The sequence below is a fragment of the Bos javanicus genome, chromosome 28 (genome assembly GCF_032452875.1).
Source record: "Bos javanicus breed banteng chromosome 28, ARS-OSU_banteng_1.0, whole genome shotgun sequence".
NCBI lineage: Eukaryota > Metazoa > Chordata > Mammalia > Artiodactyla > Bovidae > Bos > Bos javanicus.
The window spans coordinates 14589135-14645103 of NC_083895.1; the positions used below are offsets into that span (position 1 = coordinate 14589135).

General features: G+C 39.5%; 1 protein-coding gene across 3 annotated transcripts; it reads left to right on the forward strand.

Annotated features, from left to right (window-relative positions):
* Positions 1 to 5803: 5803 nt before the first annotated feature.
* Positions 5804 to 34436, forward strand: ZNF248 (zinc finger protein 248). 3 transcript variants are annotated; one of them, XM_061404974.1, is made up of 6 exons: positions 5804 to 6479; positions 8079 to 8224; positions 8314 to 8355; positions 21395 to 21521; positions 21801 to 21896; positions 27178 to 34436. In XM_061404974.1, the coding sequence occupies exons 3-6, from the start codon at positions 8341 to 8343 to the stop codon at positions 28671 to 28673; spliced, it is 1734 nt and encodes a 577-aa protein (XP_061260958.1). In that variant the 5' UTR covers positions 5804 to 6479; positions 8079 to 8224; positions 8314 to 8340; the 3' UTR covers positions 28674 to 34436. The 3 variants fall into 3 exon arrangements, with proteins under 3 accessions (XP_061260958.1, XP_061260956.1, XP_061260957.1); XM_061404972.1 differs by having other exon boundaries at positions 5808 to 6479; positions 27175 to 34436; XM_061404973.1 differs by lacking the exon at positions 5804 to 6479 and adding an exon at positions 6504 to 7324 and having other exon boundaries at positions 27175 to 34436.
* Positions 34437 to 55969: the final 21533 nt, after the last annotated feature.

A 55969-nucleotide genomic window follows, 5' to 3' on the forward strand; every position in this document is an offset into this window, starting at 1 on the left:
CAAAAGTTTACCAATCTGGACTTAAAGACTCTTACGAGGGACAGGTGATTTTAAAGGACAGATTCCTTTCCCAAAGTGCATCAGACATCAGGATAAAATTACAACGGCTAGAGAAGCAGGACCTTGCTGCCTCTTTAGATGAGATGGTCCAGACAGCCATAAATACCTTTTATAACAGAACAGGAGAGGGAGGACAAGGCCCAGGAAAAGGAGAAAAGGAAAGAGACAAGGCATGCCCAGATGCTGGCCGCCATCCAGGGAAGCCCTATGGCAAACTCCGAGTACTCAAAGGACAAGGCATGAGGTAAATGCCTAATCTGTATACAGGCGGGACTTTGGGCCAAAGAGTGTCCAAACCGTGGCAAGTCTCCTAAAATGGCTTGCTACAAATGCCATCAATTGGGACACTGGACAGTACACTGTCCTTGGGACCTAAGAGCCTCAAGGTTAAGCACCGAGCTTTCCCTCACGATGGTTGACAGGACTGAAGTGGCTCACTCCAGCCAGCCCACCTGTCACAGATAACCATCATGGGGCTGGAGCCAAGAGTGCAGCAAGATGTGGCAGGTAGATCCGAGAATTTCTTGGTTGACACAAGGGCTACCTACTCTGTCCTGACCTCCTATTCTGGAGCCTTCTCCTCCCAAACCCGTACCATTGTGGGTGCTACAGGAAAAACAACTACAAAAAGATTCACCCAAGCACTTCTTTGTTGCTTGGATGGACAAATATTTTCCCACCAGTTTCTGGTGGTCCCTGAGTGTCCTACTCCCTTATTGGGAAGAGATCTTTCTCTGCTTTCGAAATCTTGCAGCTGTTGCAGTCCTGATAGAAGATGCTTTAAAACTTTCTCTTGGGGGCAAACTATTTTTACCAACTACCAAATGAAACAACTCCTGAATGGGAGAAGCCATTTATAGGTGTCTGATCAAAGGATCCACAGATATCAAGTAGTGCTGATGGAAAATCCGGGCCTCACTATATCCCCTTGTGAGGTTCTTAACCCAGCTATCCTCCTGTCTACCCCCAAGGGCTCTCTCCCTTCACTCTTGCCTAGAAACTTTGGACCATTGTTCAAAACCCCAAGAGAGATTGTCAGAAGATTTTCTGACCAATTCTGAGCAAATCTGGCACACTGATGGAAGCACCTTTGTCTTGGATGGAAAAAGAAGAGCCAGATATGCAGTAGTCTCCGATTTTGAGATCATAGAGGCTAAACCTTTGCCACCAGTACTTCAGCCCAATTGGCTGAGCTCATAGCCCTGATTCAAGCTTTAGAGCTGGGAAAAAGAAAGAGTAGCCATTTACACTGACTCCAAGTATGCCTTTCTGGTGCTACCTGCACATGCCGCTATTTGGAAAGAAAGAGGCTACTTGACCACCCCAGGGTTCCAAATCAAGTATGGTGATCAAATCCTTAGGCTCTTGGAGGCAGTCCATCTGCCCACTGAGATTTCAGTCTCCCATTGCAGAGGACACCAAAAAGGGAGCACGGAAGTGGCACAAGGGACCAAGCAGCCAATCAGGCAGCTAAGAGAGCAGCATTACAGAACCATGACCTAATAGGGGTTGCCACCTTAGTTCCGCAGACTAATTTGCCAGGAACTCCTTCATATATTGAAAGTGAGACTCTTAAAGCTAAGAGTGAGGACTTTCAAGAAGACGATATGGGGTGGTTCCAAAAGGAGGGACTCCTTGACTCTTTTCTGCCTGGGAACCTCCACTGGAAGTTGGTTAACTCCTTACATGCCACCACTCATTTAGGGGAGAAGGCCCTCCAAAGATTACTAGAAAGGTCCTTCAGAGGAACAGGCCTCCAAAATGACTATAAGTCAAGTGGTTTCCAATTGTTCCACTTGCCAATAACAACTCCAAGGAGCTAGAAGACTCCAGTTGACCCAGGCTGTCCAACAGCGTGGGACATACCCAGGAGAGGACTGGCAGATGGACTTCACACAGATGCCAGTTTCTCAAGAGTATAAATACCTACTAGTCATGATAGACGCATTCACAGGGTGGACTGAAGATTTTTCCACCTGGACTGAGAAGGCTGAGGAGGTAGTATAAAAAAAAAACTGCTAGATGAAATCACTCCAAGATTTGGTCTGCCCAGGTCATTACAAAGGGACAATGGGACATCATTTACTTCTAAGGTCACCCAAGGGGTCTCTAAAGCATTGGGCATTACTTATTGCCTCCATTGTGCCTGGAGGCCTCAGTCTTCAGGCAAAGTAGAAAGAGCCAACCAATTCTTAAAATCACCAATAACAAAGATAACACAGGAGACTTCCCTTGAATGGAAGAAGCCTTTACCCATAGCTCTCCTCCACACTCATATTGCCCCTAAGGAATAGGTTGGTCTTAGCCCTTATGAGATGCTATATGGGAGACATTTTGTTTATATCAATGACCTCTTCCTAGATCCAGAGGCTCAAGCCCTCTGGTCTTACACCATGGCCACTGGGCAATTCCAACAAGAAATACCCTTGTGGGGTGTCAACCAGGACCCAAAAGATTCTAAAGATCCACCACTATATGCTCCAGGGACTCAAGTCCTAATTAAAGTCTGGAAAGATGGATCCCCAAAGGCTCAACTCCAGCCTACACGGAAGGGCCCCTACCCTGTTATACTTTCTACCCCCACAGCAGACAAGGTTTCAGGGCACAACTCTTGGATTCACTACTCAAGAGTCAAGCCATGGAAGAAAATATAAGAGGGCACTCAGTACACCTGTGAGCCCCTGGGAAATCTCAGATATCTATCAGATCACATCAGATCAGATCAGTCGTGTCCAACTCTTTGCGACCCCATGAATCGCAGCACCCCAGGCCTCCCTGTCCATCACCAACTCCCGGAGTTCACTCAGACTCACGTCCATCGAGTCAGTGATGCCATGCAGCCATCTCATCCTCTGTCGTCCCCTCCTCCTCCTGCCCCCAATCCCTCCCAGCATCAGAGTCTTTTCCAATGAGTCAACTCTTCGCATGAGGTGGCCAAAGTACTGGAGTTTCAGCTTTAGCATCATTCCTTCCAAAGAAAGCCCAGGGCTGATTTCCTTCAGAATGGACTGGTTGGATCTCCTTGCAGTCCAAGGGACTCTCAAGAGTCTTCTCCAACACCACAGTTCAAAAGCATCAATTCTTCGGCGCTCCAATTCTTCGGCGCTTGGCCTTCTTCACAGTCCAACTCTCACATCCATACATGACCACAGGAAAAACCATAGCCTTGACTAGACGAAACTTTGTTGGCAAAGTAACGTCTCTGCTTTTGAATATGCTATCTAGGTTCGTCATAACTTTCCTTCCAAGGAGTAAGCGTCTTTTAATTTCATGGCTGCAGTCACCATCTGTAGTGATTTTGGAGCCCAGAAAAATAAAGTCTGACACTGTTTCCACTGTTTCCCCATCTATTTCCCATGAAGTGGTGGGACCGGATGCCATGATCTTCGTTTTCTGAATGTTGAGCTTTAAGCCAACTTTTTCACTCTCCACTTTCACTTTCATCAAGAGGCTTTTGAGTTCCTCTTCACTTTCTGCCATAAGGGTGGTGTCATCTGCATATCTGAGGTTATTGATACTTCTCCTGGCAATCTTGATTCTAGCTTGTGTTTCTTCCAGATATCTATCCAGGACTACAAAGAGTGTCATTCTAATGAACATTCTCAATTTAAGTTTCCAGGAATAAGGTTTCTCAGGATAGCTCTAAAGAGCCAACACAGCTTGACAGTGGTTGTACTCCAAAACAGATAGAAGATAGATTTCCTGATCCCTGAACAAGGAGGGACTTGAGGCGTCTTGAATGAGACGTGTTGTTGCTGGGTAAATACCTCCAGAAAAGTTAAAGAAAGTCTCACAGTCCTCAAAAAAAAATTAAGATCCTATGGGATCTCAAAGAACGAGCTGGAGAGTCCTCAAGGTGGCTATAATCTCTCTTTGGGGGATCCTTCTTCTGGCGAAGGGGAATTTGGAGTTGGCTAATGCATCTACTAACCCATGTTATCACCATATTAATGCTGCTTATGACTGCTCCATATATTAGCAATTGTCTAACCCATTTTGTCTGCTCAGGTCAACAAGCTACAACATGCAATGCCACTTCAACAAGGATATAGAAAACTACACCCAACCACAGAAAATATCATTCACCCTTAGATGAACACTGCTATAAGGACTCTGACGCTTGAGACTAGCAAGAGAGGGAGGCCCAATGCCCCTCGTCATCCCAGCTCAGCAGGAAGTAGCCAGAGAGATCTCGACACCCCTATTCCCAAAGAATTGGGCCTCCCATCTCTTGAGGGGGGAATGTTAAGTAGTTAGAATAGGAAAAAAGAGTCCAAAATGGCAGTGGCTAAAAGACAAAGGAAAAAGCTCGTGAAAATGGAACAAAAGAAAATCTGAGGACCGGATTGAGTACCACAGGTGAAACAAACAGACCTCCTGGCTAGCCCCATTTACACAGGACAGGCTCAGCGGAAGGAGACAAAACGTTTTTATAAAAAGAGGAGCCAACATTGAACCTCTGTCCTTTTTGGGTCAGCGTGTCTTCACATCTCCAGGATATACCATCCTTTGCTCGCCAAATAAAACTGGGCTATAACAAACCTGTAAAACTGATCTGCCATTTCAGATCTTTGCATTGAGACAGAACCGAGGAAATTACACACTCCCCTGACAGTTGGGAATAAAACAAATATCCATACTGATATAAATACATGATGTTATAAATACATTTGGGGAATGAAAATCTTCTCTTATAGAAGATTTCCAATTAATAAAGAAGAAAAAGGTGAAATATTAAATTGGAATACCACAGTAATAAGTGTTGCGTGCAAGATCCACCAATGAAAGGTAAAATTAGTGGCCAAAACTCTAAGCAGGAAGAGTATATCTGCGTAACCTCAGAGTTTCTCAACCCAAATTTACTACTAAATGTGGCAGTTTAAAAATATCACCCTAAATTTGAGATGCAGCTTATTTCTGCCCCCGCTGAGTGCACTAGACTTTGTAACCAGTGTATACACTGCACTTCTAAGCATAGATTGGAAAGGGAAAAATCCTGAAGATAGTGGAGAAACTTGTCAGACACGACCTTAACGAAGTAACCAAGGCTAATATAAGTTATGTTGATAATCATGTGTCCCCTCATATATAGGAAGGACACATCCTCTCTGAGATATTTCTAAAAATTTAAAACCTTAGTCCAATCAGGAGAAAATATCAGACAAACTTAAATTCAGGGACACTCTTCAAAATATGTGACCACTAGTCTTCAAATATCTGAAGGTAATAAAAGACAAAGACCAAGAAACTATTATAGATTGGATGAGACCAAACATGTGATGACTAAACATACTGTGGTATCCTGGATTGAATCCTAGATCAGTAAAAAAGGGCATTAATGAAAAAACGAATAAACTCTGTAGTTTCATTAGAATTGTACCCAAATCACTTTCTTAGTTTTGCTAAATGTACACGGTTTTGCAAAATGTTAACAATTAAGGGAAACTGGGTGAAGAGTACATGGGACCAATCTGAGCAACTTAAAGTTATTTAAAAAATTTAAATGACGTTGACCAGAAAAAGTTAACTACATATTCTTTTATGAAAAGTTCATCATAAACTAACAGGTCATATGATTATACTGTGTTAAAAATGTCATGAGAATGCCCACATAAAAGAATATATATTTGGTTCCAGGGAAAACATAGTTGGTTTGGAGAGATGAGAAAGTGCTTTCTTCCTTAAGTTTAATGTATGAACAGTTTCGCATATATGAACAACTTTTATTAATACTGAACTGCTAGGTCGCTTTTTTCCTCATTCCAGAGAACAACTCTGCTGCTCACAGATATCATTTTACTTTACATAAATTTGCTGTCTAAACTGCTAGAAGATAAGTTTATCAAAACTAAAATAACATCTGTTCACTTTCATAAATAAAATTCATGTGCCACTTGATGTGTCTAGTCAAAAACGCACACTGCTTTGACATATCTCTATGGGACACGGACAGAATCCAGGGTTCAGGTAGCAGGAGTGAGTATAACAGATAGTAATCTCTCAGTTCAGTCAATAAGGCAGAAACTCTCCAGCTGATTTCTAGAGTGGGCATGGTGTATATTTGGAAAGATAATCTTAAGAAACATACTGAACAATTTATGTGCCGGAACTCATCCTAAGTGCTTGTACAAGACAAACATCCTGAATCTTCATAAAAACCGTTAGGTACTGTACTACTATTAGCTTACTTTTACAATTTAGGAGCGAGGCATGCTTCTAAAGGTAGAGCCATTTTTCCAAAGCAAACTACCAGGAGCTAAGTTCCAGCTCTCTGCTACCGCACCGCGCCGCGCCGCGCCGCTCCCTCCCTCTGCGCATGTGCATCCCCGCCTTCTGCTGCTGGCTCGTCCTTCCGCGGCCTCCAGCCCCTCGTGGGAAACAATCTCTAGCCTCCAGGTCCACGGGCGAGGGAGCTGCGGGTGAGCCCCGGAGGGTGGGGGCGAGGGCCGAGCGGGCTCCGCGCGGCTGGGAGAGCCGGCCGAGGCAGCGGTGCCGGGTGGTGGGTTGGAGCCCTGCGAACACTGCGCGACCCCGGGAGTCTGCAGCGTCTGCAGAACTGAAGGGACAGCAGGCGGGGGCGCTTCCGCCTTAAGGGGCCAGAGTCCCGTGTGGGAACGCGGCCTCTCAGGCTCACTCGGTCTGCAGGTGTTCCGCCCCTCAGCGGAGCGGGCGGCGCTGTCCTGTGGCCGCGGGTGGGAAGTGCGCGTGCGTGAAGTGTGAGCTGGGCCCACGGGGGTGGGGGGGGGGGCGGATAGGAGGTAGGGGAAGAGCGATTGCGCCTGTGTGACATGTTTGTGCGCACTTCACGTAGTGACGTATACGTCTCTCCTGCGCCAGGCTTACGGGGAGCCGGGAGGCTGTAGGAGACCATTGTCTCCTGCAGGGCCCAGAAATAAAAGAATTTCCCGGACCAAATTGCCGCCTAGAGACTTGGTTTTCTTATCTGTAAAATGCAGACCTCTATAGTGCTTGCCTCTTTGGGTTGTTTTGAGCGCCCACGTTTTGTCAGCTGCTGTTGTATTTGTTCTGTATAGGCGGCTGGAGCTTGGACCCCTCCGTTAAGTCGTTTGTGAAATGGATTGGAAGGGGCTGGACCACCTAGCCACCAAAGCCTTTTCCTGGCTCTGTTAACATTACTCGGATCCTAAGTTATTATTTGTTATATCTTCATTTGTTATTTGTTGTATATAATCATGACACGGTGTCCTGAAGCCATCGAAGGCTGTGTGATGGTGGAAGGTCTGGGACAAATTTAAGAAGAGAGGTGAGCTGGAGATGAGCGGGGTGGGCACACAGGCTACACAGGAAATGTCACCTCTTTAGAAATTTGTGAAGCCATAGTTCGGGTTGAAAGGCTCACCAGCCATAGTTAAAATTCTGTCATTATCCGAGCCTAACACCTCTTCCTCTCCTAACTCTCCATTCACTTTTTCCTGAGGTTAGCTGCCCTCGAGCAGTGTTCCATTATTGATGGCTTCTAGAGAAATGCTGAGGTTCCTGCTCCCAGGATGGTAGTGCAGACAGGTCCTTTTTGGGTTATCAGTTTCTTATTGAAAGATGCAAAAAGAAATGAGCCCGAGAAGATAACTGGCTCAGATCATGCAGTTTGTTAGTGACAGAATCACAGTTGAAAGTCAGGTCTGCAGATTCTTGGGCCACAGCCCATTTTGTCATTTTGTTAGGTCAGAGTTAGTTTTTTATTAAAAGATCCTTTTGAAAATTGTAAGCAGCTTAGAACAGACTTTTTTAAAAAATAAATCTTGCCTTAAACACTCCCATCCCTTTTTTCAGAGGTTTCTTTGATTATCTGATCTCATAGGATTAATGGTGTCAGCAGATGAGAGTCAGATAGGATTAGTGACTAAACAGCAGTGAGAAGGTGTTTTTACCCCCTAGAACCTCAGTTATGAGAAATCCCTAGTGTATCCTTTACTTTACTGTTCTGTGTTAAAAATCCTCTCATGTTTTTAATTTTTCTGTTACAAAACCTAAATTGGTAATAAATCTTCCCAACCTAGGGATCGAACCCAGGTCTCCAGCATTCTTTATGGACTGAGCCACCAGGGAAACCCGGTAATAAATCAGTAAGAAGCAAAAGTTTACATTCACTCGGTGAAAAGTATCAGGTCTAAGGTCAACATAAATGGGAGCCACACATGAGCAGGTAAGTGTCTTGTGTGTGGAGCTGTGTAGGCTGGTGAATCCAGAAACTACAGGACAAGCCAAGTTCTTACTTCCTTCTTTCTCCCTCAGCTCTCCCTCCTCCACTAAGAGTGAAAAATGAACAAATCCCAGGTGAGTTTTTTTTTATTCCCACTTTATCTAAAATGAGTTTTCTAAAGTTTTAAAAGGGGTCAGCTCATTTGTGTTTCTAGCTTCAGTAGCAGATAGTCCTGGCTTTTGTTTCTGCATTTCCACTTAAATTTCAACCTAATACATGCAGTCTTGCTCCTTTAATACCTCTCCACCTGAATCATTTCTGGAAAAAGCCACCAAATTGTAGTCAAATTCAGTTTTTGTCTTTGTCTTAGTCTTAGTGGACCCTTTTGCAGCATTTGATACTATTATGCATAGTCTGTTTTAAAAGTCTGCTCTGCTATTGTCTTTGACGCTACGCTCCTAGTTCTCCCTTTCCTAACTTCTTCCAGCGTGAAGTTGTCTTTGCCTTTTGCCCCAACATTGCTTATCCCTGGGTTTATTGCTTATCCATTGTTTCTCTGTTCTTAGACAACTGCTCTTCTCAGATACCTATTTTTCCTGACAACTTTTGTCTTTAAAAATTAAAATACTTTAAAATTGTTAGTATATTAACATGGTTTTTTAAAAAATGTAAGTGATACAGAGAAAGTAAAAATTCACATCCCTTCCTCTCTGTACCTTAGGCTTCCTCCACGTAGGGTGACATTTGTTTCTCATCTAAACCATGTCTCTTTCACTGAGAGTGAGAGAGGTTTTATTAACAATTATGCTGGAACAACTGGCATATATTGGGACAGTCCCAGATAAACTGCAGTGTACAGTCACTCAGCTATAGGTATACATTCTTTCTGGTTTCTTGTTTGTCCTTCCAGTGTTTCTTTATTCAGTTGAAAGAAAGTATGAGCCCTCTTTTATTTAAATGGGAATCTATTATACTTAGGGCTTTTTAAGTTTAGGTGCACCTGTACATACCTGGCAATGTCTTAAAATGCAGATTTTGATTCAGTAGATCTGGGTTGGGCCTTGGAAGGTGCATTTCTAATCAGATGGAGCTGATTCTGCTGCTCAGAGAACCACACCAAGTAGTGAGTCTAAACACTGTTTCCCATTCTTTCTTTTTTTGGTTGCTTTTTTCACTTCTTTTTTCAGCTTGTCCCAGGGAATCTGTCTGTAACAGAACGTGGATTACTTCTTTCTTTGTTATAATCACACGGAAATTCAATTCTGAATGTTCCATAGTTTATTAAACTAGTAATTAACTATTTCCAACCTTTTGCTACTATAAACTATGTTTTGATGAATAACTTTGTACATTAGGTTTATTCTATCATATACATTCCCAGAAATGAGATTTATTCTGTCAGGTAAATTTCCAGAAGTGATATTTGGGAATATATAAATTCCCAAAGGGTTGACTACAATTGATAAACTTGATCTGTTTGGTGGGATTATAGATACTTTGTACTTACATTGGCATTGCATGAGAGTGCTTTTTCTCCACAGCTTCTCCCATAGAAATAATGTGGTTCACTTTTGGATTTTGACATCTGATAGGTAAAAATTAGTATCTTATGTAGTTTACATCTGTACTTATCCTAATGCTCAGTGAGATTGAAGATTTTTTTCACATATCTAAAAGATGTCTTGTTTTTATGTTTCTGTGATCTGTTCATGTCTTTTACCCATTTTGCTCTTAGGTTTCTGGCTTTTTTTTCTTTTTTTCAATGTCTGGTTAGCTCTTTGCATGTTAGTGATACTAATGCTTATCTTTCATATAAGTTACAGAATATTATTTTCTTGTATATCATTTGTCTTTTGATAATTGTTCCTGGTCTCCCTCCCCTCCCTATGCAGGTGTTCTGCTTCAGGATACCACATTTCACTTAGTCATCATGTTTCCTTAGGCTCCCCTTGGCTGTGACAATTCCTCAGATTTTCCTTGTTTTTGATGACCTTGTCAGTTTTGAGGAGTATAAATCAGGTGTTTTGTAGAATGTCCTTCACATGGGAATTGTCTACTGTTTTTCCTATGATTGATTATATTGGGGTAATTGTTTTCTTGGAGAAAGACCAGAGAGGTAAAACGTCATTTGGTCATGTCTTATCAGGGGTAAATTCTCTCAAATGACTTTTCACTTTTCAAAAAATGATGTACCACTGTTGATCACCAGCCTGAAGCTGTGCAGATTAACTTTCTCCACTGTAAAGTTACCCGTTTTTCCCTCTGTTTTCGTAATATACTGTTTGGAAGGAAGTGGGGGGTTATACCACCCCTCCTTCTCAGTGGCGTATCCACATAAATTAGGCATTCTGCACAGGAGATTTTAATATTTATTGACTCAGTCAGTGTTTAATATCAATATGAGCTCATGGCTAGTTACTTTTTACTTATTATAGTCCAAGTACTACCTTGTTCACTTTGTTGCTCAAATCGTTTGTCCCACCTTGGTTATTAAATAGACCACTTTCAACGAACCCCATTGTTGTGTTTCTGTTTGAGTACTTCTTCTATACTTTCTGATGCTAGAAGATAGTCCAGGCTCATATTTCCTGCCCTAGAATAAGCCATTTTCCCCTGAAGAGCTCTGCTTCCTTTTATTGGAGTTTAGTGTTAGAAACCAAGACTGGAGGGCTGAGTATGCTATTGGTTTGTAATTCCTTATAGATCCTGTCAGCTGACTGAACAAGAAAATATTTATGTATACTAACACATATCTATGAATATTTCAGCATGTAACCATCTGTATTTATATTAAGCTAAGTATTAGTTCACACTAATGTCTCCTGCTGTAATCATTATCACCTGAAACATTCTGACCTTGTCCCCTTGCTTGTCTATAACTCCCATTCCAGCATTTTGGCCACCACCATCATCATTTCTTTACTTAATTGTTCAATTCCAGCATACATATATAAGTTATTTCAAAGTTACTAACCTATGGACTCTTGGTTGCTTCCAGTTTTTGGTCATTATGAATTAAGCTGCTAGAAACATATGTAGGTTTTTACCTAGATACATGTTTTTTAAATAGCTAGAGTGTGAAATTAAAAATACTTGATCATATGTTAAGACTTCAGCTTTGTACAAAGTTGAAACTGCCCAATTATTTTACAAAAGTGCTGTATCATTTTATATTTCTAATTATGAATGAGAATTCCTCTTGTTCTGCATCTGGACCTGAAATTGACATTGTCATTGTTTTAGATTTAATGGTTCTAATAAATGTGTTATGGTATCTCACTTTTGTTTTAATTTACATTTCCTTAATACACATAATGGGCTTCCCTGGTGACTCAGTGATAAAGAATCCGCCTGCCAGTGCAGCAGATGTGGGTTTGATCCTTGGGTAAGAAATATCCCCTGGAGAAGGAAATGGCAATCCACTGTAGTATTCTTGCCTGGGAAATCCCATGCACAAAGGAGGCTGATGGGCTACCGTCTGTGGGGTCACAAAGAGTTAGACACAACTTAGTGACTGAACAACAACAATGACAAATGACACTGAGCATTTGTTCATAAATCTATGAACTGTCTGTATGTCTTTACTTGACCTGTTCACATTTTTTATCCATTTTTTAATTAGGCAATTTATTTTCTTACTAATTCTTTTGTATATTTTAAATGCAACTTCTTTATTAGATATATATGTTGCAAATATTTTCTCCCAGTCTGTGGCTTGTCCTTTCATTTTCTTAGAAATGACTTTTGCAGGGTAAAATATTTTTAATGAAAGCCAATCCATGTACTTTTTTAAAAAATGGAATGTGATTTTTCTGTTGTATTCAAAAACTTCTCATGAAACCCAAGATCACATAGATCTCCTATCTTCTGTGTTCTAGAAATTTAATAGTTTTGCATTTTATATCTAGGTCTGTGATTCATTTTTGTTAACATTTGTATAAAGTGTAAGTTCTGTGTCTTGGTTCATTTTTTTTGCATAGATGTAGAGTTGTTGAAGCATTTGTCAAAAGACTGTCTTTTCTCAATTTAAATGCCTTTAGGGCTTTGTTGAAAATCAGTTCACTAAAACAAACTGATGAATATGACAACAAAGAAACAGACTCACAGATACAGAGAACAAGCTAGTGGTTATCAGTGGAGAGAGGGAAGTGGGGAGGAGCATGGTAGTAGGGGGTTAAAAGGTACAAACTTCAATGTATAAAATAAATAAGCTATACAGATATACTGTATAACACAGGACTATTGTCAAAATTATATAACCATTATAAGTGGAATATAGTCTTTACAACTTGTGAATCACTGCGTTGTACACCTAAAACTTACATAGTATTATGCATCATCTATACCTTTTTTTATTTCATCAGGTGACTATATTTCAATGGATCTGTACCTGGACACTCTATTCTGTTCCATTAAGCTATGGGCTTCTTTCACCAATAACGCCCTGTCTTGGATATTAGTTGTTGTTTGGTCACTCAAAGTGCTCAACTCTTTGCGACCCCATGGGCTGCAGCACCATCTCCCAGAGCTTGCTCAAACTCATGTCCATTGAGTCTGTGATGCCATCCAACCATCTCATCCTCTGTGGTCCCCTTCTCCTCCTGCCTTCAATCTTTCCCAGCATCAGCATCTTTTCCAATGAGTCGGTTCTTAGCATCAAGTGGCAAAAGTATTGGAGCTTCAGCTTTAGCATCAATCCTTCCAATGAATATTCAGGGTTGATTTCCTTTAGAATTGACTGGTTTGATCTCCTTGCAGTCCAGGGGACTCTCAAGAGTCTTCTCCAGCACCACAGTTTGAAGGCATCAATTCTTCAGAGCTCAGCCTTTTTTATTGTCAAACTTTCATATCTGTACATGGCTACTGGAAAAACCATAGCTTCGACTATATGGACCTTTGTAGGCTAAATAATGTCTCTTTTTTAATATGCTGTCTAGGTTTGTCATTGCTTTTCTTCCAAGGAGCAAGCGTCTTTTAATTTCATGGCTGTGGTCACCACCCACAGTGATTTTGGAGCCCAAGAAAATAAAGTCTGTCACTGTTCCCATTGGTTCTCCATCTATTTGCCATAAACTGATGGGACCAGACGCCATGATCTTCATTTTTTGAGTGTTGAGTTTTAAGCCAGCTTTTTCATTCTCCTCTTTCAATTTCATCAAGAGGCTTAATTTTTTCTTTGCTTTCTGCCATAAGGGTAGTGTCATCTGCATATCTGGGTTATTGATATTTCTCCCAGTAATCTTGATTTCAGCTTGTGTTTCATCCAGCCCAGCATTTTGCATGATGTACTTTGCATGTAAGTTAAATAAGCAGGGTGACAATATACAGCCTTGACATACTCCTTTCCCAATTTTGAACCAGTCTGTTGTTCCATGTCCATTCTAACTGTTGCTTCCTAACCTATATACTGGTTTCTCAGGAGGTGGTGAGATGGTCTGGTATTCCCATCTCTTTAAGAATTTTCCACAGTTTGTTGTGATCTACACAGTCAAAGGCTTTAGCATAGTCAATAAAGCAGAAGTAGATGTTTTTCTGTAATTCTCTTGCTTTTTTGATGATCCAACAGATGTTGGCAATTTGATCTCTGTTTCCTCTGGCCTTTCTAAATCCAGCTTGAACATCTGGTTATTTGTACATGTTATTTGGTAGCTTTGTATAAGTCTTGAAATCAGGTAATGTGTAAATCCTCTTTTTCCTTCCATATTCCATTGGCTATTCTGTTGCTTTACCTTTCTATATAAACTTTAGAATCATTTGTCAGCATCTCCAAAATAGCTGGGATTTTAATTTGAATTGCATTGAATTTGTAGCTTATATTGGAAGGAACTGACATCTTAACAATACTGAATTGTCTTGAGTGATGAATATGGACTGTCTTTCCCTTTATTTAGATCTTTGATTTCTTCCATCAGTTTTTGTTTTTCTGTATATCCCTGTAATGTATTAGTTTTATATTTGAGTCCTTTTTTTTGGTGGTGATGGTGTTGTAAATGGTTTTTTTTCATTCAAAATATGAAATTCCAGTAGTTTATTCTGATATGGGAAAACAGTTGGCTTTTTTATATTGACCTTGTATCCTATGATGTTGCTATATTTGCTTATTACTTCCAGGATTTTTATTCTTTTCCTTTTTTCAGAGTCTTTGGGATTTTCTGCATAGACAATCATGTTGACTTCAGATAAAGACAGTTTTATTTTTTCTTCCTAATCATCTACCTTTTATTTCAGGTTTTTCTGTTTGTTTTGTTTTAGGTCTTTCTGTACTAGCTAGGACTTGAATAATAGTCTTGAAACAGAGCATCCTTGCTCTTTTCCTGCATTTCAGGGAAAAGTGTCAAGTCCTAACAGTAAGTATTGAGGGGGTAACAGGCAGGAAGGCCAGGGGTCTCCAAATGGAGGAAATAGTCTGCAAGTATCAGACTTTTTTTTTTTTTTTTAATTTCTTTCTTAAGCAGCAGGAGGAAACAAACTAGTGATAGATATATTTTTTCCCCTTCTCTGCTGCTGCTGCTGCTAAGTCGCTTCAGTCATGTCCGACTATGTGCGACCCCATAGACAGAAGCCCACCAGGCTTCCCCATTCTTGGGATTCTCCAGGCAAGAACATTGGAGTGGGTTGCCATTTCCTTCTCCAATGCATGAAAGTGAAAAGTGAAAGGGAAGTCGCTCAGTCATGTCAGACTCCCAGCGACCCCATGGACTGCAGCCCACCAGGCTCCGCCGTCCATGGGATTTTCCAGGCAAGAGTACTGGAGTTCCCCTTCTCTACACAAATTTAAAAAGAGATTTCTCTTAAAATACTGTGTTGCCATAATGACACCTGGTCCACCTGAACTTAACTTTTCTCAAATTTTGAGCTAACAAATACATTTTTCTTATGGAAGTGTTTGTGTTAAGCTATGTTAATGTACTATATACATTTACCCCAGACTCTTGTCTTCAAGTCGATTCCACCTAAAGGCTTAGAACTGACTTGACAAACCACTATGTTATCCTCATACATTGTTCTCCTAAGTCATGTAAATGAAACTTTTTGTATGGTAATCTGCCTTTATAGGAGATTCAAGTCAATCATTTTATGGCCCTGGATGACCCCCCTGGTGCCAAGATTACCTCAGAATGCATCCTGTGGGTGAGGGGCCTGGTGCCATTCTCTGAGTTTTGAGACATTGCTTTCTTTCATTAACAGACTGCTAGTAACTATATAACATCCAGCTAAAGACTAACAGGTGGGTATCTTTCTGCCCCCTTCTGATGTCTATGTCGAAAGCTTTCTCTATCCATTTTATACTTTAATAAAACATTATTACACAGAAGCTCTGAGCGATCAAGCCTCATCTCTGGCCCCGGATTGAATTCTTCTCTGGAGGCCAAGAATCCCAGTGTCTTTCGTGGTTCAGCAACAACCTTTCAGTATGATGTTCTCTTCTTCATCAAGTTGGGAAAGTTCCCCTCTATTCCTAGTTTACTGAGAGGTTGAGAGGTTGGTTTTTTTTTTTCATTATGATAAATGACTGTTTTTTCTTCATTAGTTGCTATTATTGTGTCATTTTGCTTCTTTGACTTCCTGATACGTTGGATCATGTTCTTGTTTTGTGTTTTTTTTTAATGTTGACCCAGCCTTTCATTGTCGTCATGGTTGTTGTGAAGTCGCTCAGTCGTGTCCGACTCTTTGTGACCCCATGGACTGTAGCCTACCAGGCTCCTTTGTCCATGGGATTTTCCAGGCAATAGTACTGGAATGGATTGCCATTTCCTTCTCCGAGGGATCTTCCCAACCCAGGGATCGAACCCGGGTCTCCCGCATCGTAGACAGACGCTTTACTGTCTGAGCCACCAGGGACCCTTTCATACCTGCAATAAATTCCACTTGGCTGTGTTTATATTTCTTTTTATACATTGTCAGATTTGATTTACCCATGTTTGAGGATTTTCGCATCTCTGTTATTGAAAGATAATCTGATCTTTATTTTTCTCATAATATCCTTGTCTAGTTTGGTATTAGGGTAATGTTGGCCTCAGGAAATGGCAACCCACTCCAGTACTCTTCCCTAGAAAATCCTATGGATGGAGGAGCCTGGTGCAGGCTACTGTCCATGGGGTCACAAAGAGTCAGACACGACTGAGCGACTTCACTTTCACTTGGCCTCATATAATGAGTTTGGAAGTGTTATTTCCTGGAGGAGATTATGGAGAATTGTATTAGTTTTTCCTTAAATGTTTATTAGAATTCACTAGTGACACTGTCTGGGTTGGTGCTTTCTCTTTTGGAAGTATTTTAATTATTGATTTAATTTTTTTAGCAGAAATGAATCTTTTCACGTTATCTCTATCTCCTTTGTGTGAATTTCATAGCTGTGTCTTTTAATTTCATCTATGTTACCAATTTTTCAGGGGCAGAATTGTTTGTAGTATTCTCTTATTATTTTTTAATGTCATTAGGATTAGTAGTGTAAATCTGTCTTTCATTTCTGAGATTCACAGTTTGCTTCTTTTTTACTTGGTTAGATTGGAGGCTTTTAAAATTTTTATTGATCTTTTCAAAGAAGCAACTTTCAGTTTCATTGACTTTTCTATTTTTTTCCACATTTTCAATTTAACTGATTTATTTTAATAAAAATTCCTTTATTTTGCTTGCTTTGGGCTCAGTTTGCCTTTTTTTCCCTTTAGTTTACTAAGATAGAAGGTTAGATTATTGATTTAAAATCTTTTCTAATATATGCATTTGATGCTATAAATTTCCCTCTGGTACTGCTTTCACTGCATCCCACAAATTTTGATATATCATATTTTCATTTTTATTCCATTTCATTTAAAGTAGTTTAAAATTTTCTTTGAGACTTCTTTTTTGACCTATATGCTATTTAATTTTCAAGTATTTGAGGGATTTTTCAGCTATCTTTTGCTTATTGATTTCTCTTTAATTCCATTGTAGTCTGATAATATATTTTTTATGATAGCTATTGTTTTAAATTTGTTATGGTGTGTTTTGTGGCCTAGACTATAACCTATCTAGGTGAATGTTCCATAAGAGGTAGAATAGAATGTAGAATGTGTGGCTTATTTTTTTGGATGGAATATTCTAGAAATTTCAGATCATGTTGATTGACAGTACTGTTCAGGTCATCTTACTGCTTTTCTGCCTGCTTTATTTCTCAGGACAATTGGAGGGGTATTGAAGTCTCCAGCTGTGGCTATAGATTTGTCTGTTTCTCCTTTCAGTTCTGTCACTTTTTGCTGTATGTATTTTGATACTTTTGTTGGATACATACAAAACCATCTAATGAGTTCTTAATTTCAGATATTATAATTTTCAACTTTGGAATGCCCATTTTATGCATGTATGTATGTACATGTACATGTTTGTATACACATTTATCAGAGGTCCCCAAGACTATCACTAGGTGCAGTGATTTTCTGGGACGACTCAGCATGTAGTTGTACTTAGGGCTGTGACTTATTAAAGTGAAAGGATACAAAGCACAGTCAGCAAAGGGAAAAGATACTTGGGGTTTAGTCCCAAGTAGAGGACCCCAGGCATAAGCTCCTAAGACTTTTCCCAGGACAGGCTTAAGTCCTACAGCAATGAGATGTGATGACAAATGTGAAATGTCTGCCAGGGAATCTCATTAGACACTCAGCGTTCAAAATGTTTATTAGGGGCTAGTCACGTAGGTACTGTTTGCTTAACATATAACAAAGTCTCAGACTCCAAAAGGAATGTACATGAGCAGAAAAAACCATATAGTTCACACAAACAGTTCAGGCTCAGTGAACCATTCTTACCAAGGACTGGTAAGAACCATCATGAACTCCAAATTCCCAGATACCAGCCACAAGACACCCTTGTAGCAGATCTTTCAGAAGATAGCAGTCTCAGGCCTGCTCTATTAATTCTTTATCTACAACAGACATACCATGTATCTGTTGACTTCTCCCATCCTTTCATTTATTTTGTTCATATTTTCCTCTTTTATATTAATTATAATTCATTCTGAAGTTCTTTTGTGTTATAATATCTGAGTCTCTATGTTGTTATTCACTCAGTCATGTCTGACTCTTTGTGACCCCATGGACTGCAGCATGCCAGGCTTCCTTGTCCTTCACCATCTTCAGGAGCTTGCTCAAACTCATGTCCTGAGTCTGTGATGCCATCTAACCATCTCATCTGTTGTCCCCTTCTCCTCCTGCCTTCAGTGTTTCCCAGCATTAGGGTCTTTTCTAATGAGTCATCTCTTTGCATCAGATGGCCAAAGTATTGCAGTTTCAGCTTCAGCATCTTTCCAGTGAATATTCAGGGTTGATTTCCTTTAGGATTGACTGGTTTGATCTCCTTGCAGTCCAAGGGACTGTAGAGAGTCTTCTCCAAAACCATAATTTGAAAGCATCAGTTTTTCAATACTTATCCTTCTTCATGGTCCAACCCTCACATCCATACAGGACTACTGGAAAAAACCATAGCTTTAACTATACAGACCTTTTGTAGGCTAAGTAATATGTCTGCTTTTTAATATGCTGTTTAGGTTTGTCATAGCTTTTCTTCCAAGGAGCAAGCATCTTTTAATTTCATGGCTGCAGTCACCATCTTCAGTGATGTTGAAGCTCAAGAAAATAAAGACTGTCACTGTTTCCATTGTTTCCCCATCTATTTGTCATAAAGTGATGGGACCAAATGCCATGATCTTCGTTTTTTGAATGTTGAGTTTTAATCCAGCTTTTTCACTCTCGTCTTTCACTTTCATCAAGAGGCTCTTTAGTTCCTGTTTGTTTTCTGCCATAAGGGTGGTGTCATCTGCATATCTGAGGTTATTGATATTTCTCCTGGCAATCTTGATTCTAGCTTGTGCTTCATCCAGCCCGGCATTTCTCATGACGTATTTTGCATATAAATTAAATAAGCAGGGTGACAATATAAAGCCTTGACATACTCCTTTCCCAGTTTTGAACCAGTCCATTCCATGTCCAGTTCTAATTGTTGCTTATCGACCTGCATACAGGTTTCTCAGGAGGTAGATAAGGTGGTCTGGTATTCCCATCTCTTTCAGAATTTTTCACAGTTTATTGTGATCCACACAGTCAAAGGCTTTAGTGTAGTAAAGCAGAAGTAGATGTTTTTCTGGAATTCCTTTGATTTTTCTATGATCCAACAGATGTTGGCAATTTGATCTCTGGTTCCTCTGCCTTTTCTAAAACCAGCTTTAATTCTGGAAGTTCATGGTTCACGTACTGTTGAAGCCTTGCTTGGAGAATTTGTAGCATTACTTTACTAGCATGTGAGATGAGTGCAGTTGTGCGGTAGTTTGAGCATTCTTTGGCATTGCCTTTCTTTGGGATTGGAATGAAAACTGACCTTTTCCAGTCCTGTGGCCACTGCTGAGTTTTCCAAATTTGCTGGCATATTGAGTGCAGCACTTTCACAGCATCATCTTTCAGGATTTGAAATAGCTCAGCTGGAATTCCATCACCTCCACTAGCTTTGTTCATAGTGATGCTTCCTAAGGCTCACTTGACTGGCTCTCGGTGAGTGGTCACACCACTGTGGTTATCTGGGTCATTTAGATATTTTTGTATAGTTCTTCTGTATATTGTTGCCACCTCTTCTTCATATCTTCTGTTTCTGTTAGATCCATACCATTTCTGTCCTTTATTGTGCCCATCTTTGCATGAAATGTTCCCTTGGTTTCTCTTAATTTTTTTGAAGAGATCTCTAGTCTTTCCCATTCTGTTGTTTTCCTCTTATTTCTTTGCATTGTTCACTTAGGGAGGCTTTCTTATCTCTCCTTGCTTTTCTTTGGAACTCTGCATTCAGTGGGTATATCTCTCCTTTTTTCCTTTGCCTTTTGCTTCTATTCTTTTCTCAGCTTTTTGTAAGGCCTCCTCAAACAAACATTGTGGTTATGCTATCATTGTCCTTTTCCTTTGGCCTTGTCTCTTCATATAACATGACATTTTCTGTTGGATGGTGAGCATTATATCTAACAACACAGATATTAGGAGAGGCTCCAAAAATTATCTGAAGTAGAGAGGATTCATCCTTTTCTCTGCTGGGCAGGTGGAATACAGAACTGGTCACTTTAATCAGACATGAGTGAGCTTGGTTAGGGCCCATAACATATTAGTTTTAATCCTTCTTTTCATTTTAACAACTGAAATTTTTACTTCCTTAGTAAAAGTTAACTTTATAATACAAAAGATAATATGAAATAACTTTTTCTTGGTCATCCCATTCTACGTTTTGTATAGTGCTAGCTCCTACAGTTTCCAGTTTAATACATGTTAATGTGTATGTCTTCTCATTAAGAATAATATTTGTAGCAACTAGGACCATTCCACCCTCTCATGGAAACTCAATTTATACAAGATACTACTTTTATCCTACATAGTATAACATTAAAGAAAAGCAAAAGTTGCTCAGTCGTGTCCGACTCTTTGCAAGCCTATGGACTATACAGTCCATGGAATTCTCCAGGCCAGAATGTTGGAGTTGGTAGCCGTTCCCTTTTCCAGGGGATCTTCCCAACCCAGGGATCAAACCCAGGTCTCCCACATTTCAGACAGTTTCTTTACCAGCTGAGCCACCAGGGAAGCCCAGCATTAAAGAAAGCAGTCCTAAATTTTTAGTAAACTAAAGAGATTCGTTTCAGTTCAGTTGCTCAGTTATGTCCGACTCTGTGACCTTATGGACTGCAGCATGCCAGGCTTCCCTGTCCATCTCCAACTTCCGGACCTTGCTCAGACTTATATCCATTGCATCCATGATGCCATCCAACCATCTCATCCTCTGTCATCCCCTTTTCTTCCCGCCTTCAGTCTTTCCCAGCATCAGGGTCTTTTTTAACGTCAGTACTTCACATCTGGTGGCCAACTTATTGGAGCTTCAACCTCAGCATCAATCCTTGCAATGAGTATTCAGGATTAATTTCCTTTCAGACTTTATCTGATTTTATCTCCTTGCAGTCCAAGGGACTCAAGAGTCTTCTCCAACACCACAATTCAAAAGCATCAATTCTTCAGCACTCAGCTTTCTTTATAGTCCAACTCTCTCATCAATACCTGACTACTAGAAAAACCATAGCTTTGACTAGACGGACCTTTGTTGGCAGTCATTCTTTTAAATATTTTCCACTCGTATAGCTCTGACAATTTCTTATAGAAAAGGAATGTACTGTTACAGGAGCAAGTGTCATTCAAAGATGTATGTGTGGACTTCACCCAGGAAGAGTGGTACCTGCTGGATCCTGCTCAGAAGATATTATACAGAGACGTGATCCTTGAAAATTATAGCCACCTTGTCTCAGTAGGTAAGAATTCTTTTCCACATGATTACCAGTAGCATGCATTTCTTAGCTGATGAAATGTAAAAACTCCCTGTGAAATTTTCTGATGGAGATTCAAGGCCCTAAATGACTGGTCCCTTTTGCCCACTATAAAGTATGCTGTAGTCTTACCTCCTTGGGAATTGGTTTATTTAGGCACCTCTTTTAGATAGTTCCCAAAGCTGTACCTTTCTTCTCCATCATTTTTTTAGAGTTCTTGAAGCCAGACTGTTCAGCCATAGTCCTGTGTTACTCTCTTTACAGGGAATTGCTTTACTAAGCCAGAAGTGATCTTCAAGATCGAGCAAGGAGAAGAACCTTGGATACTAGAGGAAAGATTCCCAAAACAGTGGCACTCAGGTGAGTTAGTGAGTTCACAGGCAGATGGAAGCCAGAGGAAATGAGATCTTAGGCCATTGGTATATGATTCCAACCCCTGACCTTTGAAAGTGATTGACAGTTGGTCCACATACTTATGTTACCTTAATCACATTCTTCTGTATGTCACTTTCACTCATAAATCTTTCCCTTTCTTCTTTGACATTTTAGAGTCATCTACCTATATCCATAATCCAAACTCATTTGGCTCCATCTGAGATAATTTTTCTTGATTATTTTAAAACTGTCCACCTTCCATCTATTGTCTTTGGACATCTTTTGTTAGATGGTATGATTCATGTAATACTTTAATATATTCATTTAACAAATATATGGTGAGCATTCAGTATGACCCAATTATGTTTATACATAATTAAAAGAATGTCCCTATTATCAGAGTGTGTAATACAGTGAGAGACAAAAAGCATTCGTGTGTGTGTATGAAGATGTATGTGCATGTATACACACACACATGGTGTTGGGTGGTGGTAAGTACTGTGAAGAGCTGAAGCAGTGAAAAGGGGGTTAGAGAATGATAACATCCTATTTGTAATCAAATACACAGAATTCAAGAGAAAATGGGCTTCCCTCATGGCTCAGCTAGTAAAGAATCCGCCTACAAAGCAGGAGACCTGAGTTCAATCCCTGGGTTGGGATGATCCCCTGCAGAAGGGAACAGCTACCCATGCCAGTATTCTAGCCTGGAGAATCCCATGCACTGTATAGTCCATGGGGTTGCAAAGAGTTGGACACGACTGAGCGACTTTCACTTCACTTCAAGAGAAAATATATTTTATGAGGTACACAATATATATGAGTCTCTAATAAATTAAAGTTTGAGCTCTGTGGATTCTGAATACTCCCGGCAGAGGGAACATCAGGTGCTGGTGTTAAACTTGTCAGACTAGTGTGCTGTTAGAGTATCTAAGGAAGTATAACGATGTCATGGTAGCTGGAGGTGAGTGGGCATGGGGGAGATTGGTAGGAGATGATGTCATAAGTAGCATGGACTGTGGCAGATATATTAATTTTATTTTGAGTGATGTGGGAAATCCTCAGGCTTTTTTCAGTATATATAAATCAAATTAAGCTAGCAGATTGGATTTACAGTATAAAAGACTCTCTCTGACTTCTCTGTTGTGACCATGAGATGGGTGGATGGTGCTTAGGCACAAGCAAGGAAAGAATACCAGTTAGGATACTATTGTATACCCAGAGGAGAGAAGCTAGCTGCTCAGGCTATGTTGGAAATGCTGAAAAATGGTGGATTTGTACATATATCTTGAACATGAGGCCAAGAGGATTTGTTACTGGGTTGTTTATAGAGTGTGAAAGGAGGAGGAGTTGAGCATGAATTCAGTGATTTGTTTCCAGTACCTGATAACTTAGAGTACTATTTACTGAGAGAAAAAATTTGGAGGAGCGATTAGAGGAGAGTTAGTACAGTTGGTCACAAGAAGCTTGGGATAACTGCTAGACTCTGGGAGAGACATACATAGAACTTCTTTGTAAAAGACCATACAGTAAATATTTTAGGCTTTGTGGGCCACACATGGTCTCAATTGCTGCTGCTGCTCTTCCTCCTCTTACATCTTTCTCTTCTTTCTCTTCCTCCTCACTCTTATATTTCCCTTTAAAAACATCCTTAGTTCTAGGCCCACAACCTTACAGTCAAGAGTTTGCTGACCCCTCTAGAGAGTGGTTGTTTGTAAATGAGAGAGGTAGTTGTGGTGCAGTACTGCTTTTACAAGGTGTGTGAATCCACTAAATCTTGTCATTAGAGGAGATTGAGGGGAACAGTCTGAGTCACTTGAAAATTAGAGAGCCTGGTTTCCCAGGGGTTAAATAAGGAACATTCAGCCATCCATTACTACCTTAAATGGCAACCATGGGTTCAGTGTCCTAAACCTGTTATCCCCTGTTACTAGTTTTTTCAAATTCCTAATGTTATTTTCTTTTCCATCTTCTTCATATTCATCTATTCATTTTCTCACTTGTCACTGATACCTGACTTGATCTTCCTAGTTGTTGTTTTTTCCTGCCTAAAGCATCCAATTTATCTTTCACTAGCCTAACAAAGTTGATCCTTATTAATAAATGAAATCAAAATCTCCTTTCAGTGACTGTCACAGTCTAGCGCTGTTTTACATATCTGTATCTTTTTTACTGCTCTTCAGAGTTCATTTTAAACTTCATGCTATCTTATGTCTTAAATTTCACTTTTAAATATTTTCTCATTTTTCTATAATTTTCACTTTGGTTTATTTTGCCTTTTAAGTAACTTAATTAAAATTGGGCATGCAAAGTGTTTAAACATTGCATGGTCTATAATAATGGCTTGTTGTTATTATTTTGGGCTTCCCTAGTGGCTCAGAGGGTAAAGCGTTATTATTATTTCACTTACTTTAAGTTAGTGATCAATTTTTTGCTGTAACTTAAATAGTCTGTATTTTATAACCCTAATCCACTAGCATCTGTAGCCCCAAAACTCATACCTGATGATATGATTGTTGCTTAGGGTTTCTATCATTGCTGAGATGTTGTTTTCCCAAAGAGAAGCTTGAGATAATTATTTGAATCTGAGATGGAATAAGTTTCATATATATATTACTCCAGGATTCTTGGGCTTCCCTCATGGCTCAGCTAGTAAAGAATCTATCTGCCTGCAGTGTGGGAGACCTGGGTTCGATCCCTGGGTTGGGAAGATCCCTTGGAGAAGGGAACAGCTACCCACTCCAGTATTCTGGCCTGGAGAATTCCATGGACTGTATCGCCCATGGGGTCACAAACAGTCGGACACAACTGAGCGACTTTCACTTTCAGTATATATAGATATATACGTACATATATTACATATATATGTGTACGTATATATCTATATATACACACACACATACATATATATACATACACACCATATATGGTATAAAGTACATAGTTGAGGCCAGAACTAGAAGTATCCATACTTTCCTTTCATACTTTTCCTGATTCTGATATTTTAATAATTACTTTGTTGAACCAAGTTTAGAAGAGATCACTCTTTTTCATCCATTCAGAAAGCATTCTATAGTATTTTTACTAAATGCACATTCTCTTATTTTATCCTGAAGTACAGGTTGAAAATAATTCATACGCACATCAGTTTTTAAGAATCATAAATGTCCTGTCTTCTCAGTGAAGTCAGAGGAAATAGAATTTTGCTAACACCTGCCTAGACTGTGATCATGACACAGGGTGTATCGTTGAGCAATGGACTTGTTTCATCTTACAGTGAATTAAACAGGTAGTAACTTCTAAAGGCAGCAGGTGGAGACTGAAAATGATAGGGATGTTGTAGAGTTTGTTGGCTTTGTTATTTTATTATTAGTTTTGTGGTTTGTTGTTTTAAATTAAAGTAGCATTTCCTGGAGGATGTTCAGGTCCCAAGAAGAGCCAAGGCTGGAGTGTAACTAATTACATAAAAGGTGTGTTTTTGAGAATGAGCAATTTGTTAAATATCCAGCTAGAACTGCACATATTTTTTAATGGACTTACAGAATTATGACTTGAACTCATAATATGAATTCAGTTTTTGTTTTAATTTGTGTTTGTCAAGGTAGTAACTATTATCAGTTAGTCTTCGGAGCCATGGACTCAGGACTGTTTTAGATTTTTTTTTTAACATATATTAATATTGTTTCACCTAGTTAGTCACTCAGTCATGTCCAACTCTTTGTGACCCCATGGACTGTAGCCCACCAGGCCTCTGTCCATGGAATTCTCCAGGCAAGAATACTGGAGTGGGTAGCCATTCCCTTCTCCAGGGGATCTTCCTGACTCAAACAGTCGAACCTGGGTCTCCTCCTTTTCAGGCAGATTCTTTACCATCTGAGCCACCTGGGAAGCCAGTTTCATTGAGTAGTGACAGTAAAGAATAGCCAAGAATTTTTACAATAAAGTTTGTTGAAGGCCTCAGAACCATATATTAACAGAAAAATATGATCATTATAGGTCTCATCTGTAAGCAAAAGCCACAGATAGTCTAGATATGAAAGCAGAAAACCTTGATGTAAATTATAAACTTAGATATGAAAGCAGACTTAAAGATCAGTATTGGTTCAGGAACAAAATTGTTTTGGGGGAAAGTAAGGCAGCAGATTGAAATAAAGAAACGTATGCCTTGATGGTTGGGACAACTTCATTAACAGCTGTGAGTCCACAGAATGAGCCTGGTCCTTTTGCAGAGATGGTCTGTCCATCATCTGTTTTGTATTTCCTGTTGGGCATTTGTGTTGTTGCGAATCACAGCTTGATAGAGAGTTAGAGTCTGAATTAAAGCATTGTCCTTTAGAGCATGAGGAAGTAGGTACCTTCAGAAATTTGTTTTGATGTTCATATATCAAATGGGAAAAAAGAATAGTAACATGCACATTAGTGAGGCTCCTACCACAGTAATCAAGCTGTGGGAAGGTAAGGACAAGAAAGCATGATCTACCTCTGTCGAACTGAGTTCATCCTCTAATATGTTTCTTAAACAGTCTATTTTTCTTGAGAAACAAATGAACAAAACAAAACAAAAAACCTCTCTTGTTAAACTCATCCAGTTCTTGGAGTTTCCTGTTCCCTAAATGAATAACTCTTACAAAATCTCCATCCCTTGCTTACCATGTCTTATTATAATTATTCCATGTGAATTAAAGGAATCCTGAACTCTCAGACTATTCTTCTGAACCTGAGGCAGTTGGTGTTTTCAGAACTTTAGTCTGGTGTTGATGTGTAGAGTAGAAGTGAGTACTCTAGTAGGAATCACACCAGGTAATCAGTGTCTGAGGGGGTTAGGACTCGACTGTTTTGTTTCCACAAAACATAGTTCATTTTCTGAAAGCCCTTGTCTACTAATCTTCAGTGTAATGATATTCAGTGTTCAATGTCTCTGTTGGGCTCACTCCATTCTCTTGAGTTTCCTGATTTCTGAATCAGCCACTCTCTGGTTCCCTGTGTTTTGAATATATTTCACCTTTTTCTGTCTAGTTTTAAAGTGTGTATTAATAAAGTATTAAATGTTACTGCCAGTTTCCTTCCCCTATTTTTACTGAAGCATGTTTTTATTTTCCACTCAAACCAGAAGAGTAAAGAAAATGTATGCTGGATTTTAGTTCACACCAGAAAACTGAGCCTAAAGCAAAAGAACTGACTGTGTAATAGGGCATTTGTGTAAAAGTCGAATTCAATTAGAAATGTACTAGGATTCATAAGATGTGGTTATTTTTCTCATTTCTAGAAGACTGGAAAGTTGATGACCTAATAGACAGCACCCAGGAAAATCAAGATGAACATTTTTGGCAACTTGCTTTCACCAGCAACAAAACATTAAGTACAGATAGTGGTGACAGAGTAAGGAAAACTTTAAATCTAGGTACAGACTCCATTCCTTCAAGCAATTTTCTATATAAAATATGTGACTCATGTGAAGTGAGTTTGAAAAATATTTCAGGCTTAATTATTAACAGAAAGAACTATTCTGGAAAGAAGCCTGATGAGTTTAATGTATATGAGAAATTGCTCCTTGATATTGGGCATGACAAAGCTCCTCTTGGAGGGAAATCTTATAAATATAATCAAAAAAAGAATGTCCTCAATCATGGACAGGATCTCACTCAGTCAATTTTTGACCAGCCTTTTGAGTATAATGAAAATGGAAGAGGCAACCATGGAGAGGCAGCCTTTTTCACAAATAAGAAAGTTCAGATAGGAGAGACACACTGTAAATATAATGAATGTGGAAGAAACTTCATCCAAAGTTTGAAGCTCAGTTTATCTCAGAGAACTCTTTTTGAAATGGAGCCATGTGAATGCAGCATTTGTGGTAAGTCCTTCTATATGGATTTAAGATTCGGACATCAGAGAGCTCTTATGGGGGACAGTCCTTATGAATATAATGAATATGGGCAAATTTTCTGCGGCAATTCAACTTTTGTTATCCATCAGGGAACTTACACAGGAAAGATTCCCCATGAATATAAAGTCAGTCACAAAACATGGGAAAAGTCAGCTCTCTTTAAACATCAGATAGTACACATGGGGGGAAAACCTTATGAGCACAATGAAAATGGAAATACTTTCAACAAGAAGTCACATCTCACCCAACTTCGAAGAGCTCACTCAGGAGAAAAAACCTTTGTGTGTGGTGAATGTGGGAAAACATTCTGGGAGAAGTCAAACCTCACTCAGCATCAGAGAACACACACAGGAGAGAAACCCTATGAATGTACTGAATGTGGGAAATCCTTTTGTCAGAAACCACATCTTACCAACCATCAGCGAACACATACAGGAGAAAAACCCTATGAATGTAAGCAGTGTGGGAAAACATTCTGTGTGAAGTCAAACCTCACCGAACATCAGAGAACACACACAGGGGAGAAACCCTATGAATGTAATGCATGTGGAAAATCATTCTGCCACAGGTCAGCCCTAACTGTACATCAGAGAACACACACAGGAGAGAAACCCTTTATATGTAATGAATGTGGTAAATCCTTCTGTGTGAAATCAAACCTCATTGTACATCAAAGAACTCACACAGGAGAGAAACCCTACAAATGTAATGAGTGTGGGAAAACCTTCTGTGAGAAATCAGCTCTCACTAAACATCAGAGGACTCACACAGGGGAGAAACCCTATGAGTGTAATGGATGTGGGAAAACCTTTAGTCAGAGGTCAGTACTCACTAAACATCAGAGAATTCACACAAGGGTGAAAGCTCTTTCAGCATCCTGAACATTAAGAAGCCTTCATCCACGCTTTCAAATATGTTATACAGGTTTTTAAAATGAGATGAATGAAACCCAAAGAATATCACAAATTCCTTTAGAGAGTGAGATTTTGTTGTAATTCAGATAATTAGTACTAGAATAAAACCTTATTCATGTTTTGAATATGTAAAAGCTTTCCAAAAAAAGTAAAACTTTTCATCAGAAAATTTATATTGAAGGGAAATTCAGTTACATAATATGGTGAAAAAAAAAAACACCTTTGTCTAGAATTTATGTTGTGTAGTGCCATATTCTGGATGTGATACAAAAATTTTATTGTTAATATAATAGGTGATACTCATTTGCAGTCATATTCACAGTGGAATCTGAAGTTTAAAGACATTAAATGACAACAGCATTAAACATTTATGTGAAGAGTCCTTGATGTTTGCAGGCCTTTTGTGGGTATGCTAATATCATAGAAATTTGAGGTATTCTTGATTGGTGTATTAGAGCCTAACATGCTTATGAAGAGAAAATCTAAACTCTTAATTAACTGTTACAGTCTATATTAACATTTCCCACACTAGATACCATCAATGTCTTTTTAGGTTGTAATAATTATGTATATTTGTATATGTAAATGTATTTATATACACTTACCAATACACAGTGATGTGCTGCAGTAAGTTTATACTGACTTGCAAGCACTGCTGATAAATTTTCAGGAAGTTTATGAGCCAGTTAAACACAGTCATTATTTTAAAGTATTAATTTACAGTTAAATATTAAAAAAACAAAGGTAATACATACTCAACACTCATCATTTCCTAATTATTTCACAGTGTTTTGCTATTATCTTTGTTCTTTAGGTTATCTGTATTGTTAAATCAACATGATGAATATTATATAATGATGTAGTACTATACATCTGTGACCAGCCCTACGTTCAGTGCCATTGTGTTGGTAGTGTGGCATTAGTGGCAGTATTTACAGTGGTACATCACTGTGTATATATGCAAATACATTTGGCAAATTTAAAATACTAGCCACATACCCCTTCTCCCATTTCCATAGATAAATGGCTCTGTCCATTACTGCTGAATGGCCTCTTCAAAAAAGAAGCCAAAATATGTTTGTGGGGAGGTTTTTAACTACCTATGCATCAATCCTATTTTCAGTACTACCAGAGACTCTCTGTAATGTGGCCAGTATATGCTGTTTTACTACCTGTTGCTTACCTTTCTTCTAATTTTGCTGGCATATGTGAATGAGTATGGCCATTATTACTGAGCTTCCACATCGATAAAAAGGCCAAACAATATTTTCCTGAAGTTATTCAGCTGTCTTGGGTCAGTCAATAATGTGAATGCTGTTAATAATAATGATAATTACATAAATGTTGCAAAGGTTAACATCAGTTATGAACAGTAACGCTCACGGTATTCGGCAAATAAAAGTAGCGTGTATAATGAAATGCTTCTGTTCTACCCTTGGTGCTTTATTGCTGTATCTATTTGGGCATGATGTGTGTAACCCAAGTTGTATGTAACTCAGGAACTATGTATTTGTATCTAATTTAATAGAATGTAATATACTATCTCTCTCTCCTTTGTCCTACTGTTTTCTTTGCTTCTTTGGAAAACACTGATAAGCAGTTCCAAGAAACACTGCCCCCCAAATAGCCATTCCCTGCTTCCTCCTTGTTGGGCCATGTTTTGTCTTTTTGTCCATCCTTTCCCCAGATGATTTAGGGGTAAATCCACATTAGTCTAAGTTAATCATGAATATTCTGTTCTAATGATTTTGTTGGGATGGACAGGTGAATAATGAGATACTTGGAAAATATTCTCAGTGCTTCGGGGAAAGAACTCAGTGATAAAATATTGTCATGACATGAGAACAGATTGTCTCTCATCTGCTGAACTTTTTCATGGCTGTATGTTATCCTAGATTATAGTTGTGGCCTGGTAGGGCAATAGCCTGAAGAGAACAGTACACAAGATGGGAAAAACCTGATTCAGAGGTACTGTCACTGAACTGCACAACTCTTTCTGGACCTGCTCTCTGCTCAGTATTTAATTCAAATACTGGGACAAAAGAGGCTTCTTGTTTATTCTTGGAGATGTCTGTTATTTAGCACTGAAGGCATTCACCTGATTCAAATGAATTCTTTTCTAATAGAAGTGTTAATGTTCTATTTAATGTTCTGGTGTTACTGTTCTAGTTTTAGAGATGAATTATTTTCTTTGACAGATTAATGTAGGGAGGGCTGTTTGTATCAGCCATGGTTCTAGTGAAAAACAATTCTGATCCAACTAAGAAGACTTTCATGGCAGACTTACTACAGTGGTTTGCCAGAAACAAGGGATATTGAAGCACCTAGAGATTAGTGTCCCCAGGAGGCCATTACCCTTCTAAGTCCATAAGGGCAAAGGATGGAAGCAGGTGTTCACCAGAGCCCAATAAGAGCCGCTGCTCTTGTGGAGGAGGGGCCATCTCATGGGAGATATTGTCATCTCCAAAATTATGGACCACATTTCTGGAACCCAATCAGATGCCATCTGCAAGTGAGCCCACGTGGGCACAGAGAACGTAGAGGGGAAGGTCTGGGTGGAGCTACTGGAGAATAAGCAGCACAGTGTTTTTTATTCCTGTAAACTCCTATATAATGGCTCAGTATTAGAAATAAAATTATTCTTCTAGTTGAAAGTTAAGTATTTCTGCTTCATTGTGCTTTTATGCTGTCATAAGTAAATTCCTTTTGGAACTGAGCACTGTGGCAGGTATGTCTCTCGTTTGATATATGTGAAGCAGACATGTTAACTTGATTATTCATATAACCCCACATGATATTTCTTGTCATATGTGGTGTGAGGTTAGCAGCTCTGTGTTCTTCCAAATAAATAGCAAGTCCTCTCTGCACTGTTTGATTAATTCGTTCTTTTTCTTGTTGGCTTGATATGACCACTGGGGTAACTGGGTACCTCTCTAGGTAGCATAATAGTAGATGTTTAACTCACATATTATAATAAGTACATTTTATGGGATTTTTAATTCAAATATAATATTTTGACAGTATTTCTGATTGGTAAAATTCAAATGCCCATAAAATAAGACTCTGGTATGTTTAAATTCTCTATAGGTAGATATATAAGGTTAAGAAAGTGAAAGTGTTAGTTGCTCAGTGTGTCTGACTCTTTGTGACCCCATGGACTGTACCCCACCAGGCTCCTCTGTCCGTGGAATTCTCCAGGCAAGAATACTAGCATGGGTAGCCACTCCCTTCTCCAGGGAATCTTCCCAACCCAGAGACTGAACCCGAGTCTCCTGCATTGCAGGCAAATTCTTTACTATCTGAGCCACTAGGGGCGCCCATACATGTGTTAAATTACATGGCAAAAGGCCCAGGATACATGCTGATCTAAAAGCCAATTGTTATTTTAAGGGTGGTAACTATTGCGTGGGGAGAAGGCAGTGGCACCCCACTCCAGTACTCTTGCCTGGAAAATCCCATGGATGGAGGAGCCTGGTAGGCTGCAGTCCATGGGGTCGCTAAGAGTCAGGCACGACTGAGCGACTTCACTTTCACTTTTCACTTGCATGCATTGGAGAAGGAAATGGCAACCCACTCCAGTGTTCTTGCCTGGAGAATCCCAGGGATGGTGGAGCCTGGTGGGCTGCCGTCTCTGGGGTCACAGAGAGTCGGACACGACCAAAGTGACTTAGCAGCAGCAACTATTGCATGTAGAGATTGAAGAACACTCTTCTGTTATACTCCAAAGAGTATGTATGCCCTCTTCGCACAGTATGGGCCCTGGCATAATCAGCATAGTCCTAGGAAAGCTTAGGAAATTCCACTACCCCCTGGGCACAGATCAGCGCTGCCATACTTCACCAAGTTCTTCCATTTTAAGAAATATAATTAAAGAGTGACAAGAGCAGAGCTTGTCATCACTAGGGGCTTCAAGGAATTCTGAAAACCCTCTTTATTCTCTAAGGACTTGAGCCTCTTTTGAGGGGTTAGACAACTGAGAACGTTTGGCCTGTGTGTTATTGGAAGTAAGTTCAGGATACGATCACCTCTTTTACATAGAGATAACAGCACCCCACTCCAGTACTCTTGCCTGGAAAATCCCATGGATGGAGGAGCCTGGTAGGCGGCAGTCCATGGGGTCGCACAGAGTCGGACACTACTGAGCGACTTCACTTTCACTTTTCACTTTCATGCATTGGAGAAGGAAATGGCAACCCACTCCAGTGTTCTTGCCTGGAGAATCCCAGGGACGGGGAAGCCTGGTGGGCTGCTGTCTATGGGGTCACAGAGAGTCGGACACGACTGAAGTGACTTAGCAACTTAGCAGCAACCTCCCCTATTTTGTGGATGAGGAATCTGAACCCAGAAAGGATCAACCATCCCATACTCTAGACTCCAAACATGTTCAGGGTGGCATGAAAAATATTAAGCCTCACTTCTCCACCTCCCCAAGTATCTGAGGGGAACCTGCTCTTAAACAGTGTGTGTCTAAGAGTAGACACCAGTTTCTCATTGTCTGGAAGACAAGCCTGAGTGTGAAAGGAGAGGCAGGCTGGGAAAGGGGAGACTTAGTTCCTCAGACAAAAGGAAGGAATTTGAGATTATGTACTTAAAAAGATTATGTAGTGGCTACTGCAACTCTTATACATTCTTCTAGTAATACAACCTATTTTTGTGTACATGGAGTTGGCATTTACCTCAGATGATACCATCTCTTCTGGCCCCATGTCTGTATTCATCCAGGAATAATCCTTTGTTAAAAATAAGCCAATGAGAACCCATTCTAGAATATTTTTATCAAAAAGTCACCATGACCAGATAGCTTGTGTCCTTCTTGCTATCAGCAGCCATATCAAGAAAATACATCTCCATGGGAGAACATGATCAGTATAAAATTTTCCCACTTATAGACATACAATGGGAAAAGTTGTCAGAAAGAGTGATTTTATGTAGTGTGGAAAGGGAAAGACCTCAATGGGGAGGCCAGCATGGAGGGACGGAGCCATTTGAATATCTGGAGGAAGCTGTGTGTATGTGTGTGTGTGATGTATATGTATGTATAACCTGTTTTGTTTTGGCATTGGGCCCATTTTCTATCTTGAACTTGACCTCCTCTTGCCTGATGCGACCTATCACTTCATATCCAGTCTATACTTGGCAGGGAAGGTATATTTGGCAGAGCCATAGACTCTGGGAGGGTTCAACTCATGAGTAGACTATATGTCTTCAGCCACTACCCCTGTTATTGCTTCCAATTGGAGACTGCAGCTTCCAATTGATAGGTTGTCCTGAACCTACCCCTTTATCTGTGTTTTTTGGGGAAGGCTTATCCTGTTGAATCCCTGTTATTTTCACACTATCTTACTCTGCCATCCCAACACCACTTATTGAATAGGCCCATTTCTCTCCACTTCTTTGAAACACTATCATAGACTAAATTCTTATCACAATCTTAGGACTTAACATGTATATTTCCCCACTCAAAGCTAAAATATTTAGATTATTATAGTCGTTAAAGATACATTTTCAGATAAGTATTAGTCTCCATTTTCACAAAATGTTTGGCTCTTCCCAATATTACACATAAAATTTACATTTGTTCTAACAATGAAACCAAAAGAAATAAATAACTTGAGATTTTGTTGGGAATGTTGTGCCATAATATGCTTCATTTTTTATTCAGAAAAATGATTTGTACCTCTAATTACTCAAATCTTTTAAACTGTTGTTTAATAAAGTTCATTTCCTTCATATAGATTCTGCATATTTGTTATTTATGTCTACATATTTTTCTTTGAACTTGTAAACCTCTTGACTGTATTATTGTGGACATAAGAGGGACACTTTATATTATTAAAATTTATATACCAATAAAGATTTTCACTGTATGCTCAATGAAAAGATAGTCACAAAGCATTTGTTTAAAAAAAAAGAGCTGGTACTTAAAGTTAACTTTGAGAGAAGGGGGTTTCTTTTGGGTAATATTTGTTTTTTTGTATGTTTTCATTTTTGTTTCATAATTATGTAATTTTTCCCATTTAACATAATTTGCAACCCAGGAGAAACCCTGATTACCATGGATATGACACTTTTTAATTGTTGGCCTCTGTTTTCAGCTTTATTTAAATGTTGTACCTGTATTCATAAATGAAGTGGATATATTGGTGACATACATCTGTGGTAGTTTTATGTTAGTATAGAGTCAAAGTGTGATTATAGCCCATTTCTGAATCATCTTCTTGGGATTATAAAAGAGGAGCATCTCCAGAGAGAAGAGGTTATTTATTTAGGAAGCACTGAAGGAGGGACCATAGAGGCTAATGTCCACTGAATCCAGAAAAGTGACGAACTGGGCCTCTGACACTGGGAAGGCAAGGTGCAGCCCTCTGCTCTGCACACGTGCAGTTCACTGCCTCCAGCCTCCTAAGGCTCCAGCGTCTCACCTTCAGAGACCTAGTTGGGGCAGAGAGCTGGAAAGGAAGTTTGTGCACTTTGGGGTTCTGCGTAGTTTGACAGTCAGAAAAGAAGATTATTTTACAGTGGATAGATTCCAAAATTTCTCCAGATGCTTCTCAGTTGGGTCCATTTACATTTTAATTTATGCCCATAATATTTTTGTGCTTGCCCTGGACTTACCTTCAGATAAAGGCCTCTGAAGACAGGCTATGCTCCAGGGTCTGTGTTTCAGTGTAATGGGAACAATGCAGAGAGAGAGGATGAAGACTGGAATTAAGCAGGGGATGGGCTGTGGTTGCATTTGTTACTTTCCTTGAGGAAAGCTCCTTATGTCAGCAGCCAGATGTGTGCAGTAAAATGTGTACATCTTAATTCCAGAAGATCTTTCTAGAGCTGTACATGCCAGGGCATGACCTCATGCCCTGTTATTGAGGAGAGTTGTTAAAGGCTCTCTGATAAAAGCTAAGGCTATGGGGTGTTAGTGGTGTGTAGTAAAGCACACTGTTCAGAAGCATGGACTTTGGAGTTATGTCTGCATACATGTCCAGATTCTACTACTTAATAATACATCTGTGATTCTACATAGGCATTCTGCATCGAGCCACTGAAAACCTAAGTTTATCCCTCTCTAAAATGTGAATGACAGCGGTGCCTACTTTATAGAGTTATAGGACTTAAATAAGCAAGTAAATTTTAAATTTATTCACTCAATTAATAGGAGTCAGACAATTTTACAGTTGATTAAGAGTTATTTGAAAATCAAACAAAAAAGTCTTTGGAGACTTACGTCACCAAGATGGTGAAGTAGGAGACCCCAGCATCCCCCAACAAAGATCAAAAAATAATTATCCAGGAACAAAAACAGCTCTGGGAGATCTCAGGAGTCCAATTAAGCCTGGAATACAGAGCAAAATAAGAAACCTGAGAAGAACTCAAAAAGGAAAGGAAGTACCACTTCATTTTGCCTGCATCATCATACTCACCCTGGCCAGCAAGGCTCGGTGCCAGACGGGACAACCCTGCTAGAAAGTTTTCTTGGAAAAGGAGGAGCAGGCAAGCAGCCAGCCTCCCCAGCCTTTCAGGGCATCACACAAAGGACTCACTTAGGTTTCACTCCACCCAGAAACTGGCACAGCTGAGGTGAACAGAGGTAGCTAGGAACAAGGAAGAAGAGCAGGGGCCACCAGTATCAGTCACACAGTAGGAATAACCACGGTTCTGAGTCACCTGTTCTGCAGAGGATCCCAGCAGCTTTCCCACTGAAGAAACCAACAGCCAGCACAGCCACACAGTCCCTTCAGATTTCACCAGTTTTTGCCCAACAGATATTTGCATTTACCGACACCAGCTGCCTGAGTCCTTCTTTACTCCCTTCAGCTCCACCCCCTCCTCCAGAGCCTGGGATCCACAAGAGCACATAGTCAAGACCTCTGCAGCTGGGAGAGTGTAAGACACCAGCCTAGACCCCACACTAACCTCTACCACCATAGGCACCCTTGAGGTTAGCTGCTTTAGCTGTGCTTTTGCATAGTGCCAGCCTCTTTTTTTTTTTTTTTTCCCGGTCTTTATTGAATGTGTTACAGTATTGTTTCTGTTTTATATGTTTTGGTTTTTTAGCCACAAAGCACTGGGATCTTAGTTCACCAACTAGGGATCAAACCCACACTCCCTTCACTGGAAGGCAAAGTCTTAACTACTGAACTGCCATGGAAGTCCTTGCCAGCCTGACTCTTGTCACCAATTTCTTTTGCCATGTTCACACCTGTTGTGCTATCCTGTGGCCATGGAAGTGCATGCTGTCAGCCAAGTTCCTCATAAATGCTTGTGGGCCTGGATTCAGCCATATCTCAAGTCACTGGACTGTATCTCTCGATTCACTGGCAGAAAAGACCCTGATGCTGGGAGGGATTGAGGGCAGGAGGAGAAGGGAATGACAGAGGATGAGATGGCTGGATGGCATCACCGACTCGGACGTGAGTCTGAGTGAACTCCGGGAGTTGGTGATGGAGAGGGAGGCCTGGCGTGCTGCGATTCATGGGGTCGCAAAGAGTTGGACACGACTGAGTGACTGAACTGAACTGAACTGAACTGAACACACTGCCAGCTTTGCACTGCATTCCTCTGGCCTGAACTATGTCACTAACATCTACTGCTGTGTGCCTGTGGCTATACCTTATAGCCATAGGAGTGCAAGGCAATCAGTTCAGTTCAGTTGCTCAGTCATATCCAACTCTGCAACCCTATGGTCTGCAGCACACCGGGCTTCCCTGTCCATCACCAACTCCCAGAACCTACTCAAACTCATGTCCATCATGTCAGTGACACCATCCAACCACCTCATCCTCTGTTTTCCCCTTCTCCTCCCGCCTTCCATCTTTCCCAGCATCAGGGTCTTTTCCAATAAGTCGGTTCTTCACATCAGGTGGCGAAAGTATTGGAGTTTCAACTTCAGCATCAGTACTTCCAATGAACATTCAGGACTGATTTCCTTCAGGATTGACTGGTTGGATCTCCTTAAAGTCCAAGGGACTCTGAAGAGTCTTCTCCAACACCACAGTTCAAAAGCATCAATTCTTTGGTGCTCAGCTCTCTTTATAGTCCAATTCTCACATCCATACACGACTACTGGAAAAACCATAGCTTTGACTAGATGGACCATTTTTGGCAATAGGGCCCCATTAACTGCATCTGGACCCAGATTCAGCCCTGTCTCTTGTCACTGGTCTGCACCACTGCACTCACCGGAAACTACCCTTGCAGCTGTGCACCTGCATGTTCCTAACCTGACTCCCTTCACTGGCTTCACTGTCATGCAAGTAAGTGCCTGTGGAGACACCCTGCAGCCATAGGGGTACACACCAACAGCCAGGGCCCCCACAGCAGCCAGTGAGCCCACAGCTGGTGCAGGCCCTTTTTGCTGGTGCTGGTCCTCACCGCTGTGTGTCTGCAACCAACCCCTGTATGAACACCTATGCAAGAATACAGGGATTATGAAAAATTAGGGAAATACAACAATAGCAAAGAAACAGTAAACTTACAGTGAAAGTGGAAGTCACTCAGTCGTGTCTGACTCTTTGCAATCCCATGGACTGTATAGTCCATGGAATTCTTCAGGCCAAAATACTGGATTGGGTAGCCTTTCCCTTAACTGACCACAAAGAAATAGAGATTCATGAATTGCTTGATAATTCAAAATGCTTGTTCTAAATATGCTCAGAGAGCTACAAGAGAACACAGATTAAGAATTTCATGAAATCAGGAAAACACAAAAAATAAGTTTAATAAGGAGAAAGCATTAAAAACAAAAAAACAACAAGATTTTAGCTGAACAACACAATGAAGAATAACTTCACCAGCAGACTATACCTTAAAGAAGAAAGAATGAGTGAACCCCACAAAAAGATCACTTGTAATTTATCCAGACAGGAGGAGAAAAAAGAAATGAAGAAAGACTATGGGACTAATGTGACACCATTAAGTGAAGCAATATATGTATCATATAGACCCAGGATAAGAGTGAGAAAGACGAAAATTTATTTAAAGAAATTATGGCTGGAAACTTCCCAAACCAAGAGAGAGATTTGGACAGCCAGGTACATGAAACCAATAAATCACCCAATCATTTCAATCCAAAATAATCTTTTCCAAGACACATTTTAATAAAAGTACCTGAAATCAAAGACAGATAAAAAGCAGCAAGAGAAAAAAAATTTCTCTCATACAAGGAAACCCTCATGAAGCTATCAGTGGCTCTTTCAACACAAATCTTGCAGGCCAGGTTACGTTTGAAGTGCTGAAGGAAAAGAACTGCTAATAAGAATACTTTACCCAGCAAAGTCGTCCCCTTTCCCAAACAAAAGCTGAAGGAATTCATCACCACTAGGTTGGCCTTTGTCTAAATTATTTCATCTGATTGATGATTGTCACTTATAACTTTATTGCTACTTCTGTCTTGGGTATTCCTTTGGAAAAGGTGTATGGATTCATTACATATTCTAATATATTGTCTATAGATTATAAGATAAAGTCAAGTATATATCTGCTGATACTTTTTGAGTTGCCCTGTCTTTATACTTAGAAAAGTCTCTTTAATAGTAGGCTTCCCTGGTGACTCAGATGGTAAGGAATCTGCCTGCAATGCAGGAGACCAGGGTTTGATCCCTGAGTCGAGAAAATCCCCTGGAGAAGGAAATGGCAACCCACTCCAATATTCTTGCCTCAAGAATTCCATGGACAGAGGAGCCAGGCAGGCTCTAGTCCATGGGGTCACAAAGAGTTTGACACGACTAAGTGACTATCACTCACTCACAGATCAGGGCTTATGAGAAATGCTGGAAGGAGTTATTCAAGTAGAAACAAAAAGATGCTAATTAATAACATGAAAATATACAACAGACTGGTAAATATAGGTATTCTAAGTCAGATTTGGAATACTCTTAATACTGTAATATGTGGTGTGTTAACCATTTAATTCTAGTATCAGTATAAACCTTAAAGGACAAAAGCATTAAAATAACTATAGCCGTAATAGTAAATGGACATACAATACAAAAATATGTAAATCAACAGCATAAAATGGGATTTTAAAAAGCACAGATTTTGTACATGATGGAAACTGTTTTGAGCTTAAACTGTTTTGTCAGTAAAATGTTTCAAATAAGCCTCATGGTAACCAGAAAACAAAAACCTATAGTAGATTCACTCAAGAAAAGGGAATCAAAGTATACTTTATGCAAAAGAATGAAATTGGACTGTTTATATGCAAAAGAATGAAACTAGACCTCTATGTTACATCACTCACAAAAATTAAAATGGATTAAAGTCTTAAACATAAGATCTGAAATGATAAAACTCCCAGGTGAATGCATAAAGAGCTCCTTGACATTGGCAATTATTTTTTGGATGACACCTGAATCACCAGCAACAAAGGCAAAAATCACAAGTAGGACTGCATCAAGCTAAAAAGCTGCACAACAAAAGAACCAAACTATGTAGTGGGGGAAAATATTTGCAAATAATAAAAGTGGTAAGGGGTTAATATCCAAAATATATTAGGAATTCACACAACACAATGGCAAAAAAAAAAAAAAAACCCTGAAATAATTCTGTTTTAAAATGGGCAGAGGAACTGAACAGACATACCTTCAAAAAAGACATAATTGATGTTGAAACAACATCGCTAATCATCAGGGGAAATTAAGTCAAAGTGACCATGGCATATCACCTCACACTAATAACTCTTATCAAAAAGACAGTTCAGGGCCCTCCCTGGTAGTCCAGTGGTTAAGAATCCATGCTTTCAGTGCAAAGGGGTATGGGTTCCAAAAGACAGTTAACAAGTGCTGGTGAGGAAAAGAGTACTCTGGTGCACTGCTGGTAGGAATATAAATTGGTAAGGCTACCAAGGAAAACAGTACAGAGATTCCTCAAAATGTTAAAAACAGCACTACCATATGATCCAGGAATCCCACTCAGTGTATATCCAGAAGAAATGAAATCACAGTCTCAAAGAGATCCCTGCACCCATGTTCATTGCAGCATTATTCACAATAGCCAAAATATAAAAACAACCTAGGTGTCCACTGACAAAGGGAAAAAATAGAAATAATATATACATATTTTACATATATACAATGAAGGATTATCCAGCCATCAAAAAAGGAGAAAATCCTGCCATATGAGATAACACTGATAGACCTTGAGGGCATTAGGTCAAGTGGAATAAGTCAGACAGTGAAGGACAAACACCGTATGTTCTCATCTATGTGTGGAATCTAAAAACTCGTAAAAACAGTGTAGAATGCCGACGGGCTGAAAGGTGGGGGAAATGAGAAGATGTGGGGCAAAGGGTACAAACTCATTCATTAGATGAATAAATTCATGGATCTAAGGAAGAGCTTGGAGACTGTATAATCAATACTATTGTATTATATAATTGAAAGTTGGTATGAGAGCACAGCTTCATTGTTCTCACCATAACAACAAAATAGTAATTAACTAACCTTATGGTGGTAACCATTTTGCCATCTACAAGTGTATCAAATCATCACATTTTACACTTTAATCTTACACAATATTATATGTCAATTATATCTCAATAAAACTGGGGAAAATCTCTGTCTTCTTATATAGAGCTTATTTTCTAACAGGGACAACAAACATAAAAATGGTTACTTATTACTCCCAGAATGGCAGCAAATGTAAAAACAGTTACTTTTGACTCCACAGACCCACTCCCATGTGAAGCAAGCAGATGCTTCACATTATGTGTAATGAAAGTTTTTTTTAAAGTGAAGTCTCTGGAAATTGTCCTAAAGGCATATGGCAAAGAGGAAACATTCAAGAAAATCTACTCATGGTCATTAAGAACAGCAGGAGTTTGTGGTATTTGAACCTCAGCTACCCCCACCCCTGCCTCCCTAGCTCTAGTCACATGCTATGGCCTCTGCCTGGGAAAGGCAGGCTTCCAGTCATTTCTTACATTTCTCCTGCAGCCTCTTTTACAGCCTGCATTGTAGACAAGTGCAGCTGAAGAAAAGCCAAGAGCTTCTATTCCCCAGCACACTGAGAATACTGAGGCCCCAGTCACCCCCAATTTGACTATGTTGGGTAGAGGTTCCAAGCCAAAAGGGAAAATAAGATCAGAGGCTACTAGGTCCACACAGCATTATCCTAAAATATGGGTGTCACAGAATGCCACTGTCTCCACTCCTACATCTGGGGCATGGCTCAGAGATTTCTGCAAAGGGGAAAAGGCAGATCATAGAATCAAGAGGTCCTATGCTCTCTCCAAGGAGACTGAAGGCATCATGAGAGATCTAGGCTAAATCATGGAACATGTAGTTTACTAGAAAGAAGCAAGGAAAAGACAAATAAGTGTCTACCTGAGCTCAAAATGCGTCTCCAATATTGACCTCAGAAACTTTTCACAGAAAGGCTGTCCAAAGCCAGTCACAAAAAGAGAACCTTGAAAGCAGCAAGAGAACCAACTTATCGCATATGAGGAATCACCAAGAAGATTATCATTAGATTTTTCACCAGAAACCTTAGATGCCAAAAGGCAGTGGGTGGTATATTCAAAGCTCTAAAGGAAAAACAAAAACACAACAATCTGTCAAGTCAAGAATCCTATGTCTTACAAAACTGTCCTTCAAAAATGAGAAGCTAAGACATCGGAAGATAAACAAAGGCTGAGGAAGTTTGTTACCACTAGATCCATCCTTAATAAAATGTTTAAAGGAGTCCTTAAGATAGGAATGAAAAGACACTAGACAGAAACTCAAAACTGTTAAATAAATATCTGTGGTAAAGTTAAATACATAAATAATTATAAAAACTAGTGTTACTATAACTTTTTTGTAACTCCATTTTTTTCTATGTTAATATATAGATGCATTGAAAATTATTAGTGTATGTTTTGGGATACATAATGCACAAAGATGTAATTTTATGACATCAGTAACTGAAAGGGGTTGGGATAGAGCTGTAAAGAAACAGATTTTTCATATCTTATTAAAGTTAAGCAGGTATAAATTGAAATTAAATGTTATTAACTGTAAAGTGTTAAATGTAATCCCTATAATAAATGCAAATAAAAGTAGCTATATAAAATACACAAAAGGAAATGAGGAGAAAATTTAAAACACCAAATACTTTGGCCACCTGATGCAAAGAACTGACTCATTAGAAAAGACCCTGATGCTGGGAAACATTGAAGGCAGGAGGAGAAGGGGACGACAGAGGATGAGATGGTTGGATGGCATCACCAACTCGATGGGCATGAGTTTGAGTAAGCTCTGGGAGATGGTGATGAACAAGGAGGACTGGTGTGCTGCAGTCCATGAGGTCACAAAGAGTTGGACATGACTGAGTGACTGAACTGAACTGAACACTTCACTACAAAAAGACTAAATGGAAGACATTGATGTAGAAAATAAGGGGAAAAAGTTATTAGGCATATAGAGAATAAATAGCAAAATGACAGAAATAAATCCTTTCTTATAAGTGATTAAATGTAAATGGATAAAACTCTCAAGTCAAAAGACAAAGATTGGCGGAAGGATTTTTTATAATGAGCCAATGGTATGCTGTCCTACAACATATTCACTTTTCATCTGAAGACAAAAATGGATTAAAAGTGGAAGGATTGAAAAAGATATTATGTACAAATAATAGCAAAGAGACAGCAGAGGTCTCTATACTATCAGTTTTTTTTAAAGGCTTTAAAATTTTAAGAGATAAAGCATTATATTTTGTTAATAAAAATTGAAAAATACAGATGTACCCCAGTGTTCATTGCAGCACTATTTACAAAAGCTAGGATATGGAAGCAATCTAGATGTCTATCAGTGGATGAATGGATAAAGAAGCTGTGGTACATATATAAAATGGAATATTACTCAGCCATAAAAAGGAACGCATTTGAGTCAGTTCTAATGAGGTAGATGAACCTAGAGCCTATTATACAGAGTGAAGTAAGTCAGAAAGAGAAAAATAAATATCATATATTAACACATATATATGGAATCTAGAAAAATGGTATAGATGAACCTATTTGCAAGGCAGCAGTGGAGACACATAGAGAACAGACTTATGGACATGGGGGTGGGGAGAGGATGAGAGGATGGGGTGAATGGAGAGAGTAACATGGATACATATACACTACCATATGCAAAATAGATAGCCAATGGGAATTTGCTGTATGTCTCAAGAAACTCAAACCCGGGCTCTGTAACAACTTAGAGGGGTGGAATGAGGTGGGAGGTGGGAGAGAGGTTCAAGAGGGAGGGGACATATGTATCCTATGGATAATTCATATTGATGTTAGCAGAAACCAAGGCAATATTGTAAAGCACTTATGCTTCAATTAAAAATAAACTTTGTAAAGAAGTATAGTGATGTGAAAGTGTTAGTTGCTCAGTCATGTTTGACTCTGCGACCACATGAACTTGTGGCCCACCAGGCTCCTCTGGCCATGAAATTCTCCAGGCCAGAATACTGGAGTGGGTAGCCATTCCCTTCTCCAGGGGATCTTCCAAACTCAGGAATCCAACCCAATAAAAGGTTCCACCCAATAAAAGTTTCAAAAATAATCATTTATGCACCTAATACAGACCATCAAAATAGATGAGGCAAAAATGAACAGAAAAGAAGAGAAATATATAGTTCTGCAATACTTCTTGGAGACTTTAATACTCTATTCTCAATAGGGGATAGAGGAACGAGATAGAGAAATAAAGGATTAAAAAAACACAGTAAATCAACTAGATATAACAAATGCATACAGAAAACTACCAAACAATAGGAGAATACACATTCTTCTCAAGTGCACATGGAACATTCTCCAGAATAGGCTATGTTAGTCCACAAATTAACTCTCAATAGATTTTAAAAGATAGGTGTCATAAGAAGTATCTTCTCTGACAACAACAGGATGAAGTTAGAAATCATAAATAGAAGAAAAGCTAGAAAATACACAGGTTTGTGGAAATTACAAGACACACTTAAAAAACCAAAGGGTCAAAGAAGAAATTACAAGGGAAATTGTAAAATACTGAGAGACAAATGAAAGCAAAAACAATATATCAAAACTTATGGCTTCCATGAAAGCAATACCTATCAGTAGTTACATTTAAAAATAAAAAGGAGCTCAAAACAACCAAACTAGGAACTAGGAAAAGAAGAACTAGCTAAATTCAAACATAACAGAAAGAAGGAAATAATAACAGAGTAGAAGAAAATAGAGAATAGAAAAGCAACCCCAAAAAAATCAGCAAGCTGAAGAATTGATTTTGAAAAGATGAATGAACTTGACAAAACTTTAGCTTGATTTAAAAAAAAAAAAAGAGGGAAGGCTCAAATTACTAAAATCAGAAATGAAAGTGGGGACATAGCTGCTCATCCTACCGAAATAAAAAGAATTAAAAGAAAGTACTGAGTAATTTATTCCAACAAATTGCATAACATAGATGAAACAGATTCCTAGAAACACAAAACCTACAAAGATTGACTCATGAAGAAATAATATCTACGAAGATTGACTCATGAAGAAATAGAGAACATGAACAAGATAAAGATGGCAAATAGGAGGATGCCAAGCCCACCTTCCTTCATGAACACGTCAAAACTACAACAACATATAGAACGACTTTCCCTCAAATTGACTTGGAGACTAGCAGAACAGCTCTTCTACAACCAAGGCTGTAAAGAAAGCTCCTTACAGGGTCTGGCAGGAAAAGAGGAGTGACCTGGTTGGGACCCACACCCCTAGTGGTAGACACAGAGGAGGAGCTACGTCCCTGAGGAGTGAGAGGTTTGAACTACACATTAGGCACCTCAGCTATGGGGGTCTGATACCAGAAAATATGAGCCTTCTTAGCTTGAGGAGTATGTGCACAGTTTTGCTTTACTCCTGGTCACAGCACAGAGGCAGTGGATTGAAAACTGCCTGGGACTCTGGCAGGCATGCCATAACCATCCCAGGGTACCTCCCAGCCTACATCAGGCTCCTGCTCCAGCCCCTCTTGCAGCGATGCTCTTTCCCAACCTAAGGTAGAGACTGCTATTGTTAATGATTGTGTGCACACGGGGAGGGAACAATTGGGTAACGCCAATTAATCAATAGTAGAAACAGTAGAAAAATCATCAAGGACATAGAAAACTTGCATAACACCATCAACCAACTATGATTTACAGGACAGAAATGGTATGGACCTAACAGAAGCAGAAGATATCAAGAAGAGGTGGCAAGAATACACAGAAGAACTGTACAAAAAAGATCTTCATGACCCAGATAATCACGATGGTGTGATCACTGACCTAGAGCCAGACATCCTGGAATGTGAAGTCAAGTGGGCCTTAGAAAGCATCACTACGAACAAAGTTAGTGGAGGTGATGGAATTCCAGTTGAGCTATTCCAAATCCTGAAAGATGATGCTGTGAAAGTGCTGCACTCAATATGCCAGCAAATTTGGAAAACTCAGCAGTGGCCACAGGACTGGAAAAGGTCAGTTTTCATTCCAATCCAAAGAAAGGCAATGCCAAAGAATGCTCAAACTACTGCACAATTGCACTCATCTCACATGCTAGTAAAGTAATGCTCAAAATTCTCCAAGCCAGGCTTCAGCAATATGTGAACCATGAACTTCCTAATGTTCAAGCTGGTTTTAGAAAAGGCAGAGGAACCAGAGATCAAATTGCCAACATCCGCTGGATCATGGAAAAAGCAAGAGAGTTCCAGAAAAACATCGATTTCTGCTTTATTGACTATGCCAAAGCCTTTGACTGTGTGGATCACAATTAACTCTGGAAAATTCTTCAAGAGATGGGAATACCAGACCACCTGACCTGCCTCTTGAGAAATCTGTATGCGGGTCAGGAAGCAACAGTTAGAACTGAACATGGAACAACAGACTGGTTCCAAATAGGAAAAGGAGTATGTCAAGGCTGTATATTGTCACTCTGCTTATTTAACTTATAGGCAGAGTATATCATGAGAAACACTGGCCTAGAAGAAGCACAAGCTGGAATCAAGATTGCCAGGAGAAATATCAATAACCTCAGATATGCAGATGACACCACCCTTATGGTAGAAAGTGAAGAGGAACTCAAAAGCCTCTTGATGAAAGTGAAAGTGGAGAGTGAAAAAGTTGGCTTAAAGCTCAGCATTCAGAAAACTAAGATCATGGCATCTGGTCCCATCACTTCATGGGAAATAGATGGGGAAACAGTGGAAACAGTGTCAGACTTTATTTTTCTGGGCTCCAAAATCACTGCAGATGGTGACTGCAGCCATGAAATTAAAAGACATTTACCCCTTGGAAGGAAAGTTGTGACCAACCTAGATAGCATATTGAAAAGCAGAGACATTACTTTGCCAACAAAGGTTCGTCTAGTCAAGGCTATGGTTTTTCCAGTGGTCATGTATGGATGGGAGAGTTGGACTGTGAAGAAAGCTGAGTGCCAAAGAATTGATGCTTTTGAACTGTGGTGTTGGAGAAGACTCTTGAGAGTCCCTTGGACTGCAAGGAGATCCACCCAGTCCATCCTAAAGGAGATCAATCCTGGGTGTTCATTGGAAGGACTGATGCTGAAGCTGAAACTCCAAACTTTGGCCACCTCATGCGAAGAGTTGCCTCATTGGAAAAGACTCTAATGCTGGGAGGGATTGGGGGCAGGAGGAGAAGGGGACAACAGAGGATGAGATGGCTGGATGGCATCACCAACTCGATGGACATGAGTTTGAGTGAACTCCAGGAGTTGGAGATAGACAGGGAGGCCTGGCGTGCTGTGATTCATGGGGTCGCAAAGAGTCGGACACGACTGAGCCACTGAACTGAAGTGAACTGAACTGAGGGCCCTCTTTCAGTTTGCAGATGGCCACCTTCTCCTTGTATCCTCATGTGGTTGAGAAAGAGGGCTGGGGCGGGGGGGCAGGCTCTCTTGTGTCTTTTCTTCTAAAGGAACTAAATTTATCATGAGGCCTCCATGCTGATAAGCCAACTACCTCCCAAAGACCCCATCTCCAAATACCATCACATTGGGGATTAGGGCTTCAACATACAAATTGGGACAGTGAAGAGGGGACACAAATGTTCAGTCCATTACAGGGTTTGAATAGATAATTTTCCAATGGTCTTGCTTGGTCCAGCAGTAAGATCTAGAATATCGGAAGAAGGTTGAATGCTCTGCATGCCCTTAAAATAGCTCTGCATGAGTATTTTCCTTAGCTAGACGGTGGAGCTGTGCATAAGACTGCCACTTACCCTGCTTTCTTGCCAGCAATCAGCAACTGGTATTGTCAGACTCTAGATGTATTACCAATCTCATTTCTTTCTTTTTTTTTTTTTGAGAAATTTGATTGTGACTATTTTATTTATTTATGGCTGCACTGGGTCTTAGTTGCAGTATGCAGGCTTCTCTTATTGTGGAGCATGGGCTCTAGGCTTGCAGACTTCAGTAGCTGTGGTACCTGGGCTTATTGCTCCTTGGCATGTGGAATCTTCCCAGAGCAGGGATCAAACCCATGTCCTCTGCATTGGCAGGCAGATTCTTAACCACTGGACCACAGGGGAAGTCTGCCAATCACACTTCTGAAAAAAGCTCATAATTTTAATTTGCATATCTGAAATTACTTCCAGAAATGATTTTCCATGTAGCTCAACTGGTAAAGAATCTGCCTGCAATGCAGGAGACTCTGGTTCGATTCCTGAGTCAGGAAGAGAAGGGAAAGGAGAAGGGAAAGGTTACCCATTCCAATATTCTTGGGCTTCCCTGGTAGCTCAGCTGGTACAGAATCCACCTGCAGTGTGGGAGACCTGGGTTCAGTCCGTGAGTTGGGAAGATCCTCTGGAGAAGGGAATGGCTACCCACTCTAGCAATCTGGCCTGGAGAATTCTATTGACTGTATAGGGTCACAGAGTTGGATACAACTGAGTGACTTTCACTCTGAGATTACTAATGAGCTTGTACATCACATATATTGGCTTTTCATTGCTTTTGTGAATGACTTCATTTTTAAATTGTATTTTTCTATATTAATTTAAATAATATTTTATATATTTTAAACAGTAATTCTTTTTCTATTGTATTTTTTGTGTATGTTTTCTCTAACTCTCCCAGACTCCCTCTGCAGTGCCTTTGGCCTTATGAGAGTTTTGTGTTTTTGTGTGGGCTGATCTTTTGATCTTTCCCATTTGATTTTTTTTTCTTTTGAATTTTATTTTAAAATTCTTTTCTAACCCAAGATCACAGTATTTTCTTTAATTAACATTAATACTATTTTAAAATATTTAAGTAAAATATTTAAGCCTTGAATCAATATGGAATTCACTATTGTAGATAGTTTGAGAAAGGAATCTAGTTTTACCTTTTAACACACAAAGCCAGGTGTACCAACTCATTATTAATGTTTGTAATTGTAATTTAATTGCAATTGTAATGCCACAGTGTATTAGCATGTCTCCACATATCTATTTCTGGACATTCTAATTTATGATTAGTTCTTAATTCATCTTAGAGTGTGGAATCCTGGATTAGATCTTGGAACAAAAAAAGAATATTAATGGAATTTTTAATAGTTTTTCTCCTGTAATTGAGATCTAATCTTACTGCATTGTGGTCAGAAAAAATGCTTGGAATGATTTATATTTTTTTGAATTTACCAAGGCTAGCTTTATGGCCCAGGATGTGATCTATCCTGGAGAAGGTTCCATGTGCGCTTGAGAAAAAGGTGAAATTCATTGTTTTGGGATGAAATGACCTATAGATATCAATTAGGTCTAACTGGTCTATTGTATCGTTTAAAGTTTGTGTTTCCTTGTTAATTTTCTGTTTAGTTGATCTATCCATAGGTGTAAGTGGGGTATTAAAGTCTCCCACTATTATTGTGTTATTGTTAATTTCTCCTTTCATACTTGTTAGCATTTGTCTTACGTACTGTGGTGCTCCCGTGTTGGGTGCATATATATTTATAATTGTTATATCTTCTTCTTGGATTGATCCTTTGATCATTATGTAGTGACCTTCTTTGTCTCTTTTCACAGCCTTTGTTTTAAAGTCTATTTTATCTGATATGAGTATTGCTACTCCTGCTTTCTTTTGGTTCCTATTTGCATGGAAAATCTTTTTCCAGCCCTTCACTTTCAGTCTGTATGTGTCCCCTGTTTTGAGGTGGGTCTCTTGTAGACAACATATGTAGGGGTCTTGTTTTTGTATCCATTCAGCCAGTCTTTGTCTTTTGGTTGGGGCATTCAACCCATTTACATTTAAGGTAATTACTGATAAGTATGTTCCCATTGCCATTTACTTTATTGTTTTGGGTTCGAGTTTATACACCGTTTTTGTGTTTCCTGTCTAGAGAATATCCTTTAGTATTTGTTGGAGAGCTGGTTTGGTGGTGCTGAATTCTCTCAGCTTTTGCTTGTCTGAAAAGCTTTTGATTTCTCCTTCATACTTGAATGAGATCCTTGCTGGGTACAATAATCTGGGCTGTAGGTTATTTTCTTTCATCATTTTAAGTATGTCTTGCCATTCCCTCCTGGCTTGAAGAGTTTCTATTGAAAGATCAGCTGTTATCCTTATGGGAATTCCCTTGTGTGTTATTTGTTGTTTTTCCCTTGCTGCTTTTAATATTTGTTCTTTGTGTTTGATCTTTGTTAATTTGATTAATATGTGTCTTGGGGTGTTTCTCCTTGGGTTTATCCTGTTTGGTACTCTCTGGGTTTCTTGGACTTGGGTGATTATTTCCTTCCCCATTTTAGGGAAGTTTTCCACTATTATCTCCTCAAGTATTTTCTCATGGTCTTTCTTTTTGTCTTCTTCTTCTGGAACCCCTATGATTCAAATGTTGTAGCGTTTAATATTGTCCTGGAGGTCTCTGAGATTGTCCTCATTTCTTTTAATTCGTTTTTCTTTTATCCTCTCTGATTCATTTATTTCTACCATTCTATCTTCTAATTCACTAATCCTGTCTTCTGCCTCTGTTATTCTACTATTTGTTGCCTCCAGAGTGTTTTTAATTTCACTTATTGCATTATTCATTATATATTGACTCTTTTTTATTTCTTCTAGGTCCTTGTTAAACCTTTCTTGCATCTTCTCAATCCTTGTCTCCAGGCTATTTATCTGTGATTCCATTTTAGTTTCAAGATTTTGGATCAATTTCACTATCATTATTTGGAATTCTTTATCAGGTAGATTCCCTATCTCAAAATGGATTAAAGATCTAAATGTAAGACCAGAAACTATAAAACTCCTAGAGGAGAACATAGGCAAAACACTCTCCAACATACATCACAGCAGGATCCTCTATGACCCACCTCCCAGAATATTGGAAATAAAAGCAAAAATAAACATATGGGACCTAATTAAACTTAAAAGCTTCTGCACATCAAAGGAAACTATTAGCAAGGTGAAAAGACAGCCTTCAGAATGGGAGAAAATAATAGCAAATGAAGCAACCGACAAACAACTAATCTCAAAAATATACAAGCAACTCCTACAGCTCAACTCCAGAAAAATAAACGACCCAATCAAAAAATGGGCCAAAGAACTAAATAGACATTTCTCCAAAAAAGACATACAGATGGCTAACAAACACATGAAAAGATGCTCAACATCACTCATTATCAGAGAAATGCAAATCAAAACCACTATGAGGTACCATTTCACACCAGTCAGAATGGCTGCGATCCAAAAGTCTACAAATAATAAATGCTGGAGAGGGTGTGGAGAAAAGGGAACCCTCTTACACTGTTGGTGGGAATGCAAACTAGTACAGCCACTATGGAGAACAGTGTGGAGATTCCTTAAAAAACTGGAAATAGAACTGCCTTATGATCCAGCAACCCCACTGCTGGGCATACACACTGAGGAAACCAGAAGGGAAAGAGACACGTGTACCCCAATGTTCATCGCAGCACTGTTTATAATAGCCAAGACATGGAAGCAACCTAGATGTCCATCAGCAGATGAATGGATAAGAAAGCTGTGGTACATATACACAATGGAGTATTACTCAGCCATTAAAAAGAATACATTTGAATCAGTTCTAATGAGGTGGATGAAACTGGAGCCTATTATACAGAGTGAAGTAAGCCAGAAGGAAAAACATAAATACAGTATACTAATGCATATATATGGAATTTAGAAAGATGGTAACAATAACCCGGTGTACGAGACAGCAAAAGAGACACTGATGTATAGAACAGTCTCATGGACTCTGTGGGAGAGGGAGAGGGTGGGAAGATTTGGGAGAATGGCAATGAAACATGTAAAATATCATGTAAGAAACGAGTTGCCAGTCCAGGTTCGATGCATGATGCTGGATGCTTGGGGCTGGTGCACTGGGACGGCCCAGAGGGATGGTATGGGGAGGGAGGAGGGAGGAGGGTTCGGGATGGGGAACACATGTATACCTGTGGCGGATTCATTTTGATATTTGGCAAAACTAATACAATTATGTAAAGTTTAAAAATAAAATAAAATTAGAGAAAAAAAAAAAAGCTAAAAAAAAAAAAAAAGAATATTAATGGAAAAATTGGTGAAATCTAAATAAAGAGTATAGTTTGGTTAATAGCATACCAATGTTAATTTCCTTTTTTTTTTTTTTTTTTGGCCTGTGGAATTTTAGTTCCCTGACCAGGACTTGAATGCAGGCCCTTGGCAGTGACAGTGAGGAATCCTAACCACTGGACCACCAGGGAATTCCTATGCTGTTAATTTCTTGATTTTGATAATTGTACTGTTTGCAGATGGGACATGGAAAGTATAAAGTAAATTCTGGAAAATCATTTTATGCTATAAATAAAAATGTACTGAAATACCTGATTAAAAGAACACAGAAGGCCACCACTGACCAAACTGAGACAGCTTAGCTTCAAAAAGAATAACTGGTAATGGATTATTACACAACAACCAAAAAAATGTCATGAGTTCCTAGTGATACGGAAGAGAGATGTAAAAGAAAGAAAGAAAGCTCTTCCTCATGGAAAAAAATGCCAGCTAGCAAATACAGAAGGAATGAGAATAAGAAAATCACCATTTTATAAGCCCCACAGTATTAACTGACTTTACAACAATCATCCATTGGTACTAAAACCATTGACTGAAATGTTGAAGGTGAACAGGTTAAATAATTATAAGGCCTTAAAGCATCGCTTCCTCTCTCTCCCCAGAGTACTTATCAATTCCAGGAGAAAGTGTACCTTTACAATGGAGATTGCTGGTGATCAAACTTTAACCAAATACTCATATTCATTTTCACCAGTAGAGGGATAATCTGGTGTTTAGTTCCCCTTTCTGTTGCAATAAGAGGTGTGCAAAGCACCTGTGTTGTGCTCTTTTCCAAAATATAAAAAGCTGATCTGCATTTAGCCATAAGGAAACAATCTGACAAATCCAGGATATGGGATATTTTACAAAACAGCTGGTCTGGATTTTTTTTTTATTTAATTAATTTTATTTTTGGCTGCTTCCACATGTAATGTGAGATCTTCCCTGACCAAGGATCAAAGCTGCTCCCCCTGTGCTGGAAGCATGGAGTCTCAACCACTAGGCCACTGGAGAAGTCCTGGATATTTAAAAAAATCAAAACAAAAAGATAAACTTTGTTCTTAGATTAGAGAAGATAGAAGAGGCACAACAACCAAGTGTAATATGTGAGACTGGATTGAATTCTGGATTGGGGAACTATTTTGAAACAATTGCATAAATAGGAGTTGTGTTAGATTATATTATTGAATTAATCTCCTCAGGTATGAATGTGATGTATGGGAATGTGACTTTATTCTAAGGATATACATGCTGAAATATAGAAGAGTGAAGTGTCATGATCACTGCAAATTTCAAGTAATTCAGCAAAAGTTATATATAGAAAGAAGTACCAAAAATATTACAAAAAGGAATTTAGGTGATGATTATTCAAGTGTTCATTTTAGTTTTTTCAGCTTTTCTTTAAGTTTGAAAATCAAAATGAAAAAATTAGGGGTAAAAAACCTCATTGTGGTTAAAACTTCCCTGGTGGTCCAATGGATAAGACTCCATGCTCACAATGCGGGGAGCCCAGGTTCGATCCTTGGTCAGGGAACCAAATCCCACATGCTGCAACTAAAAAAAATAAGATCCCCCATGCCACAGCTAAAGGTCCCACATGCTACACTAAGGCCTGGCTCAGCCAAAAAAAAAAAAAACCCAGCATTTTGGCATACACCTTGCATCTGAAGCTTGATGTCTAATACCACTCCCCACTGAAAGGAACCAGAACTCACTGGAGAATTGACTGTTCCAGGGCTGGAGCAGGATGAGTATAAGATGAATTTGGGACATCGTGTTATGCCCTAAAGGAAAGAAGTATTCAAAGTAACCACAGGGCATGTCAGGTTGAAGGCGCTTCTACCAGTCAAATTTGAGATAGTTGAACACCAATATAATTATGTACAATAATGAATTGTAAACCACTAGGAAAAATAGGAATTTGTGAGTCTATATGTATAATAGGAGAAGGCAATGGCACCCCACTCCAGTACTCTTGCCTGGAAAATCCCACGGACGGAGGAGCCTGGTAGGCTGCAGTCCATGGGGTCGCTAAGAGTCGGACATGACTGAGCGACTTCACTTTCACTTCTCACTTTCATGCATTGAAGAAGGAAATGGCAACCGACTCCAGTGTTCTTGCCTGGAGAATCCCAGGGACGGGGGAGCCTGGTGGGCTGCCGTCTATGGGGTCGCACAGAGTCGGACACGACTGACATGACTTAGCATAGCATAGCATAGCATATGTATAATAAATTGGCAGAAAGGAGATTTCTTGCTTATGGTAGATTAAGAGCAAATTGGTAAATATGGAAGGAGTACAGAAGCTGAAAAACATTTTGCATTTATCATAGTGAAGATTGTATCAGGCAAGAATCATGAATTGGGGCTTCCCTGGTGGTACAGGGGTTAAGACTGTGCTTTCACTGCAAGGAGCACTGGCTTGACCCCTGGTCGGAGAAGTTCTGCATGCCATGAGGCGTGGCCAAAGGAAAAAAGAAAATTTGCAAATTTAAAAAAGAATCATCAACTGATGCTAAATCTGATGAGGACTGAGGGCTTTTCATCGTCTTAAAGTCTCCCCAGAGATCGCTTATTAGTTCCAAGGGAATTTAAAAAGGCAGTAATTATGTGGTGGAGAAATTCAACAACCCTTTGCCAAAGGGATCAGAATTAGCATTTTCACTGAGGGAGAGTGGCAGCATATGCTGTGGATGGGATGCCTATGGAGGGAACAACATCACCTATGCACTTTCCAGCCTAGTTCACATAACCTGAACCTAACCATGAGAAAACAGCAGACACGCTGAAAGTGAGCATTCTAATTTTTTGAAAGGCTGTGCTCAGTCGCTTAAGTTGTGTCCAACTCTTTTTACCCTACGGACTGTAGCCTACTAGTCTCCTCTGTCCATGATGTTCTCCAGGCAAGAATGTGGAATGGGTTGCCATGCCCTCCTCCAAAGGATCTTCCCCACCCAGGGATTGAACCTGTATCTTCTTTATCTCCTGCATTACAGGTGGATTCTTTATCTCTGAGCCACCAGGGAAGCCCATTTAGAAAGGGTTGGGAACCATATTTTTCAAAGATGCCAATGTCATAAAAGACAAAAACTGTGGAAATGTCCTAGAACAAGAGAACCTAAAGAGACATGGCAACTAAATGCAATACTTGACCCCAGATTGAATCTGCTTGGAAGAGGAAAGTTCTGTAAAAGAGGTTATTGTGTCCATTAACAAAACTGACATAAGAAAGATAACAGGTAAAAGTACCATGTCAATGGAAGCAACCTAGATGTCCATCGCCAGACAAATGGATAAGAAAGCAGTGGTACATATACACAATGGAATATTACTCAGCTATTAAAAGTAAAGCATTTGAATCAGTTCTAATGAGGTGGATGAAACTTGAGCCTATTATACAGAGTAAAGTAAGTCAGGAAGAAAAACACCAATACAGTATACTAATGCATATATATGGATTTAGAAAGACGATAATGATGACCCTATATGTGAGACAGCAAAAGAGACACAGATATAAAGAACAGACTTTTGGACTCTGGGAGAAGGCAAGGGTGGGATGATTTGAGAGAATAGCAGTGAAACATGTATATTACCATACATGAAATGGATCGCCAGTTGAGGTTCGATGCATGAGACAGGGTGCTCAGGGCCAGTGCACTGGGATGACCCTGAGTGATGGGATGGGGAGGGAGGTGGGAGGGGGGTTCAGGATGGGGGACACATGTACACTCATGGCTGATTCATGTAAATGTATGGCAAAAACCACTACAATATT

Coding starts and splice junctions, on each gene's coding strand:
- ZNF248 (XM_061404972.1), top strand. Junction 21,522..21,800: donor TAGCCACCTTGTCTCAGTAG/GTAAGAATTCTT, acceptor CTCTCTTTACAG/GGAATTGCTTTACTAAGCCA. Junction 21,897..27,174: donor CCCAAAACAGTGGCACTCAG/GTGAGTTAGTGA, acceptor TCTCATTTCTAG/AAGACTGGAAAGTTGATGAC.